We start from the raw sequence: 72,089 nt of genomic DNA on the forward strand, positions 1-72,089 counted from the left end.
TTTGATTTTAAGAAACAACACATCAGCAGATGCGCTACACTCTTGTGAAGAAAATGCTAATTCTATCTGGTGCAAATAAGTAAATATCTGACATTTGGGTACAGGTAATAAAGAAATATCTTGGTCACCATGATTGAAACCACTGGTATAAATTTGGTGAGATTCTAAGAGATAATAAGCATATGTACACAAAGTTGACTTAGAAATAAATTGGTGAGTAGAGCTACATACAGTAATATCTTATTTGTAAAATTTGCCTTTGATATGTTTCCTAAAACCATTGAATGTGTGATTGAGGCACCACAAAGGATAACTAATTAGTTGTTTGCCGCTGTTTTACAGAACTCTCTCTTTAAGTCTCTCAGGAGGAGAGTATATTAGTAGGTATCCTCAGAAAAAAAATTTGTTGTAATTGTTGAGCCATTGACTACAATAATTGCTTTTTCAGCCCTGAGGTAGGGTTTCAAAGCTTGAATTATGAATATTTTATATTATATTATTTTCATATTCCATATGCATACCTTATGCAAATTAACTTTCTTAAAGCCTCCCACTGACCTTTACTTCATACGGAAATTAAATCGTAAAAAGAATCTGCTTCGGGAAATCATTTTCTGAAAATGTGTCTTCCTCTATATTGTTGCGTGTAAGGAGAGGCTCGTAGCATCTCAAGTTATCAATTTTATCATATAGTGAGAAATATCTAATTTATAAGGATTAATAGTAAACTGTGTTTACTTGGGAAGAAATGAAATACCAGAGTTTAAAGTATCATAGTGCTGCAGAAGGTTGTGTTGAAGTGGGCTTGGTGTCTCTCTGCTTTAATGCTGTTTTGCAAACCATGCCCTGGCCAGCTAGACAGTGTATTAGTGTATAAGATTGGTGAGGCACATATTAAGACATATTTTGTTTCTGTGTTATATCTGAAAACACTAAACTTGTTCTTTGAATGATATACTCACAGATTAAGAAATAAAAAAATACTTAAGTTGCTAGATTTACACTATACTCAACTTCTACATGGAAGCACCCATAAACTGTTTTCTGTTTTATCTGTTTTGTTTTTTAAAGCAGTGATGATTTCTGATGGAAATAAAACTGTAAGTTGTGTTTTCTTTATCATTTCTAAATCCCAGCTGTCCACTAAATTCTAGAAATGTAACCCTATAATGACTCATAACACCACTGTCTTATGCACTGAAGGAAATAAACTTCAAGGTAGCCATGCATCATTTAGTTTTAAATTCTCATTTAATCTTATTTTCAAGACTCTAAAATTGTATTATATGGACTTTACTTCCTTTTTGTAAATGCTCTGATTAAATTTTCAAATTAAAATGATTTCAAATGTAACATCACACATGGAATAGAAACATAGACTTTGATGTTTATTCTTGCACACAAAGCAAGGATGTCTGTAATCTATATTGAAATAAAGAACATCTTTAAGCACAAAATATGTTAATCTTAGAAAAGTATCAATAAACCACTACTTAATTTAGGAACATGAAGTCTTAGAGATAAAATAACCAGTTTCACAGAATGCTATGGATATGGTATAGATTTGAACACTAGCCCAAAATAAGAGAAAATAGAATTTGTCCTTTTAGAAATTTTATTTATAACATGAATTAAATAATGGTAATAATTTGTAAAGTAATAAAACCATTATGTTTGTTGGCTTGAGATGTTGTAACACAAAATATAAAGATCCAATACAAATGTACAAAGTCAGTAAACATCAATGTACATACAAAATTTCTTTTCTGTTTGAAGAGCTTTCCATTCTATGTGTGGGTATATGTGTTTGATGTGTGTGAGTGGATATGTCTATATATGACTTGTATGGATAAGATATGTGTATGCATGATATGTGTGAATAGATATGCATTTTTATAACTGTGGGTACATCTACACATGTGCCACTGCATTCACGTGGAGGTCAGAAGACAATCTCAGGTGCCATGCCTCAGTGACCATCAGCTGTGAGACAGGGTCCTGGTGTTTATTGATGCTGAGCTTAGAGTGTTTCTCTGTCTCTACAACCTGTCTTACCAGAGAACTGCTAGTATTACAGACATGGGCTGCTACACCTGCCTTTACATGGGAAGTGAGGATCTGCACTTAGGTTCTCATGCTTACAAGACAAGCTCTTTACCCCACTGGTACCTCTTCTCAGTCCTTGAAGAACTTTAATTTCTTTTTTAAAAATCCCTTTCTACTGAAAATAGAAATTATTTTCTCACATTATATATCTTGATTATGATTATTCTTCCTTACACTCCTACTAGTTTCTTTCTACTTCCCCTCTCCCTGAATTCATCCCCTTTCCATTTCTCATTAGGAACCAAATGGGCTTGTAAGGGATAATAAAATAAAATAATAAAAAGGTAAAACAAAAACTAACGCATCTGAATAGGACAAAACAAACAGAAGGAAAGGAGCCGAGAGAAGGCACAAGAATCAGAGACCTACATGTTTGCACACTCAGAGATCGCACAAAAATACTAAACTTGAAGCCATAGTAAATATGCACCTAGGTAAAAAACACAGAAGAAAAAACAGAAGTGAAATAAAATAAAAAATAATAATAACGTGAAAATTTTACAAAGCTAAAATTAAAAGGCAAGCCCCTGGCATAACATTATGAGAGAAGGAACCTCCAAAGATAGCCTTGAATTTGCTTTCTGTTGGCCATCTGCTGGGCATGCAGCCTACTCTTACCAGTAGTGTTTCAGTGAGACTCCCTTGAGGGAACTGAATTTTCATTTGTAAGTGGCTATTTGCTGTGTGCTACAGGATTATGTAGTGAGAAACTCAGCCTTCACAAAAGTGCCAACCCAACAGAGCCAAGGGCTCTCATGGAGGTCTAAACAAGGAATGTAAGACCTCTTGGAGTTAACACCTTTTGAATGATTGGGCGATTTTCTGCTGTAGATCTCTTGAGTGAAGCTATAAGCTTCTCTCATGGATTACAATTTAGGATGTATTCCCACGGCATAGCAGTGCTTTAATTATTTACTGGGCATAACTTCTCCCATGTGCTGGGTAACTCACTCCCCACCACGCCCTCCGCCTCACTGTGGGGCAGTCACCCTCCACTCGGTTCTCTGAGACAAACTTTAAAAGCTAGCTCCCTGTGATTATCTCCTATTTGGCAGGACATATAGTCAGGAAAGGAATTTTTCAAATAGGTCACATTTGGGACCCTCAGAGATAAAGGGGCGTCCAAGCTCTGTAACTTTGAGATTTCCAAAGAATTGCCTTTGTTTTGTGTGTGTATATAATTGAAAAAAACTTGCAGCATGAGGAAAGAAGAGAAGAAGAGGAGAAAGAATAAAGAGACATGGACAGAGGAATCATGATGTAAGCAGATTTATTCTGATACCCTCAGATAGACAGATTCCTTTGCTGGTTTGTAGAGCCTTCTTAGGACTCTGGGAGAAAGTTTTCAGGGCTGGACTCCAAAGGTTTTCATTATCTATCAGTTGGACATTGTTTCAGAACTAAGGATTGAGGAATGTGTCCAATTCTCCTTTGAGCTCTAGAATTCTATCTGGAGCAGAAACATACTGGCCCTGTACATTCTGCCTCAGTTTCTGTGAGTTTTCATGTGTGGTTTAGAGGGTCTTTGTTCTTGGTGACCTCCATCCTCTATAGCTTTTATACTCTTCAATCTCTTCCACAGGGTTCCCTGAGTCTGAGGGAAGGGATTTGATGGAGACATCACATTTAGGGATGAGTGGCCCAAGGTTTCTCACTCTGCACTGTCTGGCTGAGGGGGGGGGGGAGCGGTGGGGTCTCTGTGTTTGTTCCTATCTGCTTCAGAAGGAAACTTCTCTGATGATGGTTGATAAAGACTCTTACATATGTGTATAGAGGAATGCCACTAGAAGTCATTCATTGCTACATTTAATTATTTATACTAGTGTTATTTGGTTTTACCCTAGGTCCCTGGGCTATCTAGTCTCAGATTCTTGGTTACTCAAGCAGTGTTCTGTATGTGTTGTATCTGGTGAATTGAGTGTTAAGTCAAATCAGATATTAGTTGGTTACTCCTACAAAATTTGTGCCACCATTTTATATTCACCACTGCACTGGTAATGTCTTCTTTATCAAAAGTCAGTTTTCCATTGTATGTGGAATTATATCTGGGTCTTCAATTTAATTCCATTGATCAACATGTCTGTTTTTGTGCAAATACCATACTATTTTCATTACTGTAGCTTTATAGTACAACTTGATATCAGAGATGATGATACTTCCAGCAGTTCTTTTATTAACTGGAATTGTTTCAATTTTTTTTGTGTGTGTGTGTGTGTGTGTGTTTCCTTATAAAGGTGAAAATTGTCATTTCAAAATCTTTGAAGAATTGTATTTAGATTTTGATAAAGATTGCTTTAAATCTGTAGATTGCTTTTGAAATGATGCCCATTTTTACTACATTAATTCTACTGATACATGTACATAGGAGATCTTTACATCTTATATCTTCTTCAATGTCTTAACGTTTTAATTATAAAACTCTTTCCCTTGGTTGTTTAGCATTATCCTGATATGTTTTATATTATTTAAGGATGATGTGAAAGGTGTTGTTTTCCTAAATTCTTTCTCAATCCATTTGTCATTTTTACAAGGTAGGAAACTGAATTCTGTGGGTTAATTTCATAGCCAGGTACTTTATTGAAAGTGTTTATCAACTACAGTACTTTCCTGGCAGAATTTTTAGGGTCATTTAAATATACTATCATATCATCTGCAAATCAAGATATTTTGACTTCTTCCTTTCCAATTTGTATCTTGATCTCCTTTATTTGTCTCTTTGCTCTAGCTAAGATTTCAAGTACTGTATTGATATGTATAGAGAGAGTGGGCAACCTTTTCTTGTTCCTGACACTAGTGGAATTGCTTTGAGTTCTCTTCATTTAATTTGATTTTGGATATAGGCTTGCTGTAAACCTCCTTTATTATGTTTAGGTATGTCCTTTGAACCCCTAATCTCTCTAAGACTAATATCATGAAAGCGTGTTTAATTTTGCCAAAGACCTTTTAATGCAACTGATGAGAAGATCATGTGGTTTTTGTTTTCATTTTGTTTATGTAGTGGATTACATTTATTGACTTACATATATTGAGTCATCACTGCATCTCTGGAATGAAATCTACTTGAACACAATGTATGATATTTTTGATTCATAAAAAAGGTTAATTCTTGGATTCAGTTTATACGTATTTTATTGAATATTTTTCATCTGTGTTCATAAGAGAAATTGGTCTGTTCTCTTTCTTTGTTGGGTATCAACAATGTGGTTTGGGTATCAGGGTAACTGTTGCCTCATAAAATAAGTTAGGCAATGTTCCTTCTATTTTGTGAAATAATTTGATGGATATTGTCATTAACTATTCTTTGAAAGTCTGATAGAATTCTGTGCAAAACCTATTTGGCTCTGGGATTTTGTTAGTTGAAAGAATTTTTCTTCCTGATCCTATTTCATTAGGAGTTATAGACATTTTCAAATTTGTTATCTGATATTAATTTGACTTGGATAAGTGGTAATTATTGAGCAAATGATCCATTTTCTTTTAGATTTTCCAACTTAGTGGAGAATAGATTTTGAAATTATGTCCTTATAATTCTTTAGGTTTTCCCCCTTTTCATTACTAATTTTGTTAATTTGGATAATCGCTTTCCAATTTTAGTTAAGTTGTGTTGGGTTTGTCGATCTTATTAACTTTCCTAAAGAACCAACTCTTTGATTCACCGACTCTTTGCATTTTTATTTTATTTTATTAATTCAGCCCCGAGTTTGATTATTTTTTACTGTCAACTCTTTTTGAGTGTGATTTCTTCATTTTTGTTCTAAAGCTTTCAGGTGTGCTCTTAAGTTGCTAGTATGCGATCTCTTATTTTTATTTATTTGTTTGTTTTTATTATTTGTATTTTCATTGAAAACCTCTCATACAGTACATCCCAACCACAGTTTTCCCTCCCTCCACTCCTCCTAGCTCCCCCACAAGTCCCCTCTTCCTCAGATCCACTCCTGTTTTGTTTGCTCTTCAGAAAAGAGAAACCCTTTAAGAGACTTCAGCCAAATGGAACAAAAAAGAAATACAATAAGACAAGGTGAAAGCCCTCATATTGAGGCTGGACAAGGAAATCCAATAGAAAGAAAAGAGTCCCAAGAGCAGGCAAAAGAGTCAGAGCAACACCCACTCCCACTGTTAGGAGTCCCACAAAAACACCAAGCTAACAGGCATAACATATGCCCAGAAGACCTACAGCAGACCCACACAGGCCAATGCTTGCTGCTTCAGTCTCTGTGAGTCCATGTGAGTCCTGCTTAGTTGATTCAGTGAACCATGTTCTCTGGTATCCTCATCCCCTCTGACTCCGAAGTCCTTCTTCTCCCTCTTCTGTGGGGTTCCCTTATCTCCAATGGGAGGGACCCTATTGAGACCTCTGATTTAGACTCTCCTTCTACCCAGTGTCTGGTTGATAGGTCTCTGTACTCTCTCCCTGCTGCTAATGGAGGAAGCTTCTCTGATGAAGATTGGACAAGGCACCAATCAATGAGTATAGAAGTATCATTAGGAATCATTAACATTGATTTTTTTTTTGTTTCTTTTTTTTTTCTTGATTGCGTTTGGTTCTATCCCAGATCTTTGGCATGGATATCCAGCTATCCAGTCTTTAGTTCTTAGCCATCCAAGACATTTAGGGCATGGCTCCCTATCGTGGAATGGCCTCAAGTTAAACTAAACATTGATTGGCCTCTCCCACAAGTTTGACACCACCATTGCCCCAGCACTTCTTGCAGGCAAGATAGATTGTAGATGTAAGATTTTATTGAAGGGTTGGTGTCCAGGTTTCTTTTTCTGTAGCTAATGGAGTGCCTTCTCATTCCAAAGAGATTAGATTACAGGTATGAAGCTTCCAAGCCAGTACCAGCTCAACTTCTCTGAGCACTGAGGATGTTGTCCTTGGCATTGGGGTTCTACAGTCAATTTTCAGAGAGACCTCTGTCCTTGCATCATCCTAGGTTATTCAGAGATCTCCATGGAACTTCCTTGGTTAGCAACTAGACCAAATGCAACTGAGTCCCACCACTGGAAGTCTTTCCTAGCTACAAAAGATAGTCAGTTCAGATTCAATATCCTCCATTGCTAGGAGTCCTCACTAGGGTCACTTTCAGATTCCAGGAAGTTTCCACTGCACAGGATTTCTACACCACCCCAAAATACCCCCAATTTCAGTTGTGTCTCCCTGTAATCTTCCCCCTTCTTTCACACTCCAGTCCCCACTTGCTCCCAGTCCACCCTCACAATCTATTCTATTTTCCCTTCCCAAGGAGATCCATGTGTCCCCTCCATAGCACTCCTCTTTACCTAACCTCTCTGGATCTGTGAATTGTAGCATCATTATCATTTACTTAATGGCTACAATCTACTAATAAATGAATACATACCACATGTGTGTTTCTGGGTCTGGGTTGCTGTAGGGGGATGTTTCTTTCCTGCCTGCCAGTTCTCAAATAAGCAACTCAGAGGCTGAATATTAGTTATAAATGATCAGCTGATAGCTCAGGCTTGTGACTAGCTAACACTTACTTTTAAATTAACCCATATTTCCTATCTATGCATTATCACATGGCTTTGTACATTTTCTCAGTACAGTATGTTCATCTTACTTCTTCCCTGCATCTGCTCAAGACCTCTCTGACTCTGCCCATCTTTATCCCAGCATTCTTTCTGTCTCAGGCTGTCTTGCCCAACCTCTTCTTGCCCAGCTTTTTATTAACAATGAGAGCAATATGTATTTATAGTTTACAAAGGGTTATTTCACATCATTTTTCTTCTTTTGTCTAATTAAAAAAGGAAGGTTTTAACTTTAATATAGTAAAATTACATACAGCAAAAACAGTTATCAAGTAAGAACCATAGTCACAATATCCAGTCTATTTGACCTTGGCAAAATCAGAGAAAATACTCCATTATCTATCCTATTTTTGTGAATCCAAAGTTTTATTCCTAATTTTCTTTCTATCATAACTAAGGAAAACTATAAATTTAACTATTTAGTAGTCTTTAACTCCATCAAAGACCCCAGAGTGATGAAATGTTACCTAATGACAGAGACATCAGGCTGCCTGGACAGTCACCCAAAGTTCCTCTGCAGCATTGGGGTATCCACATCTGGCCCACAGGCTTTCCTGTGAAGCAGGGAATTGTGAAGGCCTTTCCTACCTTGTCTTGGCAAAGTTTGGCAGCCACCCTTTTGTGTTGTGCTGGTCCAGTTTGGACAGTAACTATCAGCAACTGAGGCAAGGGCCGTTTCTTTGCCCACATGGCCAGGCTTTGCCATAAAGAAAACTGCTGCAGATATCACTCTACATAAATAAAACACTGATGGCCAGTGACCAGGCAGGAAGTATAAGCGGGACAAAGAGAGAGGAGAATTGGGGAAACAGGAAGAAGGAGAGAGAGACACTGCGGCCATCGCAGGGACAAGCAGCATGAAAAGACGCCGGTAAGCCACTAGCCATGTGGCAAGGTATAGATTTATAGAAATGGGTTAATTTAAGATATAAGAACAGTTAGCAAGAAGCCTGCCATGGCCATACAGTTTATAAGTAATATAACTGTCTGAGTGATTATTTATACATGGATTGTGGGACTGCGGGATTGGTGGAACCTGGAGACAAGCTCTCCAGCAACAAATGGCGCCCAATGGCTCAAATTTCCACCTTAAACCTGAGAATATTTAATAACCAATTATAAAAAGAGCCCAAACCAGGTTCCTGCTTCTTGTCTCATATGGGCAGCTAGACACCGCAAAACTCAGGTTTGAACACTGGCAGGTTCCTGGCACGTGTGTTTGACCAGCAGTATGGCGGGAATGAGGCGTCTGCCAGCGGCACATTATGCTGTGTGGTTGATTTAGTCTTTACTAGTATTAAAAAAAAAAAAAAGAGGTTTCTGGGCTACACCCTGCTTTGATAAGAAGCATAGACCCACTATTTCTGAGAATTGATGGCTCCCAGAGCTGGCGGAAAACGTACCACCTCCATGTTGGGAAGCTGAAGTGGGCAGAGCCAGCAGCCACAGCACCATGTCAGGCTTAAAAGGCTACAGTTTAAAGCAATAAGTTCGCAATAAGACTGATTCAGATGAAATAGTTTATAATGCATGTAAAAATGTACATAGGCTTAAAAGAAAAAATATATACCATTATATAAACAAATAGTATCTAAAAATAAAGTGTTTAAAAAAAACAGTGAAGGTAATAAGCCACGTAAAGATGGCTATCACACATAAAATCTGGATTATGTTGTCTTTGATATTCATAATTAAAGAAAAACATTTGATTGTAAAAGCTGTTTACTTATGCCAAAATGTAAACTTTGAAGGTACCTTGACTTCAAAATTTGGATATAAGGATATGTTACTTTGGAAAAGAGGTTCTGCTTTTGTTTCCACAGAAAGCCAGAGGTTATGGATTTGTTCCAGATTAAGATACATCAGGTTTCACCAGTCAAGATCCCCTGAAAGATCTCCGATGACACTATGGCTCAGATGATCCAACATCCAGAGCGGTTTCAAGGCAACTGGCTCCCACAATACAGCCTCACGGACTACCCCACAGGCCTAAAATTTTCTTTGCGTCCCCATAAGATACAGTGCCCCCTCCAACAAAAAGTAGTAAGAGTTGCTATACCCAAATTCCCAAATATACCAAGCTGGCTTTAGAGGTGGAATTGGCTCACTTCTCCTCTAAACCCAGACATATAGCTTTAAAAAAAAAAATGGTTAAGAGATTCTTGTGTCCCAAATCAGAAGAGCCCTCTGGTGTGGGACATAGAAAAACCAATATTTTTATTTAAAACAGGTTGATTATAAATATGATCTCTCTCTAAAAAAGAAAAGGGGATATGATATAGATATATAGGAGGATATAGAGATGATAAGATAAAAGGATAGATTAATCAACCTACTTTTAAAGAACAACTTGTTTAAAATGTTTTACAATGTATAGATTTTAGTTTATGTTTAAAATGTTTTACATTGGCATAAATTTTAGTTTATTGATACAAACTTGAAGTTAATTTTGTTATACTGTATATATATATATATATATATATATATATATATATATATATTTCTATTCTTGTTTGAGGTATTATGTTTATGTAACTCATTTAAAATTGTAATGGATAATTAAAAATAGATTAATAATTAGTCATTTATAATAATCATATTTGTAGCCATGTTAGTTAAGTCTTCTAGGTATACATAGATATATTTCAGATAGATAGGTAATCTTCAAACACTTCATAGACCTAGAGAATATGACATTTAAATAACTTAGAATTCTGTTGACATGAGACGCAATTGCTCCTGGCTGTACCAATTTGATCCTGAGAGAATGTTGGGCTTCTAAGACATTTCCATTTGGAAGTTTGTCTTCTTGGCACAAAATGGCCTACTGGACAAAGAACTGCCCTTGCCTTGATGGCTGACAGTACGAATGCAATGCTGTCCTTCCTGGACAAGCGGGACACAAGGAAAGCAACCATTGTACTCTGCCAAGACAGGGTAAGATGGTCTTTCACAATTCCTGCTTCTGAAAATGGTCTGTCAGATACTCTAGGCCTGTAGCCAATTTGAATACACCAAACATGCTGAAAAACATTAGGTGACTGTCCAGTCTGCCAGCTGTCTTGGTCTACTCTTGCAAGATTCCCCAAAGTTGTTTGCATCCACCTACCAATTCTCAGGTACAATTATGTTCCTTCTCAGGTCTTTGATGTGGTTAAAGACTAGATAGTTGTAATTTCCTGTTATGATAAAAGATAAGTTAGATATAAAACCTTAAACTCTCAAATATAAGATAGATAGGTCATCTTCTTTAATATTGTAACTGTAATTCTTGCTTGATAATTGTTTTATTATATGTAATTTTACTATGCTAAAGTTAAAACCTTCCTTTTTAAAAAAAAAAGAAGAAAAGGGGAAGTGCTGTGGATATCACTCTATATAAATAAAACACTGATGGCCAGTGACCAGGCAGGAAGTATAGGTGGGACAAAGAGGGAGGAGAATTGGGGAAACAGGAAGAAGGAGAGAGAGACACTGCGGCCACCGCAGGGACAAGCAGCATGAAAAGACGCCGGTAAGCCACCAGCCATGTGGCAAGGTATAGATTTATAGAAATGGATTAATTTAAGATATAAGAACAGTTAGCAAGAAGCCTGCCACGGCCATACAGTTTATAAGTAATATAACTGTCTGAGTGATTATTTTATACATGGATTGTGGGACTGCGGGATTGGTGGTACCTGGAGACAAGCTCTCCAGCAACAGAAAACAAACTCCATACAGAGTTTATTCAATGCTCATAATCTTCCTTTGAAGTAAATTAGTGCTTCCCGGAGCAGATGTGTCTCACTGTCATAAAAACCATAGGATGTTAAACATATTAAATGTCATATTTTCTAGGTCTCTGAAATTTTTGAAGACCATCGCTCTATCTAAATATATGTTTATGACCTTGAAAATATACCTAACATGACAATAAGTTTGACTATTATAGATGACTGTTAATCTGTATTTCTTTTTTGTTTTATTATTTTTGTAGTTTTGTACCTTTTCTGGAACTCACTCTGTAGCCCAAGCTGGCCTCAAAATTATAGAGATCCACCTGCCTCTGCCTCCCGCGTGCTGGGATTAAGGTTGTACACAGCTGCCACAGCCGTCACCACCACCACCAGGCACAAATCTGTATTTTGTTTTTTTTTTTTTTTTTGATTTTATAATTTAATTTAATTTTACATATCAGCCATGGATTCCCTTGTTCTCCCCCCCCCCACCGCCTTCCCCCCAGCTCACCCCCCATTCCCATCTCCTCCAGGGCAAAGACTCCTCTGAGGATTGAGTTCAACCTGGTAGATTCAGTCCAGGCAGGTCCAGTCACCTCCTTCCAGGCTGAACCAAGTGTCCCTGTATAAGCCCCAGGTTTTAAACAGCCAACTCATACACTGAGTACAGGACCCGGTCCCACTGCCTGGATGCCTCCCAAACAGATCTAGCTAATCAACTGTCTCACTTATCCAGAGGGCCTGATCCAGGATGGCCCTAATTGTCGTGCTAGAATTCCCATCCAATGACTGAGGGAACCGGATGCAGAGATCCACAGCCAGGCCCCAGGTGGAGCACCAGGAGTCCAATTGGCGAGAAAGAGTAGAGTTTGTATGAGTGAGAATTGTTGAGACCAATGTTAGATAAAGCACAGGGAGAAATAGCCAAACAAATGGAAACACATGAACTATGATGTGGTGGTATTGTTTTCCCCAAAATATTGTGTACCTTAATAAACTTATCTGGGGTCAGAGAACAGAAAAGCCACTAGGTAGGCGGTGATAGCACACACCTTTAATCCTGGCATTCCAGAGATAGAAATCCCTCTGGATCTCTGTGAGTTCAAGGCCACATTGGAAATAGCCAAGCATGGTGACACGCCTTTAATCCCAGAAAGCCAGCCTTTAATCCCAGGGAGTGGTGGTAGAAAGTAGAAAGATATATAAGGCGTGAGGACCAGATACTAGAGGCTTTTGGCTGGTTAAGCATTTGGCCTGGTTAAGCTTTCAGGCTATGGAGCAACACAGTTCAGCTGAGATTCATTCTGGATGAGGACTCAGAGGCTTCCAGTCTGAGGAAACAGGACCAGCTGAGGAACTGGTGAGGTGAGATAGCTGTGGCTTATTCTGTCTCTCTGATCTACCAGCATGGACCCCAATAACTCGCCTCAGGTTTGATTTTATTAATAAAAACTTTTAAGATTTATGCAACACTATGCACCAATCTGTATTTCTTAATTACCTCACTTAGGATGATTTTTTTTTCTAGTTGCACTCATTTGCCTGTCAATTTCATGATGCCATTTTTTAATAAAGCTGCAATGAATATAGTTTAGCCAGTGTTCTTACTGTAGGATGAAGAATCTTTTGGGTATATGAACAAGAGTTGTATAGCATGGTCTTGAGGTAGACTGCATTCCCATTTCCTGAGAAACTGCCGTATTGATTTCCATAGTGTCTGTTTAAGTCTGTGCTTCTACCAGCAATGGATTAGTGTTCCTCTTGCTTATTCCACATCCTTGCCAGCATGAGCTGTCACTTGTATTATTGATTGTAACCATTCTGAATGGTGTAAGATGGAATCTCTAAATAGTTTTGTTTTACATTTCCCTGATGGCTAAGGATGCTAAACATTCTCTAAGTGTTTCTCAGCTACTTGAGATTCCTTTATTGGGAATTCTCTGTTTAGATTTGTACATAATTTTTAAATTCAGCTATTTGTTTTCTTGGTATCTAGTTTCTTGAGTTCTTTATACCATTTGATTATTAGTCCTCTAACAGATGTGGAGTTGGTAAAAATCTTTTCTCATTCTGTAGCTTGCTACTTTGTCCTATTGATGTCTCCTTTTCCTTACAGAAGCTTCTCAGTCATGAGGTCCCATATATTAATTGTTGATCTTAGTGCCAACATTACTGCTGTTCTGTTTGGAAGATAAGTTTATTCCCCACTTTTTTTCTTCTATCAGGTTCATTGTTTATTGTGGTTTAAGCTTCAGTAGTGTTTCTTTTATGAATTTGGGTGCCCCTGTATTTGGTGCACACATTTAAGAATTTTCATGTCCTCTTGTATTTTGCTTTTGGTGAGTGCATAGCATTCTTCCCTATATTTTCCAATTATTTTTGTTTTGAAGTCCATTTTTCCAACATTAAAATTTCTATGCCAGATTCTTTCATGAGTTCATTTGCTTGGAATATCTTTTTCCAACTTTACCCTTACATGATGTCTATCCTTGATGTTAAGGTGTGTTTTTTGGATGAAGGGAAGAATGATGGGTATGGTTCGCATTCCCACTCTTAGTCTGGATTTTCAATTAAGACCACTGATATTGAGAGGTATCAATGAACAATGTTTGTTGTTCCCTGTTATTTTTGTTGTTGAGGTTGTTGTTGTTGTTGTTGTTGTTGTTGTTGTTGGTGGTGGTGGTGGTGGTGGTGTGTGTGTGTGTGTGTGTGTGTTTGTGTGTTTGGTTGTTTCCCTTCTTTTACTTGCTTAGCCTTTGGTTATTTATTTCTTTGGCTATCTTGGGTGTGGATAACCTCTTTAAGCTGTGGTTTTCCTTCTAGCGTCATCTGTATGATCGGATATTTAAGTAGATACTGCTTAAATTTGATTTTACCATGTAATGTCTTGTTTTTCCATCTATTGTGATTGAAAGTTTTGTTGGGAATAATGGTCCTAGCCGGAATCTGTGGTCTCTTAGAATTTGTAGAATATCTACTCAGCCCCTTCTCACTTTTAGAATCTCCATTGAGATGTCTCATGTTGTTCTAATAGGTCTGCCTTTATATATTAATTGATACTTTCCCCTTTCAGTCTTTAATATTCTTTTTCTTGTATGTTTAGTGTTTTGATTATTATGTCCCAAGGGGAATTTCTTTTTTGGTCCAGTCTATTTGGTGTTCTGTATGCTACTTGTACCTAGATAGGCATCTCTTTCTTTAGATTGGGGAAATTTTCTTCATGATTTTGCTGAGTATATTTTCTGTGCCTTTGACCTGGGTTTCTTCTCCTTTCTATATTCCTATTATTCTTAGATTTGGTCTTTTCTCACTATCCCAGATTTCCTAGATATCTTTGGCTAGAATATTTTTTATATTTAGCATTTTCTTTGACTAAGATATTCATTTCTTATATTATGTCTTTAATGCCGAAGATTGTCTCTTGCATCTTTTTATATTCTGTTGGTGAAGACTGCCTTTGTGGTTCCTTTTTCATTTCCTACATTTACATTCTTGTTTTTTCACAAGTTTGGGTTTTCTTTATTGGTTCTATTTCTACATTTAGATCTTGAACTCTTTTATTCATTTCTTTCCAATTCTTTTGCGTGTATTCAATGATTTTTATTGTGATTTATTAATTTCTTCCTTAATGATCTCTAGCATATCCATAAAGGTTATTTTAAGGTCTTTGTCTTAGCCTTCAGCTATGTTACGACACTCAGGGCCTGATATCATAAGTTGCTGGGCTCTACTTGAGACATATTGGCCTGGATGTTATTGGTTGTGTTTTTAAGTTGGCATCTAGGTATCTAGTTTTGGGAGGTTTGTAATTCATGTGCTGATATCTGGTTATGTCTTTGTTTGATGGGTATTTTATTCTTTGGTTTCTGTTGCCCTCTCTGGCTCTTAGGAGAGTTGTGACTGTGTGCTATTGCTAGGAAATTCTTCGGGGATCCTGATATGTGTGGTTACTGGGGGTTCTGGGTAAAATGTGCTTTCTCGTTATTGGGAGCTGACACTTCGGAATGGCGATGGTCTAAGAGCATAGGGAGAGGATGTCCACAGGAAGGAGGGAAGCAAGTTGTCCACCAGGATCCACTTAGTCCCCTAATAATGGGGTGAGAGAATGAGGAGACGCCACAAGCAGTAGTCTGATGCAGGGCTGGAGATGAAGCTGGGGGATTTTGTATGGAGGAGAATGTGAGACCAAAGCAGGAACAATGTGCCTTGCAGGTTAAAGTTTCTGTTTGCATTTAAGAGAGTTAAGATGAAGTTCCTGTCTGTCCTGTGCAGGTTAGGGTTTCTGATTGTAGGTAAAGAATAAGATCCTGTTTGTCCTGTTTGTAAATCCTTGCAAATTAAGGTTTCTATTTATAATTAAGGATAAGTTTCTGTTCGTTAGATCTGATATAAACTGGAAAATGCTTTTCAACTGAAAATAAACTTCCGACCCCTGTCACATGATGTACATCTACCCATGTTCCCTTCCTTTTATTGTATTTTTCTTACAATGTGTGACAGCCCTGTGAACACGTTGTCTGTCCTACAAAAGTAACCTCAAGTAGCCAGCAGGGTTGCTTTATAAAATCCTAACTTAGTGAATGGCAGCAGGACAGGCCAAACCTGGATGCACCCTGAAATAATGCTTGCTTCAGTTGCACAAACCTGGACTCAGTCTGTCTCTGCACAATTCTCGGGTTGAACAGAGAGGAGGGAGACCGATAGATCTATAGCTTGCCTAACTTCTTAGCTGGCCTACTTGCTTCTCTGGCAGGATCAACTAGTGGGTTCCCAGAGAATGGCTGCTTAGTTGGTGGCTAGGATGACAGAATGAGTGAATAATAAGGTTGGCGGAGAAGTTCTGTGTGATCAGCTGGAAACAGGGGCAGAGAGATAGTTTAGGCTGCAGCAGATGTTCTGCTACAGAGGTTTGGGTGAGACCTGGGAACTGTGTCTGGAGGAAAAGAGGGAGTGGTGAAGATCCACTGCTGGCTGGAGTGTCCTGTGGATTCTCAGGGATTGCCCCATGGAGTTAGGGGCTTGGACAAAGTAATGACTCCGAGGTGGAGTGAAGTAAGTATGGAGGGGAAGATCTGTGTGATCCTCTGGAAGTGGAAGCAGGAGGGATTGTAGCAGCAGCAGGTGGTGTGCTGTAGAGCTGGGCATAAGACTGAGGGATTGGGATTGAAGGGGTAAAAAGAGAAGTGAAGATCTGCTCTTCGACTACCTGCTTTCCAGGCTGGACTGCTGAAAACCTTTTCGTGAGGTTTGTTTTGCTGGTTAGAAGCCTCTCCACTCTAGAATTTCTATTGCAGCTTAAATTTTCTTGTGATTACTAATTGTTTAATATGATATTTTGTTGTTTTGCTGTAGTGCAATTAAAGCTTTGAAAAATAAGCGAATAAAATATAAAAATGAATGAAGATTATTTTCTATTTATCTGTATAGATTTGTTGCTCATAGCACCTGGTATGAATTGCGTTTGCCCTTTGAAGATACTTAAGCAAAGAACCCACATCACACCTTGCCCTAGATTCCACTTTGTGTTGTCGAAGACAAAATTAACTTTTGGTATTAGAATAAAATTTACATATTTATTTTATTATGTTAATTTTAGGCAATATTAATGATTACTATTTTATTTTATAGATGACCCAAAATCTAGTAAACATAAAATTACTAGTATGTACTGCATATATAACCCATTAAATTATATTATTGAGACATTTTATAAAATAAGGAAAAAATAGTTGTTCCAATTATATTTTATTAACATTAACTGGCTAAATGCTAAAATTTAAGCTAAATTTGTCTTTAAATTGAGTTCAAGAGGTCAATAATTTAATGTATGAATGTTTATTTAATAAAATGTATAGTTTTAGTATTAATCATAGTATGAAGTATCAACCTTCAAAAAATCCAGAAGCCAAGAATTATATATATCATATATGTATCCATACATTTATACATACACATAATTTTTATATTCTTATGTATATATATTATGTCTAGTATTTGAGTGATATACTAATAAATATAATTGACTTCTTTTATAAAATAAATTCTGAGTTTCCATTGCTTCAAAGATCATCACTCAAGTAGTATTTTTAACTTTTATAAGTTCCATGCAGTTGATTTTATTATAGTTCATCATTTGCCCATTATGTGAGTTTACTAACTGCATAATAGCTTACTAACATACATTGGAATAATATTTTTCAAAGCAAAAATCAAGTTTCTTGTTGAGTTCTGCTAAAATTTAATTTCTATTAGAGCAAATCATGGAAGTTGTGTGAAGGTTTTGTATAGTTTGTATTATTAGTAAGTTATATTTTATTGTTTAAGAACAATCTTGAGAGTAGGCAGCAGGGATCCAGCATTGAGGGCATCAGAAGTGTGTCCTGGGTGATATCTGAGTCATATTCTCATGGAACTTCTTTCTATCCTGCTGTGCTGAATTACTCTAGAGATTAAGTAAGTACTCACTCAGACCTGCAGGATGTGACATCCTCAAGGAACTAATCACTCGTTGGTTTCTTGTACTGTGGTCAAGGGACACAAAACTTAAGAAATCTACAGTTTGGTGGAGGAACCCACAGAGACAGCTGCATTGAACTCTTGGGAGCTCAAGGACACTGGACCAACAGTTGGGGAGCCTTCACTAGTCCCTGCACATGTGTGTAGCTTGGTCTCTTTGTGGGGCTCCTAGCAGTAGGATGTGGCCTGATCCCTGGTGCTTGTGCTGGCTTTTGGGAATCTACTCCTCCTGCCTGCTGGCCTCACCCAGCCTTGATGCAGGGGGAGGAGCTTGGTCCTGCCTCAACTTGATATGGTATACTTTGTTTACTTTCATGGGAAGCCTTACCCGTTCTGAGAGGGGACAGTGGAGGAGTGGATGGAGGGGAATACCTGGGAGGCTAGGGGGAGGGAACAGGAGGAGAGAAGGGAGGGGAAATTGTGGTGGAATGTAAAATAAATGAAAATATTTAATTAACAATAACAACAACAACAAAAAAGAAATCTTTCACTTGTCTAATTCAGGCTTTGAGATATGAAAACAATTTCTCTTCTCAGGGCAGTGCCATGTTTTGAATAGTAAATTTCAAATCCTGAAAAATCATCATTTTTACTTAAATATACCTGACAATCTTGACTTATTTGGATGGTTATTAATTACTATTAGAGACATATGTGCCTCTTCTAATCTCAATCTCATTTTTTTCTAATAAAATCCTCAGGAAAATATAGATTTTGATTAATATGTCAATCTAACTATTTGCCTAATGGATTTTGTTCCAGTGCAACATCAGAAAGAATAATACTATCCTGTAGATAAAAGAATAATTATAATTATTATTATGCTTTAAAATATCTAAGCTGTCTATGTGGGTGTATAAAAACTTGAAACTTTTCTCACTAGCAAATTCTTGGCAAAATATCTACCAGAAGGAAATATGAAACTTACAGAAAATAGAATATAACAAAACAAATTCTGGGCTGATTATCAAAAAGATATTCATGGGACAAAATGCAAACTCATTATTTTCTACAGGGTCATGTTTACATTTATTTATTTATTTATTTTTGATAACACTTTATACTGCATGCATCACAATGTAAAGGTTAATAAATAAGGTTAGTGCATAGAATTATAGGAAGCAAATTGTGATTTTTCTAATGAGTTTGTTTCATAATTTCACTATCATGTACTTGATTGTTTTGAACAATAATTGCTTATCACTGTATCTCAATGTTACTGCTAAAGCCTGTATGCTAAGTGAATTTCTTTGAATACAACCTGAATTTTATGCCTTCCTATTCAAAGGGATTTTATAATGAACCCCATCATGTGAGTGATTCCATAATCTCAGGAAAAATCTCCAGGTAATGATTTTGTTTAAATTCTTTTCTATTTGAGTTAGTCTCTCGATGCAATTCTGGCTAACCACAAATTTACTATCCTTCTGATGCAGACACCAGAGCACTGGGGTGAAAGTTGTCTGTCTTTTGATGTTTTAAAAGCATATTTCTGTGGACCTGTAAGGAGTCAGCACTTAACCCAGTGCTTAAAGAAGGTGCTAGGACATATTGTGAAACAGAAAAGCATGAAGTTGGTGCTTTACTATGTTGTGAAAGATGCTTTTCTATAATTTAAGACAAAAGTAAGGCAAGATATATGCAAATGTTCAGCATATGATATTGAAATAATAGTTATATACGTCTGTTCGTATAAGATCAATAGACATGCTATCCTCCATGATAGATGGCCTTTATTTATTCATTTTTTGCAATTTCACTATGTCATAGTGACTGAAACAATGATGAAGTATGACAAATATTGTGGAACTTTGTTGTACTCTCTGATTAAATAAAAATCAGAAAAAAAAATGTGTTCCAGGATATGATATTAAGCTTATGCATGTGTCACTGATACTGGTGTAGCTGAAGGTATCCATCAAATAAAATTGTTCATTAAATATCTGTTAAATCATTCAACATATTACAGAAGACATGTTTCATTCTCTTACCTTTTCTTTCCATTATTGAAATTACTTCAGGTGATATAGCAGTACATGTTTTTGAATAAGTAATAATTAAGAAATTGGGAAGATGAATATAAGAGCAAATAAGATAGCATAAAAGAAATAAAATTAATGCAATGAATGTTAGTTACTTCTACATGTAAGTGTGATCATTTTGGTGGGATGTATCTTCAATGTAATTTATTTTTTAGTTCTCAAATAATAATATAACAAAATTTAAATAATTGTTTTTTTCTTTGCTTTTAGAAAATATTGATTCAAATGTTTCTATGTCTTATCACTTAAACAAGATATCATTATTTACATTCCTAGCTAATATAAAAATAATAAATATTTTAATACAATCAGTATCTATCTCTACATTTTTATTAATGAATAACTCATTATGTACAAAGAATATTTGTTGATGTGTAACCAAGACATCAGGAAATAGTGGCCATAATTTGTTCTACATATCAAAAGTCTATTATTTTATACTTGATACTTTACAAATATTTTAAATCCTGATCACAGTAAGAACACCAAAAATGGTTTGTTGTAATTTACAAATCAAAATAATGATTTTTTTCTATATTAATTTGCTTGTTATTGCACCTTTAAAAAGTAACACAGCCGGAGTCTAAATTTACATGTGCTTCATTTGAAAATCTTTATTCTTTGCAGAAACACTGCCCTGCCTTCTACATAAAGCTCCTTTGATTCCATTTGGCTGGACAATATTTGACCTATTATACATACAATTAATGGCCACTGTTAATTTTGGTTTATACTTCAATAACGGAAAATTATATAATTAACCCAAAATCTATATAAGTATTTAAAGAAATTTTTCTTTTTAAAACAAGAGACAAGCAAAGCATGCAGTTCATTATCAATAACTGCATGTAGTTTCAGAAATGTTTTGTATGTGATACATTTAAAGACCTTCTTTTTTTATTATTAGCAAATTTTCTATTCATTTTATATAGCAGCCACAGATCCCTGTCTTCTCTTTCCTCCTGCCTCCATCCTTCTCCTGAAACCCAACCCTCACTCCCTCCTCCATAAAGGTAAGGCCTCCTGGAGGTAGGGAGTCAGCAGAGCCTGGTACATTCAGTTGAGGCAGGTCCAAGCCCCTCCCCCTGCAACAAGGCTGTGGAAGGTGTCCCACCATAGGCACTGGTCTCCTAAAAGCCTGCTCATGTCACCAGGGACAGATTCTAATCCCACTGCTAGGGCCCCCTTATATAGTTCAAACTAAACATCTCTCTTGCCTATCGAGAGGACCTAATCAAGTCTCATGGGTCTCCACAGCTATTGGTCCACAGTTCATGAGTCCCCACTAGTTTGGTTTGGTTGTCTCTGTAGGTTTCTCCGCCATGATCTTGATGCCTCTTGCTCATAGAATTCCTCTTCTTTCATGGACTGGACTCCTGGAGCTCTGCCTGGTGCTTGGCTGTGAATCTCTGCATCTGCTACCATCAGTTACTGGATGAAATCTCTATGATGACAGGGTATTTACCAATCAGATAATGGAGTAGGCCAATTCAGGTACCCTCTCCACTACTGCTAGTAGTCTAAGGGGGGTCATCCTTGTGGATTCCTGGGAACTTCCCTAGCACCCTGTTTCTCCATTCCCATGATGTCTCCATCTATCATGGTACCTCTTTCTTTGCTCTCCCACTCTGTCCCTGTTCCAGCTCGAACATCCTTTTCCCTTATGTCCTCATTCCCTATACCCTGCCCTGCATTGCTCCCCTCAATTCCCAGTTTATTAATGGAGATTTCATATATTTCTCCTTCACAGAGTGATCCATGTGTCCCTCTTATGGTCCTTGCTAGCTAGCTTCTTTAGAGCTGTGGGTTGTAGTCTGGTTATCCTTTGCTTTACATCTAGTATCCACCTATGAGTGAGTGCATACCATATTTTTGCTTATGAGTCTGGGTTACCTCACTCAGGATGATATTTTCTAGTTCCATCCATTTGTCTGCAAATTCATGATATCATTGTTTTTCTCTGCTGAGTAGTACTCCATTGTATATATGTGCCACATTTTCTTTATCCATTCTTTGGTTGAGGGGCATCTAGGTTGTTTGCAGGTTCTGGTTATTACGAATAATGCTGCTATGTACATAGTTGAGCATGTATCCTTGTGGTATGATTGAGCATTCCGTGCATATATGCCCAAGAGTTGTACAGCTGGGTCTTCAGGTAGATTGACTTCCAATTTTCTGAGATACCACCGTACTGATTTCCAAAGTGGCTGTACAAGTTTGCATTCCCACCAACAGTGAAGGAGTGTTCCCCTTGCTCTGCATCCTCTCCAACATAAGCTGTCTTCAGTGTTTTTGATTATAGCCATTTTGACAGGTGTAAGGTGGTATCTCAGAGTTGTTTTGGTTTGCATTTCTCTGATAACTAACGATGTTGAACAATTCCTTAAATGTCTTTCAGCCATTTGAGATTCTTCTGTTGAGAATTCTCTGTTTAGCATTGTAGCCCATTTTTTTAAAAATTGGATTGTACAGTATTTTGATGTCTAGTTTCTTGAGTTCTTTATATATTTTGGAGATCAGCCGTCTTTGAGATGTGGGGTTCAGGAAGATATTTCCCATTTTATAGACTGTTATTTTGTCTTATTGACTCTGTTAAAGACATTCTTCTATTCATTTCACTTGTCAGAAAATTCAAGCTATATTTTCTGTGGTTTCTTTTATTTCAAATATTCCTAATTTTTTCATTCCTTTCCTTCCTTCCTTCCTTCCTTCCTTCCTTCCTTCCTTCCTTCCTTCCTTCCTTCCTTTCTTCTTTCCTTTCTTTTTTCCTCTTTCTCTCTCTTCTATTTTTCCTCCCTCCCTCCCTCCCTCCCTCCCTCCCTCCCTCCCTCCCTCCCTCCTTCCTTCCTTCCTTCCTTCCTTTCTTCTTTCCTTTCTTTTTTCCTCTTTCTCTCTCTTCTAATTTTCCTCCCTCCCTCCCTCCCTCCCTCCCTCCCTCCCTCCCTCCCTCCCTCCTTCCTTCCTTCCTTCCTTCCTTCCTTCCTTCCTTCCTTCCTTGTTTTTCTTCTCTCTCTTTGGTCTCTGTTGTGGGATATTTGATCATACTATGAAGCTCTGAGACTGTGTTAATAAAATTAATCTTAACTCAGGGAGCAAAGACAGAGACTATTTGATAAGCTTTAGCAATAGAGAGCATGGAAGACCCAGGGAGACAGATAGAGAGACACGCAGGAAGTACTAAGGAGGGACTTAGAGATTTCCTAGTCTTTTTGCTCTGGGAAGTGTTGAGAGAGATGCTCTCTTTCTGGTTCTCTCACTAAAAGAGGTTAGCTTTTTTGATTTGATTTGATTGATTGCTTCTCTGCTCCAGTAGGTTTTCACCCCAATATCTGACTCCTGATCTTTGTTGATAAATAGAACAAAAGAGACTTAGTTAATACCTACATGTCATGGACAAAGCAGAACCATGGCTACAGGACCAGAATTCCCTCCATACCTTAGTTGAGTGGCCCATGGGGCGCTGACTGCCGGTCCATGTGGCTGCAGATGGTAGTTAAAATATTAGTAGAGTCGGCCGGGCGGTGGTGGCGCACGCCTTTAATCCCAGCACTCGGGAGGCAGAGCCAGGTGGATCTCTGTGAGTTCGAGGCCAGCCTGGGCTACCAAGTGAGCTCCAGGAAAGGCGCAAAGCTACACAGAGAAACCCTGTCTCGAAAAACCAAAAAAAAAAAAAAAAAAAAAAATATTAGTAGAGTCAAATGCAACTGCTAAGCTGATAGGAAACATTTCTTTCTGTCTCTGTCTTTATGATACTAAGCATTATTGAATTTAGGGCCTCGTATATGCTAGGTAATTACTGCAGCACTCAGCTATATGCCAAGCCAATAAGTTTTCTGTAAAAAATTCTCTATTATTAGACAAATATATATTCCTGATATTAATCTGGCTTCTTTTTATTCATTATGTTTATTTGCCTTTCACAGACACTTTTTAAGATTTGTTTTAATTTCTTTTACTTTTATTGAAAATACAGGATTTTTTTTTGTCCATACAATATTTTCCAATCACGGATTCACCTCCTTCATCTCCCCCTATATCCTCCCCACTTCCCCACACATCCATCCTTAACCTTTTTTTTTCTCTCTCTTTAGACAAAAACGGGAGAAGGGAAGCAAAAAAAAAGAATGAAAGAAATCACAAAGAAAAAGCACAAGAAATTCATACACAGACAGACTCTCTCTCAAATCACAAATTAAGAATCTATAATATACAAGCAAAGGGTAAGTTTAAAAAAAATCCCCAAACAAAACAATTTGAGAAAAAAAAAGTCTAAAAAAATACCATTGTAGTGTGTGTGTGTGTGTGTGTGTGTGTGTGTGTGTGTGTGTGTGTGCATGCACGCGCGCGCGTGTTGGCCATCTACTGCTAAGCATGGGCCTACTCTTAAGTGAGATTATGTGCTCATAAGACTCCAATGGAAAAGACTAATTTTTCCTTTGCAAGTGGTTGTCAGTTGGAGATAACTTCTTGGTGAGTTAGGTATTGGATCTCCTGACCAATTCCCTCTCTCCACACTAGGACCCTGTCTGGTTTGGACCTATGAAGGCCCTGTGCATGCTGTCATAGTCTCTGTGAGTTCATATGTGCATCATAGTTTTGTTAAAGCCAAAGAATGGAAGTAGTTAGAAGTCCCAAGTCCTTGTCTGAAAAATCATAGATGGCTTGTAGATGTTGTTGGAGTTTCTGGAGATTCAGAGAGTCCTTGAGGGAGCTCCAACTGTAGTCTCTGAGTTCACGTGTCAGTTTATGCTCATTGCCATTCACTCAGCCAGAGCTATGTGCTGACATAGATGTCTTTCTTCTTCCTTTGTCTAATCATTCTTCCATTCCCTTTCTATGTTATATCCATCAGTGATTGTAAGCTCTTTGAAGTCCAGACATACTGCTATATTTTCAACACAACTCACTAAATATTTTATAAGCTGATAAAGCATGCTATAGTTTGAATATGAAATGTTCTTCATAGGCTCATGACTGCTTAGTCTCCAGTTACTGATGCTGTTTGGGGAGAGTGAGTCTTGCTGGAAGAAGTGGGACCCTGGAAGCACCCCTTCAGAATTTTCTCTTTTCGTGTTCCCTGAGTCCAGTTCACCATTGTGGGCACAGACTCTCCCACATGCTGCTACAACTGTGATGCTTTACCTAGGGGCCTAGGATCCATGGAGCAAAGAACTATAGACTGAAACCATGAGCTAAAATAAATAATTTCTATATTCAAGCTGTGCCTGCCAGGTATTTTGTCCCAGTGAACTAAATATCTAACACAGACAATTAAATTATTTTTATAATTATTACAAGTTATTATAATTGGTTTTCATATCAACGTGCCACATATTAGAATTGCCTGAGTAGGAAGCCTCCCCTAAAGAATTGTCCTGATCGATGTGGGTAGGACACTCTAATGAAAGTAGATCCTTCTCTTAAGATCTGGGGGTTTAAAAAAGTTTTGAAGGAAGTTCTCTCTCTCATTTTTTGCTTATGTGGCCTCTCCTTTTGCCAGTGAGTTGTTTTGCTCCATTTTTTGCTTCTGCAGCTAATTCCTTAGCTATCAGTAGAACAAGAGTTTCCAAACGTTCATCCTGGAAAAGTTTTTCAGTTTTTCAGGAACTTCCCCTGTTCAAGGCACAAGACTGTGAAGACTGCAGCATCCTGCCTTGTGGCCTGGATAGCAGTCTGTTGCACCCTAGTGATAACAGCTGCTCTGAGACTACTCCCACTGAGGCTCCTGGCCTCAAGGACAGAGTACCAGTTTCTCAGGCTCATGTACGATTTGGCTGTTGTGACTATTTTAAAGCTTACTTGGTAAATTCTGAATAAATAAATTCTATCAATCTATCTATCTATCTATCTATCTGTCTGTCTATCTATCTATCTATATTGTGTTTATGTATTTTCTAAAATAATGCTAGTAAAAATCAAACCATAAATTTCATAATCAGAATAGAAAGCATGTGTCATCTTAGTTAAGTATATAATTCAATTATTTTTATAGAAGAGATATGTTTCCTATAAAAAGTATAAATCAGACTAAGAAAAATTAAGAATCACCTTCCCAGTGGCTCTTTGAAATATATAGTAGTGTGTTTCCATATTTAAAAGTGTAAATTATTAACTTTAATATCAATGACATAATAGATAAAAAGATTTTTCTACCTCAATGTCATTCAAAGATAAGAACATGAAGATGTTGGAAGAAATATCTTGTGAAATAAATGACATTAATAGATAAGTTTGAACAGTTTATTATTATAGATGGTAGAATTTGTTGTACACTTCAACTAAAATGATATCCTTTAATAATCTGAAAATATGCCATCTCTAATACAGACATTTACAGACCATGTAACACATTGCAATTAAATATTTCTGTAATATAGAGACCTATATTTATTAGTATAATATTACTTCATAATTTAGTATTAGGCAAGAATTAGAAGAACATAATAGTGAGAGAACAGAATTGGCAGATGCCAATATTGTCAAGTTTTTAGATTTCTTTTTTCATTGCCTCTCATTTTAAATTTCTACCCCAACATTAAAATTGCAAATGTGAGATATACATACTTCTGTGAAAGCATGTGGTCATCATCATTCAGGCACTGATTGGTGTCATTTCAGTGGCATGTTCATTTACTAGGAGACAATGTTGTCCACTTAGTGGATATGTAGAGATATGTCAATATGAGCCTGCTCCAGTGTCCAGGGGTGTAACTCTGTCTAATGAAAGATGTTCACCATTTACAGTGAATATGACTGCAAAGTCTAGTCTCACATATCTAACTGGGTCATGATTAACCTGTTTAATCGGTAGAGAGAAATGTGTCTTTATATGATCCTTTGTTGCTGGCTTAAATATGGAAGTGATAGACAGCTATTCTGGAGTCAGAATCAGTATGAAATAATAGATGTCCAAACTTCCATTTTATAAGAAGTGGATCATTTCTATATGCTGCAATCCATAATTCTGTACAATATCATATGGATATATAGTTATCTAAGTACATTGTTTATACCTAGAAAAATAATCCAAACTAAATGTGACATAACTGCAAAGTTACATTATACTTCAACATTTTACAAAGCTTTGCTGATATCTTTTTACTGATGATTATTGAAGAAATAAAGGTTTTTATTATGAATATAATATCAAACTAGGTTTTCGTGAATATAGACTATGAATTATTATTTTCCTGGAACTTGCTTTGTAGACCAGGCTGGCCTTGAACTCACAGAGATCCTCCTGGCTCTGCCTCTCGGTATTATTTTAATATAAAAGTTATTGCATTTTAAAAATGCTTTTGCTTGGTTTATTTTAAAAGTGTGATCATTTCTTACTATACATAAGCTATATTTTAGAATCAGATGTATACATTTCCCACCAAAATAAGAAACATTACTTTTACTCATAACCAAATGGAAACATCTGACTTTACGTCTTGAAACTCATTGTAGGTAAATGATCGCGATCGTCTCCTCAGATTGGTTGGTCTCTGAGGTCTTCCTTCTAGCACATGTAAGTAGATCTCAGACTTCAGAAAGCGTGGATAGCTGTCTTGTTCCATGAGCTGATAGACTCTGCTTTGTGCTGGGTCAAAACTTTGGAGAGTTGGCTCTGTGATGCTCTTAGCAATTACTTCCTTGGTATGAAAATCAAGGTTAACCTGCATAAATAGGAAAAAAGGAACAATTATAGGCTACTAATACAATGTCTTTGAGAACATCTTATGCTCTTACAATGTTGAAGGGGCTGTGGCATGTTTGAATCTTGGGGTATTTTCTCCTAGGGTCTAGGGATACGGTGGTGTATTCTAGGCTAGTGTCTCACTTCCTATCTCTTTGTTAATAGTTATGCTTATTCTAACTCAGCACAATTGAATAATGCAATAGTAGCTATCATATGATCATCACATTAACTCACCAGTTTCACAGTGGGGAGCTAAAGTTTCAGAAGTTGAAAGTGTTTAAGTTATAGGGAATGAGAAGCTTGGGGCACAGCCGTGATATCAATAAGACCTTTCTGTTCAAGTTGCTACTTTTTCCATCATGTTATTTTTCCCTACAAGCAAAAAAATGTGCCAACAAATCAGTGTGTCCTAAACATAAAATATCCTTTAACTTTTTTTTATTATACTCTTGATGTATCTGATACTAATATTATATTTTCAGGAAGCTATCCTGTGTTCCACTTTTGGGTAACCATATAATCTGCTATAATTTCACATAACTAAACAAACACCCTTTCCTAGAGCAACATATCCATGTAGAGAGCATTGCTTTATAGACTATGTAGTAACTTTGGTTTTTAACAATTTCCCACAAAGTTGTTAATATAATTATAATAATCAAGTTTTGGTTGCCACCCTGTGGCTCTATTGGACAGTGACGGAATCCTTAGGATGTAGTGGAAAGAATTTAGGTTATTGAAGTCCTGCATTGAGGGGTTACTGGAATTCTGATCTCTCTCCCTTCATCCCTTTCTGTCATCTCCCATTTCCTGCCTCCCTCTCTTTATCTGCAGACACTATAAATTCAGCAAGTTTCTCTGACATACCATTTCTGCCATTACATAGAATTTTGCTGTAGTACCCAAATCAACAGGACCATGTGTGCCCTGAAATGTGAGACAAAAACGTTTTCTTTTCTTCTTTCCTTAATTTGAATGATCTTAGGTATTTGTCTCATGACCAAAATGTAGAACAATAGTAATAACTTGTAGTTGAACAGTGAGAGAGCATCTGTTTTACCCTGGAAGTGGAAATACTACTTATTGAATACAGACTAGAAACATCAAACCATTTAATTTTTTATGGCAGTCAAATAATAGCTGCTAAATGATATCAGTTTACCAACTATACCATAGGATCAACTTAGTTAGCTATAATCAAAATAAAGAACAATTGTTTTTCACTTGAAATACTGCCAAAGTGGAGTCACATTCTTTGTCAATTAAATATCTATTTTTTAGCCTATTCCAAACTAATAAAGTAATTCCTTTGGACAAACAAAACTTCATGTAGGTAGAAAAGATAAAATTATTTTCAAATTTTATTTATTATTTTTGGGACATGCACGCCCCAGAATAGTTTGAAGATCAGAGAACATCTTTGCAGAGTTGGTTCCCTTTTTCCACCAGGTGGGGGCTGGGCATTGAACTCCAGTCTTCTGGCTTGGAGATAAACGCCTTTAACCACCTTTAATGCTGCTGGCTCAGTATAACCTTGTAAAGTACTACATAATTTTTACATGGTATTTTACATGTGTGTTTGTCTTGTTATCACCTTCAGAAATCTTTAGTTTCTAATAAGTAGTTGTTTCTGCTAATATTGTTAATACAGATTATAGAAAGGATCCGATTGTTGCAACTTTATTTACTCTGGTCTAACTCTGAACATTGGCCTTATACTTTTTACCCATGATGATATTATGTTATATTATGTCAATAGGTAGACATCTGCAATTCACCAGTTTCACTTTAATGAAATCTTGAGGTCTCTTGTGGAATGAATGAGGTGGCCACCTTGGTGAAAACCCTGTGAAAATGTTACATGTGTTTTCCATCATCACTGTACCTCTTTGGGAGCATCATTCTTAATGAACTTCTCATATATTGCTTTGGCTTTTAGGATGATTTGTTGAGGTTCCTTGCATTTCTTGAAATCTTCACAGGCTACCCAAAATTCAATGTTTTCCTCACTGAATTCAGTTTTAAGAAATCTAGTAAAAGCATCCAGTCCATCTACCAAAAACAAATAATATTGTGTTACTATGAAACAGTCATGGTGGGAAAATGCCCTGCTTGATATTAAAGCATACACAAGAACTAACAGTAGAAGTTATTGTCCTTCTAATTCTACATGGCCCCACCACATATTTAACCAGTATGTGTGGAGGGCTTCATATAAAACATTTTGAGCAAATTGAAAGGAGGACATTGTTTCTATGTAATAAAGGTAAATCATACTTAGATCTAAATTCTTAAATCTAAAAGTAAAAAGAACCATCCTGTACAACACAATTTACATCTCATCTATTCATGTCTCAGAGGGATTATTCTGTAAACTTCTGAAGTCTTTCTCGTGGATTCCATTCTAACCCACTACCGGATCATGCTTCATGTACTGGGGACCCTGAAGTTCTCTTTCCATTGTCTCTACATATCCAAGTTCTACATGGTCTTCTTTTCCCAAGTCTGTCCACCAAATTCACACTGCCTGCCAGTCCTGAGTATGAATGGGCTTAAATGCTCAGGCCTCACATATTCCAGGAGACTTCTCACATGCTTCAGAGGAAATAATCCATGATGAAAAGAGAATGAAATAAAGTACATTTAGTCTTATGTAGTTGTGAAAATTGTAAAGAATATAAAATCAAATAATATCTTCTGAATATTGTATGAAGTATATATTTTAAAATTAAAATAATAAGACACATATGTAAATTAACAACTTGACCTATATCATGGAAACTTTTAAACACAGGAGGCTGTTTTTATCCTTTTTCCTTTATACCATAAGTGTTTGGGACAGTCAATAAGTTATAAAAAATTACCTTGACTCAATATTATGTTCACCTACCTCCTATGTGTCCTTGAATGGATTTTTCTTCATTCAATTAACTTTTTCGATATTTAAAGTTAAGAATATGATATCTACATAACAAGGCCAACCAGTGAATTAAATGTGTTGACATATGCAAAGTGCTAAAAAAAAGTGGCTGGTGCATGGTAACTACTCCATTATGGTGGTGGTGGTAGTGGTAGCAATGATGAGGATGATAATATTTTTGATCATTGTCAGTAATTTATGCTCAACCATGTAAAACTTCTGTAGGTAAAGGTAACAAACTTTAGATTCAACTCTAAGACATTTTGATTTTCAACTTCTGTTTTTTCAACTACTTTGGCTATTCTTTCTTTTTCTGGTCTACGGAATTTTTTTTTAACTGAGGTTATTGGCTGGAATGGGAGGATCGAATGGAAAGGCACTATTGTTGAAGACAACACCTACATAATACATTGAATATGGAAAAGTTGAGTCAGTGTCTACCTAAAGCTTTTATCCATACTAGCTAGTGTTCTTGATACCAGAAGCAGTGTGTACTGCATACTACTGTTGTAGGGTATATGATCACAATGTGACCCTAAAATTGTGTTAATTAAGTAAAACCTAGGGTGAAGAGGCAGAGCCAACAACTAGTTGACAAGAAGTAGTCCTAGAAATTTAGAGAGAGCCTGGAAAATGGATACAGAAATGCACAGGGAGTAAGTAGTAGGGAGGGATTTTGAGTGTGAGTTGTCAGCTAAAGAGGAAATTCAGCTGGTTGCTTTTCAGCCTCTCTGAGCTATCAGGCATTCACTCCAGTATCTGGCTCCTGCATCTTTATTAGTAAAATAACCTCTCTTAAGGGTAGGCTTCATACTCAACAGAAGACAGACAGCAAAATAACCCCTTATGGCATTTTTGTAAGTTCTTTGTTTCAAAATATGTCAGGGATTTTTCTTTTCCTTTTTAAATTTTATCTTTTAGTTTTAGTTTTTTTCCTGTGGTTGTTTTTTTTTCCCCTTCCAGGTACTTTGTGTATATATAAGGCTTCCAGTTTTGTGTTTTTATGGGGATTACAGAGTAACAAAACAAGTAAGACTCTCCATCTCTATCTGTTTCTTGTGCTTTTTCTTGGGCTAATATTGTCTGTTTTATGTTTTTATCTAATATGTTTGTTTTAGTTTTATCTTAGCATATTTTATTTTATTATTTATTATTTTATTATTATTATTTTATATAAAAAATTATTATTTTATTATTATCACTTAGAAGTGTGGTGATATTTTCATTGAGCTGAAATACGGTGATATTTTATTTTGTGCTTTAATAAAGTTTGCCTGGAGATCAGAGGAAATAGCAAGCCATTTTAAGTAAACAAAGAAGTCAGGCAATGGTAGCACATGCCCTTAATCCTATCACTTAGCAGTCTCCGTGTGTGCAAGGCCACACTAGGGAACAGAGCCACACCTTAAATCCCAGTATCAACCATAGAGACCTGGAGGTCTGTTCAGACAGACAGAAAGTGACAGAGCTGTGTAGGAAGAGAAAGTGAGGCAGCTGGGTTAAGAGAGCCAATGCAAGTCATAAAGCCTTAGTAGACAGGAAGCCACATACATTTGGAAGCTGCAGAGTTGGTGAGGTAAGGTTGGCTGGTAGCTTTCCATATTTTCTTGATCTCTTTAAGGCTTTAACCCCAATTTCTGGCTCCATGTTTTTTATTTAATAAGATCATTTAGAAATTTGTCTACATAGAAGCCTGTTGGTTTTCTAATGAGAGATAGAACATGGATGTGGGAGTGTGTGGGAGGAGTAGAAGGGGAAACCATAATAAGGATATGTTATTTGAGAAAAAAAATCTATTATTGGAAAAAGGGAAAAAATCAATTAATCAACATTTTGATATATTTATTTATGACAAAAGAAAAAATTTACAAAATTGAAATTAGCAAGACAGTTCAGTCTATGTCATCTTTTATGACTCTCTATATCTTTGTGTCTTCATTCTGTCCTCACTTATCACCTGATACTATCTTTTCTTAGTCTCCTTTTTAGTAAGTGGGATACACTGAATGAGGTAGAGACAAGAGGATCATAAGTTTGAGTTCATGGATTTTTATAAAAACTACTGAAAAATTAAAAACACTATATGTTGATCATTTGTATTTTAAACATAAGTTTTCATTTGTAATCAGTGCAAAAAATTTGAAACTGCTTGCGTGGATAGGAGTTGCATTGTAGAATCTTGAGAGAAAGGAAATATACTTCATGTGGACTTTTAGATAAACTTCCTTAAAGGAGATCACTTTGAGGTTGGAATGAAAATACTTTGACAAATTTTCTTTGAATTTTGTTCCACACTTTAGTTAAAAATTCTTTAATTTCTGTTGTCACGGGTGGGTTGTTACATGGGGAGGCCTTATAAGCCATATTTGAACATTTGGACAGATAATTGTATAATAATAAACCAACTCTCCCTTTAAAATATTTCTTTGCAAATTTGTAGCCTTCTTTTCTTTTCTTTTTTTATACACATGCTCAAATACACACATCAATGTGATGGTTTGAATAAAAATGAACCCTATAGGCCTATAGGGAGTGACACTATTAGATGTGGTCTTGTTGGAATAGGTGTGGCCTTGTTGTCAGAAGGGTGTCACTGTGAGCAGGATTTGAGGTCTCAGATGCTCAAGGCTTCCTCATTATTTCACTCATTCTGATGCCTACCTATCAAGATTTAGAACTCTCAGTTCTTTTCTCTAGCACCATGTCTGCCTGCATGCTGCCATGCTTCCTATCATGACAATAATGGACCAAACCTCAGAAACTATAAGCCAGTTACATTTAATTTTTTTCCTTTATAAAAGTGGCCATGGTCATGGTGTGTCTTCACAGCAATAGAAACCCTAACTGTGGTGGTTTGAACATAATGGCCACCATAGGTCCATAGGGAGTGGCACCATTTGGAGATGTGGCTTTGTGCGTGGAAGTGCATCCCTAGGGTGCTGTGGGATGGTCTGTATGTCAAATTGCTCTGATTGGTCAATAAATAAAACACTGATTGGCCAGTGGCCAGGCAGGAAGTAGGTGGGACAAGGAGAGAGGAAAATGCTGGGAAGGAGAAGGCTGAAGCAGAGAGACACTGCAGCCACCACCAGGACAAGCAGCATGTAAAGATGCCGGTAAGCCACCAGCCACGTGGCAAGGTATAGATTTATAAAAATGGATTAATTTAAGCTGTAAGAACAGTTAGCAAGAAGCCTGCCACGGCCATACAGTTTGTAAGCAATATAAGTCTCTGTGTTTACTTGGTTGGGTCTGAGCGGCTGTGGGACTGGCAGGTGACAGAGATTTGTCCTGACTGTGGGCAAGGCAGGAAAACTCTAGCTACACTAGGGGGTGGGCTTTGAGGTCCCAGTAGATCAAGCCAGGCCAGTGTGGCACTGTTACTTCCTGCCACCTGCAGATACAGATGTAGAACTCCCAGCTACCTCTTTGGCAGTATGTCTGCCTGAACCCCACCATGTTTTCTACAACGGTGATAATGGAGTAAACCTTTGAACTTTAAGCCAGCCCCAATTAAATATTTTCCTTCCTAAGATTTGCCATGGTCATGGTGTTCTTCATAGCAATAGGAACCCCAACTAAGACACGAAACAATACATATAGTCACATGCAGTACATATATATGCATATATTCCTAAATATACAAATGTTACATGCTCAGTCTTCATGATGACACATGTATTTATATTTTCAGGATTGACTGTTTGGTATTAGATAGCCAGGAGTACATGGAAGGGTTTTGAGGAAGTAGGAAAGGGAAAGGGAAATGTGTAATGTAATTATAATCCCCTCAAATAAAAATTATTAGAAAAATTTCAGATTTGTAAGGTTTTAAAACACTTTATCTTCATGTCTGGTATCTGGTCCATTCTCTGAATCTGTCTCTCATAGTTTAGCTTTCTCTATTCTCCAGTAAACCTCAACTTAAGAATTGAGAATGTCGTATTCTTCTATTTTCTCTCCAGTACTGTCTGCCCCCCTTTTTTAAGTGTCTCCCTTTATGTCAACATTTGTTTTTTTCTGAAACTTTTCTTTGTTGTTGTAAATTTTATACTTTTTTGAACTTGCAGGGGAAAAAATTAGATGTCAAACAACTTCAGAAACAACTTCTTTCAGTTAATATTATTAAAAGATTTATATCACAAGACAGGAAATTACCAAAAAAAAAATCTCCCAACTTCAAATATTCCTCCAGCTAATAAAGTGTATTTTCTTTTAACAAACATAAAGTCTTTGATTAATATTGACATGTTTCAAACTCTGAAAGATCACAGTTGTCACATCAGTTCTATCAATCATAATTAATCAATAAAGAAACTCATTCAATGATAAAAGGAGGCTAAAGGAATTTGTGGCCACTAAAGCCAACTTTACAGAAGAAACTAGAAGAAACATGTCAGTCTAAAGGGAAAAATAAACAAACTAAGACTACAATAAGGAAATAAATGATGCTGTGACAAAAGAAAGACTAATTAAACAACAAACAGGACTGAAGTAAAAGAAAATGACAAGGAGCAATGCATACCTTTCAATAATAACTCTAAATACCAATGGACTCAGTTTGCCCATCAAAAGACAGGAATTCACATTGAGTTTGAAAGCAAATTCTTTCTTTTTGTTGCCTCTAAGAAACATACTTTAGCACAAATGAGTAACAAGGGCTTAAAATGAAAATATGAAAGACAGTATTCCAAGAAAATGCAACATGGAAACAAGCAGGTATTATTCTTTTACTATCTAACAAATAGACTCCAAACCAATTCTTGTCACATAGGATAGTGGTGGTTACTTCATATTGATCTGAGGAACTACCCATCAAGAAGATATTACACTTACAAACATGTATTTTATAAATAAAGTTCATACAGTTTTCTTAAGTACACATTACTAGACTTAAGATCACAAATTTGTCCCAACTTAGTAATAGTGTGTAATTTCAGTACCATGCTCAAACCTTTAAGAAGATCAACTACACAAAACATGAATAAATAAACTCCTGAATTATAGAACATCAGAAGTGAAATGATGTTACATAACATCGAACAAACATTTATAGAATATTCTACCCAAACACAAAAGAATATAGTTTCTTCTCAGAACCCCATGGAATCTTCTTTAAAAGATTGACATATTAAACGAGATGACATATTAAAATATTAGGAGATTAAAAACACAAAATACACATAAGAAGTTGAAACAACACCCTGCATTCTATCTGACCAAAATGGAATAGAACTTGAAATCAAGAGCAAGAGAAGGTACAGAAAATATGCAAACCCACAGAGATTAAAGTATATACTATTGAGTGATGAATAGGTAATTACAGAAATCAAGAAGAGAATAAAATATATTCTACAATTAAATGAAAATAAAACCACAGCACACTTAAATATATGGGTTACAACAAAGAGAGTTCAAACAGGATGTTAATACACTACGTGTCTACATTAAAATGAAAAATCAGAGAGATATTAAATAATCAACCAGATGGTGAACCTTCAGCCATCAATATAAGAAACAAACAAACAAAAAATGATAACAAGCCAATTCTGAAAACCATATGTAGAAGTAACAGATGTCAGGACAAAAATTAATAAAATAGAAATAAAACTACTAATAAAAAGAATCAATAAAACAAAGAAATAGAAAAAAATGATTCAAATTAATTAATTGGCAACGAATAAGGAGACATTATAACAGATACTAAGGAAATTTGATGAATCATTGAAACATATTTAAAATGTTTTATTTCAATAAATTGTAAAATATAAAAGAAATGGATGACATTCTAGAGGCATGTAGCCTACCAAAATTAAACCAATATAATGTAATTATTTAAACACACCAATGACCATCAATGAGATGGAAGCAGCAGTTAATTATGTCCCAACTAAAGAAATCCTAGAGCCTGATGGATTCAGCCCAAAGTTTCAGAAAGAACTAACACTGACTTTACTGAAATTATTCTATAAAATAGAGAAGGAAGGAGTATTTCTGTATTAGTTCTATGTCAACTTGACACAAGTTAGAGTCATCAGAGAGGAAGGAGGCTTAGTTGAGGAAATGCCTCCATGAGAACCATCTGTAAGGTCTTTTATCAATTAGTGATTGAGGGCAGGGGACACAGTCCTTAGTGGCTGGTGCTATCCCTGGGCTGATAGTCCTGGGTACTGTAAGAAAGCAGGCTGAGCAAGCCTTGTGAAGCAAACCAGTAAGCAGCTTCCTTCCATGGCATCTGCATTGTTCCTGCCCCCAGGATGCTGCCTTTCTTGAGTTCCTGTTCTAACTTTCTTCAATGATGCACTATGATACAGAAGTGTAAGCCAAATAAATTCTTTCTTCCACAACTTGCTTTCCTGTCATGGTTATTTGTCACAACAATAGAAACCTTAAGTAAGACAACTTCTAATTTCTTTTTACAAATCAGATGTTTCCTGGATATGAAGAAACCAGATAAAGACAGAGCTGTGGGAAACCAGATAAAGACAGAACCATATAAACCAAGATAAAAACGGAGCCATATGAAAAGCAATAAAACACAGTGCTTTATAGACTATTCTCACCAATGAACATAGATTCAAAAAATGTTAAGAAAATAAGTGAAAACCAAGCTCAAGAACCATCTAAACAAACATGCACCATGATCAAATTGTCTTCATCCCTTTGAGGCAGCATTGGTTTAAAATATATAAACCTATGCTCAAGTTGATGCAACAAAGGCATTTCCCAAAATTCAACCTCCATGGTAAAAACCGTGGAGATACTAAATATGAACATATCTCAACATAATGAAATCTATCTATAACAAAGTAATAAATACCATCATTTTAAATGGAGAAACACTTGAATCATTTTTTCTAAGATCAGGAATAAATTAAGGGTGCTCACTTATATTTTATTCAATATAATGCTCAAAGCAATAAGACAAGATAAGAAGATAAAAGGGATAAAAATGAAAGAAAGACGTCAAAGAATCTCTACCTAGAGATGACATAATCTTACAAATAAAATATCCCGATAACGTCAACAATTTTTTTTTGGAAATGATAAACTCTTCTATCAAAGAGACTAGATGACAAAATTGACCAACCCAAATCAGTATCCATCCTATATGTCGAAGACAAGCATAATTAGAAACACATTGGGGAATCGATTTAATCCTAATAGCCTAAACACACATTGAAATAAACCTTAGAAAGGAAATAAAAGACCTATCCAATCAAGACTTCAAAAATAGAAGGAAATAAACTGAAGAAGACACCAGGAGATGAAGAAATCTCCTGTGCTAATCGAATGGTATGATGAATATTGCGAAAATGGCCACCATTCTCTGAGAAATCTTTGGTTCAATGAAATTTGCATCAAAATCCCAATGCACTTCTTCAGAGGAGTTAAAAATAAAAACAACCTTACCCATGAAATGGCCCTGGATATTCGAAACAACCTGAACACTAAGAAATGCTGATGGAGGTATCCCCATGCATGATTTAAATTGTACCAGAGAGCCATGGTTGTAAAAATAGCATTATACTATTGGGAAAAAAGCACATGGACCAACTGAATGCAATTGGTGAGCCAGGTGTAAGTCTATGCACACTACCTGAGTTTTGACAAAGACACCAAAAATATGTACTAGAAAAAAGACAGCACCTTTAAGAAATGGTGTTGGGAAAACTGTGTATCTCCATGTAGAAGAGTGAAAGTAGACCTTTTAAAAAAGCTGAATGACTATCAATTCCAAATGGTCAAATATCTCATTATTAGACCAGAAAACTCTAGAAGAAAGAGTAGGATGTATAGTATAGGATTTAGGCTCAGGTAAGGACTTTATAACTAGACTCAGTCACCAAGGGGATGGGATCAGAAACCAGCATTTGGGAGAACATGACATTAAAAATCTAGTAAACTGCAGAAGAAACTGATCACTGAATTAAGAGGTGGCCTACAGAATGGGGGAAAATCTTTGTTATCAGTACATCTGACAGAGAGACCACACACACACACACACACACACACACACACACACACACAACCCCAAGAAAATAAACAACTGAGTTAAAAAGTAGGCTACACATCTGAACAGAGAATTCTCAGAAGAAGAAACACAAACGGCTAAGAAATATCTATAATTATTCATTATTTTTAGCCATCAGGAAAATGCAAATTAAAACTGCATTTAGATTTTTTCTTATCCTAGTCTGAATGCCAGTAAAAGTTTGAGACAAGCCCTGTTCCGACTGCTGAAGAGTCCCACAACAGGGTCAAGCTTCACAATCACAACCTATATTCAGAGTACCTAGGTCAGTCCCATGCAGGCTCCCTGGTTGTCAGTTCAGTCTCTGAGAGCCCCTGTGAGTCAGGTCAGTCGATTCTGATTCTCTGAGTTTTCTTGTGGTGTCCTTGACCCCTTTGGCTCCTACAAACCTTCTCTCCCCCTTCTGCAGCATTCCTCAGGCTCCATCTAATATTTCGCTGTGGGTCTGCATCTGTTTCCATCATAATTGCATACTATGTTAAAAGTGTTCTAGGCATTTGAATCAATGTAGACTATTATCATACACAGAAAGAAATATAAAGTGGCTATTAAACTACGTGGAAGAGGAGGGCTTTGTTTTACTAATAATAGCAGAATAAAGATAAATAGTAAGACATGAGATAAAATTACATCTCTATCAATGATGTTATATTCAAGTGGACTAAACAGAACCATTGTATACAAATCAAGACGATGAAGATAAAGGATGTATACAAGGCAGAAGTTAAGCCTAGGAAAGATGAATAAAATATCATATTTGTCAGTTAAAATGACTTCAAAATCAAGAGTATTTCCATCTCATTATTATTAAATGCTCAGTCATCAGAAATATAAAAATTATAAAACAAATTATAATTGAGTAGACAATCACAATACACAAAACTTACACATATAAATTGTTCATTAAATCAATATAAGTGACAGTTATAGAAAAACCTATCAAACACATTCCAAGTATACAAGCACAAGGAAGATTATCCTGACACATTATAATCTGAAATATAGGATGAGTATAATAGTTTTCAAACGGTTTATATTTTAGGACTGGTTAGTATGTGATAGAGCTCTGCTGGTCACATACAAGTCCATGGGTTTGATTTTAAGTGATTCAAAAATTCTATTATCTGGAGATATGTAACCTTACATAAACAAAAGAACCCTGAAGGTTTGACTTTGTTAAGGATGTGAGGTGGGAAGAGAAACCAGGTAGAACCAAGCTAGTCAAGAGTCTTAAACATGGAAGAGACAGGAGAACAAAGAGATTTGTATCATTGCTTTTGCCTTTGGAGCTCTTTGAAGCTGGAAGATGGCAGATAAGAATCAGGTAATGTGTTGAATTCTCAAAGGTGAGATTTTCCTTTGTTTTCAGGAAAAGTCAAATATCTTAGTATGTAACTATGAATAATTAGTCAATGACCCAAATGAGTGATAAAGAGATTTTGCCTTAGATTCTCTAGGAAAAATGATTGACTAATGAAACTTTGATTTTTATTGTCATGGCACTTATACTAAAGTTCTCAACTACAGAATTGTCAGAATGGATTTGGGATTAAGTTACCACTAATATGGAAAGTTGATGTAGCAACAACAGGAAACAAACCCCCAAATTATGTTTTGTGTATCCACAGTTATTTTTCCAACACATAGAATCCATCTGTAGTGTCATGACACATTGTGTGATTACATTTTCTGTTGCAATTAATCTTTCTAATATATTAGAGTTATAAGAAATCAGTAATCAGAGAAAGACCAAGAAAACTGCAACATCGCTAAGCATTAGAACAACGTAAGGCTGCCCAAACTCATGACAAAAATGTGACATAGTTTCTGTACTTCTTGAACTGAGATTTCAATGGGCAAGCAAGGTTCTGCTTTTCTGTAGCAAAAGGATCTTGAATGGCCAATATTGGGAATTCCATGTTAATGAAAAAGTGTGGAATGCCAGACTAAAATACCCTGAGGAGACATCTTGAAACTACTAGCAACTTGTAGAAGGCACATGCAGTCCTTACGTGCCGTGAGACTTGTCAGTTCAAAAACAACTGCCATTTGCAGACTGACTGCCCAGCATTTTCTGAATGAGTCAGCAAACTGACCACAGAGATGCAGCCAGCAGGGTTGTTCCTTTTGTTTTGTTAGCTCAGTCAGTATATTATTTTACAGGTTTATTTTTCACACTGAGCAATGTGCTTTCCCCAAAATATTCAAGGGAAAAAGAAATGGACAAGATTCCTGGAAGAATATTTATTAATAGTACATTATGTCCAAATATGGAAAAATATACAAGTTTCTATAGCAAAAATCACTGATCTCTGGCCTTAAGATTTCTAACTCTTAACAGTTATCAAAATGAACTAACAGAATCAGCAACCAGAAGTCTCTCTTTTACTTTGGTTCACTAGCATGTTGGACCTGCTGCATGATTTTTCTTGAATGCATTCTTAATTCTTTCCCTTACCTGAATCCTAGTTCCTGAACTTCTATGCAAAAGTTTGTGTCACTACTGTTGTCCAAGGGGCTTCTTCCTCTAATTAGCAAACACCAAACTGCAACATTCTTTCAACGTTTCAGATGACAGAGGAAAGCAAGGTGATAATTTTAAAAGCAAGTGACATAAACATTGTTCAGCTACTGGTTGTTAACAGAGGGAAACATCTTCCATTTTTATCTGTATGACTAAAACCATAGCTTTATGGTTTCATCTGTTTCTGCAATTCTTTGTCATTTCTTGATTTCCATCTTCTGCTATAATGAACTTGAAAGAAAATAAGAAGTGAAAGGCGAAGAACACTTTATAACTGCTAAGTTAAAGCTGAATTTGAAGTGTGGGGCATGTCTCTCCTATAAAAGGAAAACAACTACAAAAGAACTGCCTAAGGTGCAAGTGGCTAGAACAGAGGTCAAGGCCTCCCCCACCCCCAGGGTCTGATCAGGAGTAAAATAAAACCAAGCAATTTTAAATACTTTACACTGGATTGAATTTTTGTATATTGTGTACAAATTTTGTACATTGATACAAAATTGAATTTATTTTTGTTGGAACATACTGTATGTACATTAGATGTCAAAATAATCAAAATAAAATCAAGCTTTGTGTCCAAACAAAAAATAAATAATTAAAACCAGCCAACCAATGAATGAGCAAACATCTTCAGGACCTAGTAACGAATATTAGGCACTAAGGAAAGTAGCTGCTCCGCCCCACACACACTTCCTTCCTTTTTCGAATTTGTAAAATATTTGGATGTTTCTTCCAAGTCAATTTCCGTTTTTCTTAGACTTGATTCTTAAAGTAGCCTGTCATCTTCATTTGTCTCTAATGAGTACTGTCAGAACACCCAGAGTCTTTGTGTTTTCTGACAAAATTCTTATTTCTTATTGAAGCTCAGTGTGGTGATACTCAACTGAATAGTCTTGACAAACTCAATTTCTGTAGACGCTTTTTAAATATATGTTAGAAAATAATTGGAGTCAATACCAAAAATGATTTTGAGAACATTTCCAGATAATTTCAATGATAAAACTACAGAATATTCATATGAAAATGTACCCTCTGCAGTTATTAAAAAATCTATCACTGGGGATTGTTCTGTTTATGTCACATTTCCTATCTATTCTCTTGTGTAAAAAAAAGATTTTTTGTTTCTTGTCCTCACTTATTCTTTTCTCATAATTTAAATATAAATGGAAGCAAAGTTGGTAAAAAAAAATCAAGTGCCTGTCATATTGTACCAATACAATTTTCTATTCCAGTCATATCTCTTTTGGAAATAAGAAATGAAATGTTTGTTCATTTGGGTTTTGAGCAGTTACTCTGACCTCAGTAAATGGTTAATGCATTTTGTTTCAAATTGTCTTTATTTGTTTGTCATGTAGAAACAGACTGAACACAAAGCACTGATGGTATCAGTTAATCAGTAATTGTCTTCATTTCAGAACACAACCATTGCTTTTCATATTAATAGTTTTCAATTACAACAACGTATTTATAATTATACCTAAAAAGAATTGTCATGGATCATATATCTAAACATTTTATTAAATGGAAAATAATCTCTGATCCATTTTAATTGAAAATCACCTAGTATGAACTTGAGGTCTGTGTTAGGCATTCAAATGAAGTAATATTAATTATAACAAAATTTCTGAGTGATTGCTGAGAACTTGAAACACTGTTATATTACTTTTGTTGTTATGGATTTATTTATTTTCATAAATAAAACATGTGTGATTAAACCCTATGTGCTTATAGATGAAGTGGATGTCAGGTACCTAATTTGCTTGGAAAGAAGAGGGCATGGGAAATTAAACTCAGGCTTATTTTATGCAATATTATATGACTTTAGCCAATAAGTGTCCATGAAGACAATGAAAGAATACCAATTGATTCATATGGAAATTAGCAGACAGAACAGACAGATGTGTACCAAGGATAAAGAAAGGGTAATGTAAGAGTCATTTGTTCTGTTTGGAGTAGCAGAGGGAATCAACCTGCATTACCTTTAAGTGGAAATAGTCTAGAAAAAGATCATAACTGTTATTTTACAAATACTCTTTCACTCGGTCACAAAGAAGGCAGTTTGGCTCTGTCAGCCATTATTCTCTGTCACAATATGCAAAAGTTCTCTTTCCCCTTGATTGGTCTTGAGCTGGTATAAACATTCAAAACTAAGTGACAATGATGTCACGGAAAGTCCTGGTTGAGTGTGCTGTGAGATCATGACATGGTCACTTAAGTGAATGGCTTTGGTGAGATAATAATATAACAGTGACAAATATTAACTCAGGAAAGGAGTAAATTATGTAAGAAAGACACTCATTTGTTTTAAATTTAAATAAATTTTGTTTAAAAATTATATGCAAGCATAGTTAGTAATTGAACATTCTGTTCTTCTTACTCTGGATGGCAGTGTATAGACCACCATGGAAACACTTCTTCCTCAGAGGCAGCCACATCCCAAGCCCCCCTCTACAAGGCAGACATGGTGAGTGCGGCAACCACAAGTGCTTGAAAGAGGCTGACTCCATGTGTCATACAAACATGAAGTTCTTATAATTCAATGTTTCTAAATTGAACCTCCTGCATCTGTTGTAGTATTTTTCAGATGCCAAGAAACCAAATGAAACAAGTCAAGAAACTCTAAAGTTGGAAGCCTAGGTACAGCATAAAATCCTAAGTACCATATTGAATAGTTTCTCCTTTAATATTTGACTTCATAGGTTTGAGCTACCATAGAGTACATGGGTTCCTCTGCAATAATGATTTAAGCATGTGATCAATTTTTAATCAAAGATGGAATTTTAAAATTTCTATCCTTTAGCTAGATTACAAAACTGTTGATGTTGGTTATCTTGAGTCAGAAATTAATTCTGTGGAACTCTAGAGCCCCTTATTGTTCAGAAAACTGGTAGTAATAGAAATTTACAGAATAACTTGAAAAACCACAAAGTGGAAAGTATAAAGAGAGATAGTCATTTCCTTCCCCTAAAGTGAAGCATGGTTTTCCTTACTGCCCCTACTCAAAGTCTGCAACTAGCATTTTCCATAGTTTGATCAGTTTATATCTTTAAATCCAAAGAATAATGACTGACATATTCTGTTCCTATCCTTAATATGACAAGTGATCTTCAGCAAAATACTTATCAGAGCTACAACTAAAGGTATAAAGGTCTGCAATGAACTAATCATAATGAAAAGAGTTAAATATATTGTGAAGGTTTGTAGTGACTAGGAAAGAGGGCATTTAAAATAAGCTGTTAAATATCTGCAGTTGGTAGAGATACCTCTCACAGAAGGTACCATTCTCTTTTAAATCCCCCTGTGAGAGTTTGCAACTTGTCTATCTATATGCCAGAGTCACTTACATATTCTAGCTATGAGTCTACAAATGTGAAAAACTGACAATAAGGTTTTATGTCAACTAAACAGTCTCTAACAGTAACCTGTTACTCTCTACATGCCTTACCTTCCACTTTTCATCTGAAACAAGAACAGTATCTTCCACTTCATAGAGAGAAAACCTAGATATTGTTGGCTCATCCTTTTATTTTTCACCTTCTTATTCTAAAGTATATGTACACAATCAGTACTTTAGCAAGGTCATCAAATTTCCTTCCAACATGGTCCTTACTTAGTGTATAGGTTTTTATTTGAGAAGTCCTTGTAGGTACCCAATTGATGAGATTCTACCTTTCTGTCCATCAGAGGTAGCTTTCCAACATAAGAGTTTCCAAAAACATGCCCTCAAATTGATTTTTCAATGTTTTGTTCATTGTTACCTGAACTGTTTGCTTTTTTGTATCATGTCAAAATACTGGCTTTTTCTAAACATATATATGTTTCTCTAAGCATATATATGTGTATATATCAACATATATATGTATGTATGTGTGTATAATATACACATTTCATTTGCATTATTTCACATATAATATTCAAATTCATAGTGATAAGTCTCACTTCTATAAAGGTAGTCCATGTAATTTGAAATTAATGATTACACTCTGATAGTATTTTTGATACATGAGTACATTTTGATTTACTAAACAGCATCTGTAAATTAATAAATCCATACATTTAAATTATATTTTTATGATTCATTTTCAACTTCAAATAAATTCCCAAGACATAAAGATTTAAAATAAAAATATCTGAATGTTGTCATAGAAACAAATAAGGAACAAAAATTGGATTCTGCTATGTTAAAAATTGCAATATATCATTAAGCTCATTTGAATAGAAATTTATTTTAGATCATATTTGTATTTATGGAAGGTTTTGATACTCACACATTGTTTTCATATCCTCTACATTTGATTTTTCCTGCCACTAATACCTTATATTAACTTGATGCATAATAACATTAATGAAACTGTTTTTATATATTAACTAAAGTCCTTACCAAATGTACATTTTATTGGATTTCACTTTTCTATGTGTTTCAATTTAATTTTAAAATTAAACTGTGAATAAGAAAATCATCAAAATTGGGCTGTAGAGTTGGCTCAGCATTTCAGAAAACTAGCAGCTCTTGCTGAGGACCCAGGTTTGGTTACTAGTACCCACATGGAGGCTCAAATCATCTTTAACTCCAGATCCAGGGAATGGAAAACCTATTCTTACACATGTGGTGTACATACTTGCACAAAGGCAAAACACTCATACACATAAATAATAAAATAAATAAATATAAACACATTTGAAGATGATAATTATCCAAACACCTCTTAGAAGCTCTGCTTTCTTTGGGATAAGGGAAATCCAGGTACTTTCCTGTTTTACTCTCGTGGGTGGGTCTTGTCTGTCTTTTTTTTTTTTTTAACTCTCCCCATTTTGAGTTATATGCTGCAATAAAGAAATACTTTTTTGATTTGCTGAATCAGTCAGAAATGTAAACTCTCAAGCCTAGACTGCCTGCTTGATTGGAACTTCTATGAACCCTCTGAAAATAGTGTCAACACTGCTTATTCTGTGATTGTATTGATAAAGCCACTACTCCTAGTGAGTCTATGCTGGTTTTCATAGGAGCTCATTTTATGAAATAATGTAATCAGATTTCTATTGCATCTCATTTGATATGTAACTTCATTTCCTGTTTGACTAAATTTAATGTTTTGTACTTTTATAGAGATATGGTACATAACTTGAGTAACCAACCCATTTAATCCCAGGGAAATAATATAAAACTTAAAGTATCTGGGTCTCTCTTGAAATGTCTGTGTATGTGTGCATGTATTTTTCCATAGGATCACTTTTCAACTATTCATTTAATTTCTTTTATCCTCCACAGTGCCAAATTTCTAGAAATGGACTAAGTTCAATATTGTAATCAAGAGTATGTTAGGTAATTATTTGAAGTTTCATAATTTAGTTTTACAATTATCACTGCAATGAAAAATAATTGAATCAGTAAAGTAGAACTAGTAGCATAATTTGTGAATTTATTATAACTATTTAACACTTTGGTTGTAAGATGTGATTTTAATATACAAGTAAGTGAGTGATGAAGTGTTTAAATTCACATCACATCCGTTTACCTTAACTTGTGGGTAGTTTACAGCTTATTCATATTTCCACCACTAGGGAAAAAATTCAGCCTGTTTGGTTTTCAGTGCTTGTAAATGAGAATTACATAATGTGAGGTGAGGACTAATCTATGTCCTAGTATTTCTTCACTTTGGATGATGAGGGCATGATGGAGTTGTTATATAGCAGGTTGTTAATTAGAAAAATAAATCCAGTTTAAACACTACTTCCAATTGAAATTTCAACCCCCCTTTCTCTTGGTTGTCTAGTTTATAACCTACTGGAAATAGAAAAAGATTATTTTAAAGTGATAATATAATTTACTACAGAAGCAGTCATTTGTATTTGTATAGATGCTACTCTTTGTTAGCCTCTTATGCATCATGCCATTTAATACTTCTTGAATCTGCTGCTTTGGGAAATAAAAAAATTCTAAGTTTACATGTGGGCACTGAAAGCCAATGAGATTATAGAGCACAACCAAGACTATACAGCCATTTATGTTTCAGAAATATCTCACATCTTAGAGGAGATCCAGCATAACTTCTCTAGAAACAAATCTAATTTTAGTATGTAGGCGCTTACTATTTTTCAGGGTTCATGTTCCTGTGAGGCTCCACAGATGAAACCATATATGGCTACTTCTAACAAATCATCACTCAGTTATAAAGAAGAATCTTTCTTTAAGATAATTTTCATTAATAGGGACTAAAGACTAGTGTGTACAAAATGTTAACTGAAAGAAAATTCTAAAAAGGAAATACTTTATAAGTTGAAATTATGAAGGAAACTGTATATGCTTGAAGTAAAATATTGACAGCAAAAAAAGTGAAGATGACTGTACACACAGTGTTTAAGGTACAGAGTTAACTTAGGTATGCATCTTGTAATATGGATGGTGATATGGATGAAATGGGAAGATGTCATGTTGAATAATTCAGGTGTAAAGGCAGAGGCTTCATGTGGAGTATAAACAAGTTTATCTCATAGAAGTAAAAGAGTTGGGGTCACCACACACTAATAGAAATTGAGAGTAGAATATAGAGAATAAACAAGACTAAAAGGGGTTCAAGGAAACAGAGGCTACAGAGAAGTTAGGGATTGAGTGTAAATTTATTTATGTTGGAAGGAATGACTTGTATGTTCTATACATATAGTGGGGTGATGATGAACAATAACTTACTGTATTTATAAAAGTATTAGAAGAAAACATTTTAAGAGTTTGAATCAGGTTATCATAGCCCAGACTAACTTCAAAACTAGTATGTAAATGAGGCTAGTCTTAAATCAGATCCTCCTGTTTCCAGCTTCATGGTCCTGGGGTTAGAAGGTGTGACACCATGTATGGCACAGAAGAAATCGTTGTAAATGTTCCCAATAAACAATGAATGTATTCAGCATTATGCATATACTGGAAAATGAGGAAATACAAGAGAAATTGCTTCTTCCTAGTGATGAAAGAGGCCCAATGTCTGCTTTCCTCTCCAAGTTCCCCTCTTCATGATAAACATTTCTTCCAGCACACACTTGAGGATGGGAAGCCCACTGGGTCCGCCATGCTCAAGTGTGAAGTGGTTTCCTGTCCTGTTCTTTGGATAGTCTGGGGAAGGAGCACAGAAGGGGTGATGTTTCAAAGAGTAAAGTAAGATACAGCATTGAGCAGACAAAGAGAAGCTGTAGCTCAGGATTCCTGTGTGTCTGGTCTTGATGAAGTTTCACTTTCTCTGTTGAACAGGTCAGAAAGGAAAATAAACTGTGTTTTCCCATGAAATATGAAATGCAGATTGTTGACTTTGAAACTTGAGAAAAATAAACAGCGTTCAGAAAAACAGTTTGCATACCTGGTATTTGAAGTACAAATCCTGGCTGCCTGCCCCTGACCCAAACTTAAGGTTGAAGAATCAAGCCTGTTCTAATTCTTCCCCCGAAATAGGGCACAATGCTAAGCATTAATAAGCACCTGATTCTTAACTTCTCTATAAGATTCTGCCTTAAAATAGATCTACAAATATGCATATAACAACAATTAGGTCATAAAATTGAAAAGTAGCAATGAAGCCTACATGGGAGTGTTTGTAAGAAGGAAAGAAGGTGGGAATAATGTAATTATAATACCAAAAATAAAAGAAATTATTAAAAGTGGATGTATTATAGGGCTACCTATAGGAATTTATCAGAATTTTCTTAAAAAGCTATCTTCATGAGGATTCCCTAAATATCAAAGAAGCCACTTCAAGGTTTTGACTATTAAGAATAAAATAATGTGGTTAATGTATTAAATATACTTTCAATAAAACCAGTTCTCTTTCAAATATTAGAAAATTTAAAATAATAGTAATTTAAAATTTAAAAGTTGTAGCTGCTAACTAAAGAATAAAGAAATAACTAATATTTCACCAACAGTAACTCTGAATACGTAAGAAAATTAAAAATATGTTTTCCTTTAGCCCCTACTCTTTTCCTTAGTTGCCCCCATCGACTAGAACTCAGATTACTGCAAATTACTTACTGGTATATAAACCTCTGATGACGATTTGCCTTTGATAATTGCAGATGTGTAATCTTAATGTCTTATTAAGGAATGAGGGCTTGGTGAAAACCCCACTAACCTCTATGAGAAAGCAGTTTGTCAAATGATTCAGCCCATTTCACTGCTTCTTCGCGGGAGACTCTGTGCAGAAAACAAAATGTTTGATGGAGTGAGCAGCGCGTTCACTTCTGAATCCTTCTGCAGCACAGCCGCTCAGCAGTCTGCGCTCTCCTCGGACGACCCCGCAGACCTGCAGACTCTCTCCTTCTGCTTTTCTAAGCCCAAGTCAAACTGACAGTGGACTCTTCGACAGCACTCAGTTTTCCTTTTCCTTTTCCCACTGAACAATGAAATATTGCAGTTTTTCCCAAAGTGTCAAAGTTGTTTTAGTTTTTAAATAAAAGTAGTCATATGTTAAGTTAAAAGTGAGTGAGAGAGAGATTTTGAGAGAAAGTGAGAGACAGAGATAGAGAGACAGAGAGATCAGATAAACTACATTTTAAAAAATTCAGCAAGTAAGAAAGCATAAACAGTGTCTTTCCAGTGCTTTCTTTCTTTCTTTCTTTCTTTTTTTTAAATGCATTTCCTTGAATCTGTAACTACAAGGTGCTGGTTTTTGTTTGTATGATTCTTTCTTCCTTCTTTTTTTTTTTTTTTTGGTTTTTCGAGACAGGGTTTCTCTGCATAGCTTTGCACCTTTCCTGGAGCTCACTTGGTAGCCCAGGCTGGCCTCGAACTCACAGAGATCCGCCTGGCTCTGCCTCCCGAGTGCTGGGATTAAAGGTGTGTGCCACCACCGCCCGGCTCTTTCTTCCTTCTTTTAAATGCATGAAGATTGTTGAAGTTTCAAGGGGTAAGGTAAAAGCTGGTTTTGATATGATTAGAGAGGCCAATAAAACAGAAAGTGAAATATTTTTGTATCTTTAACTAGACATATTCAAAATTTAAATAACTATATGATAATAGATAAGGCTATTTTTATTTTTTGAGTTAAGAAAATGCTTAACCAAATTACAACACTTCCTTTATTTGTGTATTTCTTGTTGCCATTCATGAGATACGTTCTTAATCTGAGGAAATAGATAAGTAAACTTTTCTGGTGACAAATTTACAGTACCTAAAGAAAATACTACTTCATCAATTAATGGGCTATAAAGGATATCTTTTAAAATGGACAGGCCCATCAATTATGAGAGGACACATTTGAAAGTTCTAATTATTTGATTTGGGTTATGAAAGTGGTTGAATATTAGAACTATTCTTTGTTTTGGGAAATGAAATACTGCACTGTGTTGACGTTACTATTTAGTTTCCAATAGCATATTTACTCTCATTTCCTTTTCCCTTAATCATGAATTATAGAACCAGAAAACTGTGCTCACAGGGAATTGATGGTCCCTACCTTGTTTCTTTGGCCAGGAGGGCAGATCTGCTGGTGTGAGTCTCCCCATGGAAGTCAGGCCTCTGTAGGAGAAGACTTAGCCTATTTCTTTTTTCTTTAGCTCTGTAAAAACAATAATGCATTCAGGATCATTCCGATGTCACAGAAGTTTTATTCAACCTCCCCCAAAAATTTGGAATTGATAAACACCCACCTCCATTCAGAAATACACCTTCTTTTACTTAATCCGTTTTAATTAAATAGCCTATAGAGGAATTAGCATAGAGCACGCCACATACAATTCTTTTGTACGTCAACAAACAAGTATTTGAGGGTCTGTTTTATTAATTGCTATTTTAATGCTTTGGTGTGGCTAAAATTGTAAACCTTTTAAAAATGAAGTTAAATTAGACTAAACATCAGTAGTTTAAAAATATAAGAAAGCTTCCATCTTCAATTGCAGCACTCAATCAATATATTTTCAACAAAGTATTTACAAAGTCAGAGCTAACACATATTCCTCAACCTTGCTTTCTAAAGTACAAGGTTGACCTAAACGTCTCTAATTTTACCTGATTTTGGCCTCGATGCTTGTTTCTTCTTTTCCTGACCCATGCATTAGTTTGAAAAAAGTTTTCTCCTTTGATTCACACATGTTTAATTGAGAAAAGAAAACCAGTGACATTTCCATATTCTGTCCCAATGATCAAGAGATGTCAGATGCACTTAGTCCGTCTCTCTGCCACCGATGAATGTTATTTCATAGTTACACATGGTGAATAAAACACTGTTCTGAGCCTTTCCACGGGGCTCACAGGAGAAAAGACCAGGAAAGAAAGTGAGCTGTGTTTCTGCCTCTGCAAGTGTAGAAATGAGGAACTCAAGATTGGTTCTGTACTGAGTTGTTGAAGGAAATGATAGCACACATTCTCAAAACCACTTTTGGCCTTCAAGATAAAAAACGGTATTACCACAGTTCAACTTCCCTTTCGAGCTTGCAGAAAGAAACTTCAGCTAATGTGAATGGTACTGTCATTTCCCTTAGGACCTAAAATGTCTTATCGCAAGGCATGTTATCAAACATTAGCAGCTCATTTTTGCTCTTTTAAAGCTATAATTTTATTTAGGTTTAGTAAATTGACTTAAGTTACATTTGTTCACATAATGTTGATTAATTAAATTTACTTAATATATTGCATCAATATAAGACAATAGGTCACCATTTGTGAATGTAATCGAGACTAGAACTCATGTAATCAAATGCATTTAAAGCCTTGGTCCATAAAATGATTTGAGACAAAGTGAAATTATTTGGATAAGTATGTGAAATGAAATAAGAAAAGTAACATGGAAAATTTAACACCACATTCTCATTTTTGCAATATAAAGTATTTATCTCCTTGGAATTTGGCACCTTGATTTTTAATGCTAAAATGTTTTTCTTAAGGAAATGTTTGAACTAGTAATGACAATTCATATATTGGCTTGTTTTATATCCTTATTCCAAAGGAAAACTGCCAACCCTAATTGATTTAGCCATTTTTTAACTCTTTCATGAATCTGTAAGTCTGAGAAAGTTTATCTATCCCAAGACTCAAGTTTTATAGTGAATGAAACCGAGATTCAAAGTCCTAGAGAGGTCAGTGAATGATGGGGAATTATCAGTGTTTGATCAACAGTATATATATAATACTCATAACAGCTTTTAATTAAGTACCAAATGCTTTACTTCAGATAAATTGCATGTGTTAAATTAAACTATACAAATGCAAATAAAAATTTATTTTAATTTGAATTTCTGATTTAACAAGATAATATTTAATAAGAACACTAGCTTGGAGTCCAAAACACTTATTACTTGATACTAAACAACATTTGGTGTATATTTAAAAATAAAACATCCAAATATATGACCTTTGTTTCAAATACATTTTTAAAATTCTTCACATTGGCTTAAACACTCTTGCTAAAAATATTGCATACAACACAATTTTATGGCAACTGGATGTTCAGAATGCTTGTAGTTTCCACTCTGATCTCTTCTGGTATCTATGAGCATCCACTACAGTTATATGAGGCTATGTTTTGAGGAAAATGGATTCAGATAAGAAAAAATCATTAGGAGAAATAATATCATTTCACTATCAGCACATATTTAATCTACTACATCCAGAGAATTTAGAGATAAATTCTCTCTCTCTCTCTCTCTCTCTCTCTCTCTCTCTCTCTCTCTCTCTCTCTCTCTCTCTCTCTCTCTCTCTGTGTGTGTGTGTGTGTACGTGTGTGTGTGTGTACGTGTGTATCTGTGTGTGTGTATCTGTGTGCATGTGATAGATATGAAATGAGTGCAAGATAAGCTCTTCACTACCCAGTAGAACTTTGAGAAAGGAAATTGTGTAATTATAGGGGCAAGTGCATTACCTCAAAAACAGATGTGAGTTGACTGTGTGTGGAGAAATGGAGCCAGTGCTGGTGAGGAAAGAAAAGGTAGGTGCTGACAGATGACCCCACCTTGTCCTGTCTCTGTTATACATAGTCAGTTGTCTTCTAAACTGTTGTTAGAAATGATAAAGAGTAGCCATTTTTTATTCTCCCACATTTCATTTTCTTGTTTTCTTCATTCCTTCGTGTAGATAAGAGCTTCCATCTGGCATAACCTTCTGAAGGTCCTTCTTGAACATTTTCCTTACATAATGTCTACTGATAGCACATTTTCTCAGATTTAGAATTTCTGAAGCTTTTTGTATGTCTGCATTGTGGTTGGCTAAGTTAAGCTATTTAACATATCCATTACCATGCACACATAACTTTTTTCAGGAAGTAACATTATGTAAAATTTATTTTTTAAACATTTTTTTACATATAAGATTTGTGAAAACACATGATAAGTCTTTTCCTCATGTTCATTTAGGGAGGTTGTTTTTCTCTGGATAGATCAACAAAATGACATCTTTTTTTCTTTAATACAATTAAAGAGGTTGCATATTCATCCTTTAGGCAAATTGTATAATGATTTATACTACATATGTCATATTTTGCTCTCGTAGGTGCTTTTCAAAATTTATTTTTATATTTTCTTTAAAAGTTTGATTGAAAAACCTGTACATATAAGTAACATTACAGACAGAGTAGGTAGTATTTATATATTCAGGAATATATGTATCTATGGTGATACTTTATTTGTGCTCTAACAAATAAATCTTACTTGGATATCAGAGTGGAGAGCTAGCTACTAGAGACTAGGCAGTGGTTGCACACATATCCAATCATAGCAGTTTGTATCTCATGCCTCTGATCCCAGTACTTGATAGGCACATGCCTTTAATCCCAGCACTTGGGAGGAGGAAATAAGAAGTAATATTGCTGGGTGGAGAGAGGAAGTGATAAGGCAGGGTTGAGACAGGAGCTCAGCCCTTTCAGTCTAAGGATTTCTAGAGGTAATAAGTCTTTCTAGTGGCTGGCTGCTCTGCTTTTCTAATTTTTCAGCTTTCACCCTGATAGCTGGCTATAGGATTTTATTAAGACTAATTAGAATTTGTAATACATACATACTACATATACTAGTAAAAACCTACTATTTTTACATATATACATACATACACACATTCGCACACACACATATATATGTATATATGTGTATATATGTATGGTTTTGGAGGAAGGAAAGGAAGGCTTAAATGATGTAAATATATTAGTTTCAAAAATAATAGAATTTTTTAAAAAGAAACATGCCAATTGAGTGCAAATTTTGTCATACACAAAAGCATGTATGTGATCAAAAACTAGTAACATCAAATTTAAATTACTCAAGTCAATTTTGGGAATCTTTTATTTACCAAAATGAGTTTATTTGAGCATCAGTAAGCTTAATAAGTATAACAGATTGAACAGACATCCCTGGATACCATATGGTATCAAATGAGAATTGTTTATTAGAGTGGATTACATAATAAATCTATTGTTATGAAAATTGGTTAATACTCAGGGAAATTACTCTTCATTCTCCAGTATCTCACTCTACCATGAATTGAAAATACAACAGTGAAAAAGGAATGTTCTCATTAAGAAGTCCTTAAATACAAATAGAGATGGGGGAAAAGGTACTAGAAACTAACTATTTTTTAATTGGTAGCATATTATTTTTAAAAGTATTAAGCTGTCTTAGTTGTTATAGTCACTTGAAGGTGTTTAAGCATTATGATATTTCTGTAACCTTGCCATATACTACCCAGAGTTGCTAAAGAAACAAAATTTAATTCAGACCAATTCTCTGTACCTATTCATCCGCTGTCAGGAGGAAAGCAGGATAGAGGTGAATGTTGAACTGCAGAATGGATAAATAAGGTCTAAGAGCCAGACTATGGGAAAGCTTTAGTTCAGTCATCCAGTTCTTCAACATGAATAGGTGCGAAAAGAACATAATTGAAATAAACAGAACTTTCAGCTACCTTTGTGGATTTAATGAAAGATATGTCAATAATTCAAATGTGTCTTTGCAAATTAAGGACTAAATTTTGCCTAATAGATTTTACCTGAAAGTCAGAATGTCTATAGTTTTCTATGAAATAGATCTTCTGCTCTGGAAAATTTGTCAAATTTAACATAATATTTTGCTATCTATTTTGAAAGTTAATTGTGTCAAGAGCATTAAGAATAGGAATTGGAAAGGAAATCACCTACTAAAAAGTGATTAATTTTCCTTTGAACAATTACTTTAATACTATACTCATTCATAAAAATTAGGTTACTTTTCAGCTCCCAAATAACTGTTTAAATGATCTTACACTTGACATTCCATAATGTACAGTACCCCCAATTAACAAATGGAATTATAAATTTTCTCAACTGTAATTATAATTTTAAGAATCAAAATATACTACTATGTATATTGGTACAAATAAGAGTTAAGACAGAAACAAAATTCTTGACACTAATACAAAAGTAAAATAAAATTTGACATCAAATAGTGAACATGTTAAGTTTTGGTTTATTAAGGAACTTCAAAGACAGAGAAGTGGAAATCCAAATAGGATTATATACATGTATAAATTCATTGTTGGGCTCCAAGAGAGAGTCCTCCTGCCTACATATTTAAATACATATAAAGACCAGTAGAATCTATTTAACAATGAGATTTTATTGGTTGAAGAAATTCCATTATTAGAAATGAAGAACCTTCAGGGCTGATTACATCCTTTTGCAGAGCTAACTCAAAAATGTTTGCAATAGTCTTCCTACACTGCAGAAGCAGAAGTGGAAATTACCACTGTTTCATTCAAATGTGTTGCTGACCATTCCCTAATGCCAAACAAAGCTAAATGAATTTTCATGAGGTCGCCCCTACACATCTATTCAACCTCACCCTGTCTCTTCAATCCCCTGAGCTCCAACAACACATTATTCTTTACATTTGTATAGTGAGTCATTCAATTTTATAATGCATGGCCTTTATTCTGTCACAAAAGGTTTTTGGAGTCTTTGAAAGAGTGAAATGGTTTCTGAGTGTTCCTGTCTAGTGCATTCTTTGAAGCTATTTAGCTCTTTCACAGATTTTTAGGTATTGGACAATTCTATAAATTGTTGAACACTTACAAGTTTGTTTATATAAGTGCAAATTAATCTAATGAGAATGCATTTGATTTCTGTCTTAGCGATACTGATGCATTTTGTGACATTTATAAATCCATTTCAGAAATCCTAATGGCTAACATGTATGTCTACTAAGATTTTCTTTGGAATCTTACATAACATCCTATTTGCTATCTCCTCAATTTGTTGTTCAAAATTGCAGCTATGTATTTTATTTACATGTTTAGAAGGGTTAGGATTTTACCTATTAAAGTGCTAAGTAATAGTAACTGAAATCATCATTCTAGATGGTTCTTTTTCTTGTTCATTTGGAGACAATGATGAATCTTTAAACTCTGGCTTAGTTACTGACACATCTCTTTTCCAAAGCCATTTGTTTGCTTAGCTATACAAAACTGAATGTCCAACCTCTTTTAGTTTCATTCCCTGTTGTTCTAATAAAAATTTCCCGAGAAAAGCAATTTAAGGAAGAAAGGATTTGTTGGTTCACAATCCCATGTTGCAATCAGTCATTTCAGGGAGTGGAAAGGGAACTTGAAAGCAGCCAGTACAGAGAGAATAAAAGTAGGCACGGCACACACAGCTTGCTTTCTCATTTCTTTATGCATTCCAGGGTTCAAACCCAGAGGATGATGTCTTTATTTATGCTTCTCACATTAACTAATTTAATAAAGAGAATCCCCCACAGACATGCCCACAGGCCAACTTAAACTAGTCACGCAGTCATTGAGAATCTCTTCACAGATTGCTTTGTGCCAAGTTGAAAATTAAAACTAACCATCACAATAACATCTTCATGCTGCAGAGGCCAGTGGACTCCAGTGAGTGGGAGCCTAGAACCAAATATGACAAAGAGGAAAATAAAATATAACAAATATTGGCAATTATTATGATAAAATTGCATAGTCTATATAATATTGCCTTATAGATAGTGTGATAGATTGTTTTATTTTTGATATTATAATATAATTAAATCATTCTTCCTTCCCTTTCATTCCTCCAAATCATCTATACCCTTCCTTGAGTTTTTTAATTTCATGGCCTTTCTTTTAAAATTTTTTAGTGGGTATGTATATATACATTTGTATTCCTAAACATAACTTGCTCAGTCTGAGTAATGTTACTCATAAGTATATTTTCACGGCAGAACATTTGGTATTGGATAATCAGCTTGTGTGCTCTTCTTTGAAGACTATTTCTCCTACTTTCAGCATTTCTTGGTGGCCTATACATTTTTTGTGTGTAGGGTTGTGGCCTATTGGGCTTTACTCAATGCACTTTGACATGTTTATTGTGGTTGGTCCTTTTTAGCTCATGTTTAGACAGTTATGTTGGTGAGACTTTATAAGCTTATCTTCTGACTATACTAGGAGACATACTCTGACAGAAAACTCCCTGTTCTACTGTTCTTACACTGTTTCTGTCCTTTCTTCTATAAGCTTCCCAAAGCCTTAAATGCAGGAGTGTTTCATTGATGTATCCACTGGGGTTGGGTATACAACTGTGTATTTTGATTGATTGTATTTTTTCTTTAATGGTCTGTTGCAAAGAGTTCTCTTGATGAGTGGTGAATCTACACTTACCTCTGTGTACAATGACAACTGCTAAGAATATAATTAGGGATTTTGGTGATGTAGTAAAGTTCTAGTTGTAGGTTCTCCAGCACCTATGATTTCACTAGCTTTGAGTTAATGACTAGGTTTCTAGTACCAGGCATAGTTTCTCTCTTGGTGATTTGGTCTTATGGCCAATTAAAGATATATTGATTATTTCCCTGGTATGATTGCCAGTACTGCACCCTTAGGATTGTGCTGCCAATGGTGGTGGTTCATAGGTTTCATATGTGAATAGGATTGTCTGGAAGCTTCCATGGCTCCTTTTGATACCATTTAAGCTAGTCATCAGTAAGGAAGCATTCAGGTAAGTTACAGCTCAGGGGCCTCTGGGTCCTGTTTCTTGAAGTGTATGGTGTCTTCAGAAGCTTACTTCCATCTTTGGGAGGCAGCCAAGTTCAGTAACAATAGTCTTCAGTGCTTTGAAAGTCCTTGGACAGTCAAGACCAATATCTCAAAAGAGTGCATCTCATGCCTGACATCAGGGTTATTGTCAGGTGGTATTTGGCATTTGGATGTCAAGCTCAGATGATAAAAGTTCATTTAAACTACATATGTATGTTTATTGTTAACTTTACACAGCCAAGAAGGATCTGAGAAAGAGTTTTAAAGAATGATTTGTAGGTCAGGTTGACCTGTAATTCTGTAAGTAGGGGATTGTCGTGACTGCCTTAAATTGTGTGGGAAGACTCAACCTGAGAGTGGGAAGCACAATTCTCTTGTTCAAAGCTCTATGGGAATAAGGAAACATAGTTGAGCAAAAGCATGGATGCATTCATTATCTCTGTTATTGATTATGAATGTGATGTGACTAGCTTCTTCAAGCTTTGGCCATCTTCTCCTCCCTTCAGTGACACAGCTTGTCTTGGAATGTGAATCAAAATAAAAGATTTCTACTCTACTTCACTTTTTTGGTCAGGATATTTTATTACAGCAACAGAAATGAAATGAGGACAGAACTATACATTATAATGCAAATGAAATATTAATAACCACATGAATAAATCTAAATGAAGATTTATTATGAGGTTAAATGTTCTGTAACTGTTACTCAAGTCAGTAATAATTATTTTGCCAGCTACTCAAAGGTACCACTACAATAACAAATATTGTATTTTCTTATTCCATAACAATCAACTCATTTTTATAACCTTATAGCCTATATATAACTTTTGAAACTATTTATACATATATACATAAATTTGAAACTATATATATCTATATATATATATTATATTATCTTTTTAACTGAATATAAATTTTAATTCTCTTAATTGGATATCAATCCCCTATTTCGTTAGAATTTAATTGTTGAATTGATTGTGCTTTTGCAGAGCAGCTCAGTATATCATATTGCTTCTTATTGGTGTTTACAGAAAAACTATTCAGGTACTAAAGAGATCATTAACTACAGTCATAAAATTGAAAACTACATAAGTTGTAGTCGTTTGAATAATCGCTTCTTTTGAAACTTAGTAATTGGCCAGAGTAAGTATTAAAGCATATCTAATGTACCTCCAAAATGTTATTTCCTTTAAATATATGTATTTAAAATTTATATATTTTTAAAATTTATATATATTTAAAAATATATATTTAAAATAATATATATTTATATTTTTTATTTTTTATTTTTATTTTTTTATTTTACAATACTATTCAATTCTACATAATAGCCACAGATTCCCTTGTTCTCTCCCTTCCTGCCCCCCTCCCCTTCCCCCCAGCCCACCCTCCATTCCCACCTCCTCCAGATCAAGGTCTCCCCCGAGGACTGGGATCGACCTGATAGACTCAGTCCAGGCAGGTCCAGTCCCTTCCTCCCAGATTGAGCCAAGCGTCCCTGTATAAGTCCCAGGTTTCAAACAGCTAACTCATGCAGCAAGCCCAGGACCTGGTACCACTGCCTAGATGCCTCCCAAACAGATCAAGCCAATCAACTGTCTCACCTATTCAGAGGGCCTGATCCAGTTGGGGGCCCCTCAGCCTTTGGTTCATAGTTCATGTGTTTCCATTCATTTGGTTATTTGTCCCTGTGCTTTATCCAACCTTGGTTTCAACAATTCTTGCTCATATAAACCCTCCTCTTTCTCATTAATTAGCCTCCCAGCACTCCACCAGGGGCCTAGCTGTGGATGTCTGCATCCAGATTCCTCAGTCCTTGGATGGGGTTTCTGGCACAACTATTAGGGTGTTTGGCCATCCCATCACCAGAGTAGGTCAGTCCCGGCTGTCTCTCGACCATTGCCAGCAGTCTTTTGTGGGGGTATCTTTGTGGATTTCTGTGGGCCTCTTTAGCTTTGTTTCTTCCTTTTCTCATGTGGTCTTCATTTACATGGTCTCCTATTCCTTGTTCTCCTTCTCTTTTCTTGATCCAGCTAGGATCTCCTGATCTCTTTCCCTCGACCCTTGCCCTTCATTGCTCCCACTCATGTCCAGGCTGTTCATGTAGATCTCATCCATTTCTCCGTGTCTTTCTTGGGGTCCCGTTTTCCAGATAGCCTCACTGGTGATGTGAGTAGCAGTCCAGTCATCCTTGTTCCACATCTAGCATCTTCCTATGAGTGAGTACATACCATATTTGTTTTTCTGAGTCTGGGTTACCTCACTCAGGATGATTTTTTCTAGATCCATCCATTTGTCTGCAAACCTCATGATATCATTGTTTTTCTCTGCTGAGTAGTATTCCAGTGTGTATATGTGCCACAATTTATTTATCCATTCTTCAGTTGAAGGGCATCTGGGTTGTTTCCAGGTTTTGGTGATTACAAACAATGCTGATATGAACATAGCTGAGCAAGTGCTCTTGTGGTATGATTGAGCATTTCCTGGGTATATGCCCAGGAGTGGTATAGCTGGATCTTGGAGGAGATTGATTCCCAATTTTCTAAGAAAGCGCCATATTCATTTCCAAAGTGGTTGTACAAGCTTGCATTCCCACCAGCAGTGGAGGAGAGTTCCCCTAGTTCCACATCCTCTCCAGCATAAAGTGTCTTCAGTTTTTTGATCTTAGCCATTCTGACAGGAGTAAGGTGGTATCTCAGAGTTGTTTTGATTTGCATTTCCCTGATGATTAGGGATGTTGAGCAATTCCTTAAATGTCTTTCAGCCATTTGAGTTTCCTTTGTTGAGAATTCTCTGTTTAGTTCTAAAGCCCAATATATATTTTTGTAATGAAGTTTTAAACTCTATCATATCCAAAGACAATGAGAAGTTTGCCTTTGTAAACTCCATAAAATTAAGAAAGTGTGAATTAAAACTCACAGTTGAAAGACTCTAGAATGAGAAAAGTTAATGGTTTTCTAATGGTCTTTATAGCTATTGCAGAATTTAAATCTACCAATGTTTATGGCTTTGTTTGATAAAATATACTCATGTTTCAGCTGTAGCATCTTTTACTTTGCCTAAAATGTTGCTGGAATGATATAAGAACCTCCCTCCTTTTCTTGAACTCTGTATTTATTTATTTGTTAGTTAATTAATTTATTTATTTGCTGCCCCCCCTTCACTCTTTAGACTCTCATCTTCTAATAAGTCTCATATTCTCATTCCTGCAGGACCCACAGATTGATGGAATTCTTCCACTATTCAGTCATCTAAAGAGCTTTTTAAACACATAAACTACTTCTAGGAAATGAATAGTTTGGCATTCTTTTTAACTTTGATGAGAAACTTTTCAATTTACTTTTTCCCTCAATATATTCAAGCATCTATAACAAAATAGCAGACACTGGATGTTTAGTAAAGTCAAACTTTGCTTTGTATAGTCCAGGAGGCTTTGAAACTCCAAGCTAAAGACTCCTTGATATTCTGGACTGGTGAGAGCCTTCTTCTAAAACTCTGTTGTTCAGTGTCCTCATATGGTAAAACCATAAAAGAGATCATGGTCCTCTATCATTAGGTCATCTTGATTACCTAGTGGCTTGTCAAAGGCCCCACTGGAAATTAATACCATAAAATTGAGCACTAAGTTTGACATAAAGGTTTGAGGTAACGTAAATATTCAGTTGACAGCAGCTTTTTATTTTTTGAGAATTCTAGTTTTTTTTTTAATTGCAAAGATAGTAGAAAGTTTTCCAATACTTTTAAGTCAAATACCAACATTATTACCATCCTACGTAGTCATGGCACATTTGCAACATTGGCATATTACTATAATTAAACATAACACTATTTGAACTTTACTAATCTTTCAAATGATACCACAGTTTTTATTTTCAGGAATAGCTAACTTGAATCAATGTGGTATTGTATTCCCCCAAATATTGTGCATGCTAATGAACTTATCTGGGGTCAGAGACAGAACAGCCACAATATTAAACATAAAGGATAGGCAGTGCTGGCACATGTCTTTAATCCTAGTATTCCAGAGGCAGAAATCCATGTGTTCAAGAATATAGACAGGCATGGTGACTCACCAGGCCTTTAGTCCCAGAAAGCAAGCCTTTAATCCCAGGGAGTGGTGGTAGAAAGCAGAAAGGTATATAAGGCGTGAGGACCAGAAACTAGAAGCATTTAGCTGGTTAAGCATTTGGCTAGTTAAGCATTCAGGCTTTTGAGCAGCAATTCAGCTGAGACCCATTCTGGATGAGGACTCAGAGGCCTCCAGTCTGAGGAGCAAGACCAGCTGAGGACCCGGCAAGGTGAGGTAGCTGTGGCTTGTTCTGTCTCTCTGATCTACCAGCATTAACCCCAATAACAGGCCTCGGGTTTGATTTTATTAATAAGAACTTTTAAGATTCATGCTACAAATCAACCTTGTAATGTGGTATGTGTGAGTGTATGTGTGTGTGTGTGTGTGTGTGTGTGTGTGTGTGTGTGTGTGTATCAATAAAACAAACTCTGAGCCAGATGTTGGGGTGAATGTTGGAAGGTCAGAGAAGCAGAGCAAGCCAAAGCTAACCTCACCTCACCAATGCCTCAGCTGATCTCATTTCCACAAACTGGAAGCCTCTGTGTCCTCATCTGAGTGGATCTCAACTGAACTGCTACACAAAAGCCTAAAAGCTCAACAGACTCTAGTTCCTGGTTTTCATGCCTTATATACCTTTCTGCTTCCTGCCATTACTTCCTGGGATTAAAAGTATGTGTCACCATGCCTGGCTGTTTCTAGTGTGGCTTTGAACTCACAGAGATCCTGGTGGATCTCTGACTCCAGAATGCTAGGATTAAAGGTGTATGTGCCACCATTTTCTGGCCTCTAAGTCTGTCTAGTGGCTGTTCTGTTCTCTGACCCCAGATAAGTTTATTAGGGTGCATATATATATATATATATATATATATATATATATATATATATATATATACACAAAATTTATATATAACATATATAATTTATATACGCACATATATACTTTATAACCTTATTTAAATATATTTCTAAAAGTTATATTTGTTTTATTGGTCTAAAATAAAACACACAAGTCATATGTTGTAAATTTCTTCCCTATAATACTTTTATTTTGTATATATATATATATTTTAATTATTCATTTTACATACCAACCAGAGATGTCTCTTCTCTCCTCCTGACCAAGATAAAGTTTAATAGTTAATTTTTCTTGGATTTTGAAGAAGAATAAATAAGAGAATTTCTTGTAAATTTTTTTGTTTATGAAAATTTTAAAGATTATAGAAATATAGTCTATATATAAACACAAGCATACATTATTACTTCCAGGTTCCGGTCCAATAAGGGTTTGGCAATCCAGTATTTTCTTCTAGAGGTTTTATTTTTTTCAGGCTTAAGATAGAGGTCTTTGATCCACTTGAATCTATTTTTTGTTCAGGGTGATAAATACTGGTCTAATTTCATTCTTTTGCTTATGGCCATCCAGCTTTTCCTGTACTATTTGTTGAGACGTTGTCTTTTCTCTAGCACAGTGTTTTTTGCCTCTTTGTCAAATATCAGATAGCTGTAGTTCTGAGTACTCATGTTTGGATCTTTTATTTTATTCCCTTGGTCTACATGTCTGTTTTAGTACTGGTGCCACATTTTCCATCACTGTAGCTATAGCTTCAAGTATGGAATAACAATTATTCTAATATTCTTCCTTTTGCTTGGGATTGATTTACAACTCTGGGGTATTTTCTGATTCCATAAGAATTTTAGAAATGTTTTCTATTTCTGTGAAGAATATTATTGGTATTTTATTCAGTATTGAATTGAATCTGTACGTTGCTTTTGGTAGAATGATCATTTTTGCAATAATAATTATGGGTCCATAAACACAATGTCTCTATATTTTAGTATCAATTTCATCTCTTTCTACAGAGATTTTAAGTTTTCATTGTAGATGTCTTTCACCTCCTCGGTTAGGCTCTTTCCAAGATATTTGATTGTCTTTGATGTACTGAAAATGAGAAAGTGTCCATAATCTCTTTTTCAGTTTGTTTGTTTTTGGTGTAGAAAGGCTGCTATTGTTTGTAGGTTGATATTGTAGCCTCGCACTTTGCTGAAATTAGTTACTGTTTTTTGACATTTTTCTGGTGGAATTTTTAGTGTCTCTTATGTGTACTATCATATCATCTGAAAATAAGGATGATTTGACTTCTCCTTTTAATTTATTATTATTCTCTTATTGCCCCAACTATATTTTTCCAATATTACACTGAAAAAGACTGGAGGTGCTGGACATCCCTGCCTCATTTCTGATTTTAAGGTTACTGCTTCAAGTTTTTCTCCACTTAACATAATGTTGGCTGTGGGTTATTCACATAAAGCCTTTATTGTGGTGAGGTATGTTCCCTCCAGTGTTATTTTTTTCTAAAACCTTTATCATGAAAGAATTTTGCATTTTATCAAAGGCATTTCCTGCATCTGTTGAGGTGATTACTTTTTATCTTTAAGTTCATTTATACATTTTTATATTATTGACTTAAGCATTGAACCATCCCTATATTTAAGGCATAAAGACATTTTTTTTTGTGATGGATGATCTTGATACATGCTTGTATTTGATTTTCTAGTATTGTATTGAGAATTTTTGCATATGTGCTCATCAAGGGTATTTACTGTAGTTTTTGTTTCAATTATCAATTTCCCTGGGGAGGAGAAATAGAAGAGATCTCTTGGGTAAACTAGGGGTGGATGGGGATGAGAACATGAAGGATTGAGTCTGGGGTGGGATCGAGGCGGAGAAAATGAAAGCCACGTCTTGATGGGGGACATTTTGGGGTCAGGTAGAAACCTGGTGCAAGGGAAACTCCCATAATTCTACAAGGATGACTCCAGCTAAGACTCCTAGCAATAGGAGATAGGTAGCCTGACCAGCCATCTCATCAGATTTTTATGGTGTAGGCTTAAGAAAGATCTCCTTTGGGGCATGGCTGGGAAAGGAAAAGAACAATGCTTATGGATTGTGATGGAGCCTTCAACATATCAAAAGCATAATTTCTAGGAGAAAGCCAAGTTCTGAAACTATTTGAACTGTAGGCAAGGAACCTCCTTTGTCTTCCTTTACTACCGCTTGTGGAGAAAACATAGGCATCATTGATCCTGTGCACAAAATTATTGGAAAATGAATGATGCAGCCAACTATAGGTGGAAGAAGTTTAAGGGAAAAAGTTATAACTGCAGAGACATTTATGATAGCCATTTTCCTGTGGTACAGACCTGGGAATATTAAGATTTAATCAGAAGTTAAAGGTTGTTGTTCCTTCTCCATACCTTATCACCAAACCAACTGCATGTAGTAATGGCAGTGGCATGTTGGTGAAAGAGCTGCCATGTCCAGACTGTCCAAAGCACTCATGGAAGCCTGGAGTCAAGAGAGGATACAAAGGCAATGTACTGGAGGAATTAGCATTGAGAATCTGTGATCTTATCCTATGAGATGTTGGGTTTGACTTTTGTCTTCAAAGAAGAAATTTAAAAAGCTCTTCATGAGCAGGAATCATGTGGAATAATTTGTCATGCTCTGCTCAAAACAAGAATAAGCTGTCATGAAAAGTTTTGATGAATGTGGATATCTGCAAATGGAGTACTCACAATTTCATATCATGAGATTATATAGAGGAATTATAGACAACCCATGAAATCCTATTATAGCCTATTATAGCACTAAAATATTTATTTATTAATGTAAATATATTCTCATAAGCCCACAGTTCATATTATTATAGATGTATGGCAAATCAGGACTCTAGCAATGACTAAGCTCATACTGTGATTTTAGGCATTGCTGTTGGAAATTTTGCATAATTTGTTGTTATTTTTAATTTTACAAACATTTCACACAAAGTACTGCAGTGTTTCATTATGGAATCTTCTCCCAGCTCTACATGTGAATATTCACACTGCTCTGTTTTGAAATGTAAAGATGTCTGCTATTTGCTGATGTTTTTACAAATTTTCTGTGGTTTTGAATGAATATGCTGATGTTTAACACAATTACCTCTGATTTGGAGTTTCCTTCTGGTATGAGACATGATTGTTCTTAGGGAGTTTTTGGAAAGAAATAACCTTGGAGAAAAGAGAATGAAAATCCTCTATGGTCACAATTTTATACTTTTATTTGAATATTTCAACTTTAAGATCTATATTCCTGAAATAACAAAAAATGTGCCTGTTTTCTCTGTTTTGGGGTCTATGCATTTGTGTGTGTGTGTGTGTGTGTGTGTGTGTGTGTGTGTGTGTGTGTGTGTGTGTATCTTCCTGTGTGAGCATTATTGTGTGTATAAGTTTGTAAGTGTGTGAATGTGGACATATGCTTTTCATATGTGGAGTTCAGAAGACAATCTTAAATGTCAGTCTTTGCCTTCCAACTCATTTTAGGTAATATTTCTTTTATTATTTTTAAATTTATTTTTATTTCACATATATATGCATTTATATATATAATTGAATGCCTTCTACTCTACCCGACAACCTCTTCTAGTCTCTATAATTCATGAATTCTTTTCTTTATTACTGTAGACACACAAACCCACACACTTATATACCCACACATATTTGTGTGTGTGAATGAATGCATAAATACAACGTGATGAATCCATATAGTGTTGATTGTGTATATATGTTTTTAGGGTTAACTACTTGGTATTGGGAAACAAACTAAGGAGCTCATTCATTAAAAATATGAATTATCCTTCTTTTGGCAGTCATTAATCACTTGTAGCTCAACATCTATGAGTGGGGAATTGTGAAATTTTCCTTATCACCTTGTCAAACAGTGTTGCTATTATTTATGTCTTGCTTAGGTGGCCATGTTGTTGATACTTTCTGGATGTAGCATTCCTGTTATATGAATCTGGCCCTTGGCTCTTGCAATCTTTCTGTCATGTTCTATGAAACTTAGGTGTAGATTTATCTATTGGGGTTGAGCATCCTATGGTCAGTTGTTTGTATTTTGACTGACTGTGTCTATATGTAATGATCTCTGTCTGCTGCAAAAAGAAGCTTCTTTAATGAGGGGTGAGACTTACACCTATCCATGGGTATTAGGATAGGTATTTAGAATGTAGTTTCAACTTGTACTAATAAAAGAAAGTGGCATTGCCTCATTTCCTGATTACATCTCCACCTCTAGTTTCACCATAGACACATTGGAATTATAGATATGTACTATGCTATCTGTCTTTACTTTGACTCTAGGTATGTGAAATGTGGTCATTATATTTGCATGACTGACATTTTGTCATTTCCATAAGTAGATACAATTATTTTAGTTCAAATCTCTCATATATCCCAGAGCTCACAGTTTCAGCTAGACTGGCTTGCCAGCAGGCCTTGTCAATCACTTCCTATAGCTCACTAATGCTGGGTTAACAGAGGGATGCTGATATCCCTTGTTTTTTTATGTGCTTATTGGAGATCTGAATTCAGGTTCTTATGTAGATGTAACCAACCGTCTTAATAAATAAGAAACACAGAACCAATGCAAAGAAGAAAGCTAAGAGATCAGAGCTAAGAGCCTTACCTGTCTGCTGCAGCTAGCATCTTCAGCCAAGAGACCTACTTCCTGTGTTTTTTGTCTTTATATAGACTTTCTGTTCTGCCTTCTAATTGGTTGTAAACCCAACCACATGACTGCCTCATCACTGCCCGTCTGTACAGACTTCCAGGTCTTCTATGGTTGGTATTGAGATTAAAGGCATGTGTCTCCAATGCTGGCTGTATCCTTGAACACACAGAGATCTACCTAGCTCTGCCTACCAAGTGCTGGGATTAAAGGTGTGCACCACCACTGCCCAGCTTTTGCTATGGCTCTAATAACTCTGACCCCCGGGCAACTTTATTTATTAACATACAAATCACATTTTAGTACAAATAAAATATCACTATATTCTTATGCATGTTCAGCAAGCTTTTTTATGAGTAGACTATGTCTCCAGCTGTTTTCAATTTTTTTGAAAATACAACATAGATAAAAATGAATAATAATGTCTAAAATGGTGTTGATATAAATATGAACAGAGAGCTAATAGCAAGCAAAATGTACTACAAGTATGTGTGTGTGTGTGTTTGTGTGTGTGTATGTCTGCATGCATATGTGTATGTCTGCATGCATATGTGTATGTATGTGATAGAGATTTAGACAGGCAGGGACAGAGGTTATTTAGAAATGCTTCAACTTAAAATATTGCTTTGAAGAACATTGAAAATGGAGAAAGGCAATCTTCAAATTGCATGTTTCCCAATTTTACCTTTAGGGAGAAAAAAAAAGTAAAAATAGAAAGTAACAAATAAATAGTATTTTGTATTTTAAGCATTTTTAGTGACTTTGTATCTAAGTCTTCCACATAAAGTTCATAAAAATGATTTGAATACTAAAATTTGACATTTTCATTCCAGCTCAGTTTAACAAATTGAGAGAAATAGTATTTCAAGTGACATTAGTTTTCAGCTCACTGGACTTAGATTTAGAATTTGAGTAAAGATAATTCATCAACCGTTTTCACGATAAAGATAAAATAGTTTTAAGGCTATTGTGTTATGAATTATCCTTAAACTTTAGGTATCTAAACTTAATGCCTACTGTAGAGGTATTGGAAGATAGAGCCTTGTAGAAAGTGATAAAATAATGAAGCCCCCCACCATGGGTGCATCAATATCTTCTTAAAGGGTTGGCAGGGGGGAAAGGAGAATTACCACTGCTTCCTGCTCTGTGAGAACTCTTGGACTGCATGGTTTGTGGGGAATGGGCTCCTCACTAGACAGCAGATTGCAGGTATATGTACAGCCTCTGGGACTGTGAGGAGCAGGTTCTGATTCTTTACCCCATTGTGGCAGTTTGTTATAGCAATATAAATGGTTGAATGCAGATGCTTGGCTCACAGAGAGATAAAACACCAAATGAAAGTGAACCATTAACCCTTTCTACACTTAAGGATGGGGACTTCCTGTTAATAAAACTGTAGTTATTGGGACTGCATTTCAAAGTCATAATTTATTTTCTAGCTTTATTGTTTTCTTTCAGGATTTTTTTCCTCAAAGATGAGTAAATTCTTCCACAAATTACTCATATGTGTAAGGATCATGAATTCTGCAAAGTTATTCTTATCATCCCCATAGAGAATCATTGTTGTGATGAGTAATTCAAAGACTAAGTGGTCCTGAAATGGCCGTCATTGAGACCTTTTGTTAGAGTGCTCTGTACCATCAACCTGACTGATTCAGATGTCTGCTCATTTCTACTGCATACAGTGTTTCTCTTAGGGGAAGGCATGGATGAGATTCATTATAATACACTGGATTCCACAATACAAGTTGTATGTTCAGCAACTAAGAAAGAGGAGGCAAGCATAATTCATTATCTCCCTTTAATTCATTCAGTATTCATGCAAATGCATGTTTGTGATACTCATGGGGTGCATGTACCTTTGCATACTGTATTATTTTCCTGTGTATGTTTTAAAAATGGCCATGACTTTGGGCAGAAAAAATAGACAAGCAGATGAGACCACTTACTGCTCTTGCAGAGGACCAAGGCTTAACTACCCCCATCAACATGTCAGCTCACAACCATCTTTAAGTCCCGTTTCAGGACATCTGACTCTCTTATGACCTCCATGGGACCCAGGCATGCATGAAGTGCACATACATACATGCAAGCAAAACACTCTTATATGTTAAAAATTGATGACCACAGCATAAATTTACAGAATAATTATCTGACATTTCTAGAAGCTGGAATCCAAAGACGTGCATCATCAATGGGAAATAAAAAAAAAATCAAACTGTCAACAGTGATATATATTTTTATTTTTACATCCCATTGGTCTGAGTTTTCCTTTCTTCCTTTTTCTTCGTTGTTTTTATTTTTCCTTTTGGCCTCTCTGTTTTATATTTGTAACCTTTGTGATTATGTTGGCCCCACCTGGCTAACACAAGTTGATACCCTCTTTCTACAGTCAACTGACTAGCTATTTCTTTCACATCTGTTGCTTTAATTCTATTTTACTATGTAAAGTAAAACATCAAAATATTCTAGAGATTGGAACCTGAATTTCTTTGGGAGGTTATTTTTCTACCAAACATATACCATAACAGGAAAAACATAGATAACCAGTTGGTGAGAAATAAAATCATCCTGACATTTGAGTTTGGCTCAATGACAGTGCATGCTGTCAGTGTTAAGGGTGAATTTGTGCCCACATGTATTTTACTGTTCAGATACATTTCTGCCTGGTGTCTCTGAGAGATACTTCCACATTAAATTTGAATTGTTAATGAAAATGTGATTATGTATTGAATAGGATTTTTTGGGTTTTCAAATCTATTTATTTCTTTTGTCTTCCCAATTCATGAAAAAGATGATTATTTTTGTAATATAGTGATGCATTGAAGATAGTTTAGCAGTCACAGCTAAATGGGTGATAAATACTCAGAACTAGAGAATATGAATAATTTTCACATCAGCAGCAGGCCCTCCACAGCAATGTATTGCTCATGTTTTGAACACAATTTGTCTTGAGAATAAATATGCTTTTTATACCATTTTAGCTGTGGTAGTTGCATCATCCACTGAGTGAGAAATATGTTGGGAGAAAACTGCAGTGATTTCAATAATGGTTTTAAGTAAGTATGTACATTATTCATTATGGCACATACATATGTTTCAGACACCAGAATATATTAATGCAAGATACAATAGGATATATTTATTTATGTTCATGTCTTTGTACACAAAGAAATTCAGATACATAAACCTTTGTAATAATACTGAATTAAAAAAATTACAATAAATCAGATTTTAAGCTATCTTCTTAAAATTATAAGCTTTTCAAATCTGTCTTCTAATCCCTATCAATAATTATTTGGAATCACTAATGTTTTTAAATGCTGTTTCCTAATTTTTTGATACTTAAGCTGAAGAGGAAAAAAAAATCTAAATTTCTTAACATCTACATATAAAAGTCTAAGGAAATATGAAAGTAAATTTATGTTTTATATTATTCTCTAGCAGTTGGATATGTCTTTAGATAATCTTTATCTTTAGCAAAAAGATATAGATTAAATTAATTTAAATTATAGAAATGAAGTATACTCATTAAAATCACTCAATAATGTAGCTTCAATTCTCTTGACTAAATTTTTCAGAGTGTTCATTTTGTAAAATTCTCATTAATTTTTTTTTCAGAGAGATGGCTTTGTGGGTGAAGGTATGTACTGCCATACATAAAAACCTGAGTTTGATCCCTAGAACTTACATAGTGGAAGGAGACATGCGGATCTCACTAGTTGTCCTCTGACCTTCATATGAATACCATGGCATGCACACACCTGCACTTACATGAACAGCAGCTCACACACATGCATACATACATACACTTACTAACTAACTAACTAACTAAAAGTATATTTTAATAAACAAAATTGTTCTGATTTAAGCCTTGAAGATATTATTTGCTCATTTTTGATAAACAACTTCTTCGGGGAGGGAAAATTGATTGCTGAGCATCTCTGACACCATACTGATCACTGAGTCCTGAAGAACTGTCTCGCCAAGCTCTGTACACTGGTGAGAAATGTGCAGCTTATGGAGACTTAACAGGAAAAGAGCCATACAAAGAGCACGTTTGAAGGGCTCCACATGTTCACAACACTCACTTGGCAAAATGGTCTACTTATTACCTCAGTGTTTCTTGCGTATGAGTTTTTCTTCAGATTCTCATGTTTTGCTAAATCTATTGACTAGAATCTAGAAAAAATATGGAGGGAAATTATAATTAAAAAATTATAATCTGTTGGCATGTTAAAATTTCACTTAGAACATGACAGTATAGAAAACAAACTATGTAACCAATCTAAATTTCAAAAGGAAACAGCACATGAAGCAGTTTGACTAAGAAACCCAATCTCTTTTCACCATCCTCTTCACTAATTGCTCTAGGTGCTTTGTCTGGCAGCTAGGTTTTGGCCTGATGTTTCTACA

General features: G+C 35.5%; 1 protein-coding gene across 1 annotated transcript; it reads right to left on the reverse strand.

Moving 5' to 3' along the window:
• Window positions 1–27,202: 27,202 nt before the first annotated feature.
• On the reverse strand, window positions 27,203–51,338 carry Rgs18 (regulator of G protein signaling 18). Its single transcript, XM_006997375.4, has 5 exons — window positions 51,082–51,338; window positions 50,531–50,632; window positions 49,208–49,269; window positions 29,503–29,669; window positions 27,203–27,594 (listed from the first exon to the last, which is right to left on the reverse strand). Exons 1-5 carry the CDS (start codon window positions 51,198–51,200, stop codon window positions 27,337–27,339), a joined length of 708 nt encoding a protein of 235 aa, XP_006997437.2. The 5' UTR covers window positions 51,201–51,338; the 3' UTR covers window positions 27,203–27,336.
• Window positions 51,339–72,089: the final 20,751 nt, after the last annotated feature.

Source organism: Peromyscus maniculatus, chromosome 11 (assembly GCF_049852395.1).
Source record: "Peromyscus maniculatus bairdii isolate BWxNUB_F1_BW_parent chromosome 11, HU_Pman_BW_mat_3.1, whole genome shotgun sequence".
Taxonomy (NCBI): Eukaryota; Metazoa; Chordata; class Mammalia; order Rodentia; family Cricetidae; genus Peromyscus; species Peromyscus maniculatus.

What these genes read in the sequence shown, in the direction of transcription:
- Rgs18 (XM_006997375.4), bottom strand. Translation starts at nt 51,200, where the DNA reads ATGGAAATGTCACTGGTTTTCTTTTCTCAATTAAACATGTGTGAATCA. An exon ending in AGCATCGAGGCCAAAATCAG is followed by an intron (nt 50,633 to 51,081) that starts GTAAAATTAGAG and finishes TTGTTTTTACAG; the next exon opens with AGCTAAAGAAAAAAGAAATA. An exon ending in CAAACTGCTTTCTCATAGAG is followed by an intron (nt 29,670 to 49,207) that starts GTTAGTGGGGTT and finishes TGTTTTTGGTAG; the next exon opens with ATGGACTGGATGCTTTTACT.